Source organism: Aethalodelphis obliquidens, unplaced genomic scaffold, assembly GCF_003676395.1.
Source record: "Aethalodelphis obliquidens isolate GAN/ISIS:26980383/991018 unplaced genomic scaffold, ASM367639v1 scaffold9, whole genome shotgun sequence".
Lineage (NCBI taxonomy): Eukaryota > Metazoa > Chordata > Mammalia > Artiodactyla > Delphinidae > Aethalodelphis > Aethalodelphis obliquidens.
In genome coordinates, this window is record NW_020837953.1 from 45,603,241 (window position 1) to 45,675,329 (window position 72,089).

General features: G+C 46.0%; 1 protein-coding gene across 3 annotated transcripts; it reads right to left on the bottom strand.

Annotated features, from left to right (window-relative positions):
- Positions 1-2,921: 2,921 nt before the first annotated feature.
- On the bottom strand, positions 2,922-33,270 carry SLC25A33 (solute carrier family 25 member 33). Of its 3 annotated transcripts, XM_027110285.1 has the most exons (8): positions 32,997-33,270; positions 23,819-23,998; positions 21,460-21,579; positions 12,114-12,191; positions 9,841-9,941; positions 7,813-7,879; positions 4,603-4,883; positions 2,922-3,414 (listed from the first exon to the last, which is right to left on the bottom strand). In XM_027110285.1, exons 1-8 carry the CDS (start codon positions 33,050-33,052, stop codon positions 3,212-3,214), a joined length of 1,086 nt encoding a protein of 361 aa, XP_026966086.1. In that variant the 5' UTR covers positions 33,053-33,270; the 3' UTR covers positions 2,922-3,211. The 3 variants fall into 3 exon arrangements, with proteins under 3 accessions (XP_026966086.1, XP_026966087.1, XP_026966088.1); XM_027110286.1 differs by lacking the exon at positions 21,460-21,579 and having other exon boundaries at positions 32,997-33,267; XM_027110287.1 differs by lacking the exons at positions 21,460-21,579; positions 23,819-23,998; positions 32,997-33,270 and adding an exon at positions 12,446-12,796.
- Positions 33,271-72,089: the final 38,819 nt, after the last annotated feature.

The window sequence follows — 72,089 nt, forward strand, 5'->3', positions numbered from 1 at the left end:
ACTCCAATGGTCAAAAAATTAGTTTGCAGAAACATGAACCCCGCCCACTCCCGCCATAGGGAGGAAGGTAACTAGATCATGGGACAGCCATGCTACGGAACGTAATTCAACTATTAGAATGTCAGAGCTATAGGTATTGGCCTAGAGGGATGAAACACTTAAAAAAAAAAAAGCAACATGCACATTAATTTTGATAATACCTAAGTTTGAATAAACTCCTATAATATGTGTATGTTTATTGGAACAGACGATGGTTAACACTGAACTGCAAATAGCTACCTCGGGGGGGTGAAGATTCACTGCATGAAAGTGTTTTAGTATTATTGGTTTGTGCTAAATTACTTTTATAACTTAAAAAAAAAAGAAGCTCAAGTTGGGAATATTTGTATTTAATTCCGCAATATCTATTTCAGTGTTTCACAACTATTCGTGTTTTTTGAGGTCAACATTAGAATCCTTACCGTCCTGGACAGTGATGGGTGATTTAGCAGCAAATGTTTCCTGTTTCCTGTTGCTGGTTAATCTGTCCCACATCCTAGTCCTGTGCCTTCACCAGGAACTGCAGACAAGGGAGCAGGGCACGAAGCCTGGGCAGTGATGAGAGTCTGCCTGGACGCTCCACTTTCTTGTAAGTTAAGTGTCAGAGTAGAGGCTTTCCTTTGCTTCATTTCTGCTTTCACCACAAATGAATGAATAGCAGTGAAGCTTCCCTTCAAAATGTGAGGCGTTGTATTTAAGCACCATTCTGTTTCCAAGGAAGATCGTCTGCAGAACGTCCCACTCAAAGGAAGGGCTCTGTGATCTATGTGGACAAAGAATGCACCCAACAGTTCTGTCCTGGGCACGGCTAGAAGCTCACCTTGACTGGGGTGGAATCGTAAGCCTTAAGTGAATTGAATGGAATGGTTTGCTGTACCTTAGCTTCAGAGTCAGATCACTGCGTGGGCTCGGATGCCCCTTCCACCCTACATTCATCTACTCAGCAAGCGGCACAAACCCATGATCGGTCCAGTTTACTACTTGTCTCCGGCGAGCCAGGCAAGCCTCAGAGCCTCTCTCATTTGTAAAATGTGCATGATGGTAATACGTGCCTCACAAGTTTGTCAGAATTAATTTAAATGAGAAAGTAAGTAACACCTTGCACAGTGCATGGCACACATGGATAAGCAACGAGGGTTTAAAAAGTCTTATACGTATGACTACTGAAAAATGGTGAAATGTCAGTGACTAAGCTTGTGGAAAAGAGAGAAATCAATCATGGGATTTTTCCATTAACAGCTCAGTGATATATGCCACTTTAAAATCCAGTAAGCCCCTTTATAGAGGAAGCATCACTTTCTTCCTGCTTGTTCTCTTCCTACTTCTGGTACTCAACATTTCTTTCATTTCAATGCCCTGGTGCAGAAGCAGAGAACTAAATTATACCAGCTTAATGTCAAACTTATTACCTCAAGAATGTATAAGTGAAAATTATTTCCAAATAATTCTCATACCCAACTAGTGAATATTAAGCAACCTAACTTTTGACCTTCATATTAGATAAAATCTTGAGGAAAAATTCAGGCTTTCGTATGAACATTAAAATAGGAAGGTGTTGCTAAGTGCCACTATTAACCAGTTAAAATGAGCTTCTGGAATAGAAATATCTTTGCTGTCACGCATCGTAGAATCACTGAAGTTTGACTGAAGTCATTTACTTTGACTTCCATTTAGTGTTGACAGTTGTAGCAAATTATGCTAGAGGGCTCAAAAACACCAACCAACCTCCTTTATGACCAAAGGTGAAGAGAATTAAACTCAATTGTATTTCAATTTGAAAATAACCTCTTCTCATTCCTACCAGAGTATCTGCCACTGAATCTGATGTGACAGTGCATCAGTGATTAGAATCAAGTATCTTTCTAGATATTCAGATTGAAAAATAACCTTAATGTACAGTATATGCAAATTCCAGTGGAAGAGTTCATGGGAAGACCATCTATCTTACCTGCCTTCTGTCTTATTATCTTTCTGTCCTTTATTAAATTTCCTTTAAAAATGAGGGGGGGTTTAAAACTGGTGATTTCTCATTTCTAGGATTTTAACTTTTTAACCTTAAATTCTAGGGTATTTAAACAACACCAACGCCTCCTGTCAGAATAAAAGAGCACTCCCCTAGGGGTGGGCAGTCAACCGTGCTCCCTGCCCCTCTTCTCCAGTGGTGGAGCCCCGAGAACAGGGCTGCAGACGCGCCACGTTCCACACTTACAGCTGACTCGGGAGGCTGCCCTCTGACACTCTCACAAGGGACCTGGGCTTGACTAGGCTGAACTGGGGCAAGTACATCCAGGGCCAAGGTAATTGGTAAACTATTCTTTAAAACTCTTGCCTTCGGGCTTCCCTGGTGGCGCAGTGGTTGAGAGTCCGCCTGCTGATGCAGGGGACACGGGTTCGTGTCCCGGTCCGGGAGGATCCCACATGCTGTGGAGCGGCTGGGCCTGTGAGCCATGGCCGCTGAGCCTGTGCTCCGCAACGGGAGAGGCCACAACAGTGAGAGGCCTGCGTAACGCAAAACAAACAAAAAAAACTCTTGCCTTTGGTTCAAACTGGGGATAGAGGATAACTTCTGGAAAAGGTTTATAGTTTAAAATATTTAGTGTCAGGAAGCTGTACTTATTTTTTTAAACTCGGCAGCCGGAGAGCTTCAATGATCAATCTGTGGGAGGTTTCTGGAGACTAGCTGGGGAGTCTGTCCTGGTCTGCCCTGTGCCATCAAGATGTGGCGCTTCCTACCGGTCCCGCAGTGCAGGATCTTAGTCAGACTAGAAGACAACTGTACCTTGACTTGATAGTTTTTCTCTGCGTTTCTAGGCTTATGCTTCACTGAAGTCCTTAGCTACAGTTTACCCTATGGGTGGACATAAAAGAGGACACAAAACAAATTTATACTTAAATACCATGATTTAATTTACTGGCTGCTTTATCCTGAATTCTCTTAAGTTAAAACAAAACAAAACAAAAACAACCAAAAGTTATAATTAACTGTTAACGTTAATGAAAATAAACCTTCCAGAAAGCATGAATCCAAAAGGAAATGTCCAACAGGTGACACAAGCCAGATAGTCTACGGCCTTTCCTGTTTCAGTCTCAAACATTCTACACATCAATGGAAAAAAAAAAATTCTCTAGAGTTTCTCAGTTTTATTCTTCTAGACCACAATTTTATGGTCTGTTACTGAGCATGGTCTTCTAACAGGTACACAATTAACTCATAGGTAGACAACACAATGGCAGTATTTGGTATCTGCCGGATGAGCTGGGCAAAGAGTCCTCTATAAAAGGCCAGGTAGCCTTCTTCCCGGAAGACCAGCCGAGCAGTCTGGACAAAAGACTTGTACTTGGTGCCCTCCTCCCGGAGCCGTGTCCTTATGACTTCTGCAGAGAGAAACACACATTTCAGGCTACAGATGGACTGTGCTTCCAAGCAGTATGTGCAGAGAGCGCGAAGCACACAGCTTTACAAGCGTTCATGTACAGCTATGGCTCTTCGCCACCTCAGCTCTATTTGGTTGGGGTAGTCACAGAGAGACAATGAAAAGTTCTTTTCAGAACATTTTCTAACTCTGGGAATTGGTCAATTAGGGAATTGGTCAATTGTCCCAAGACTGATGTATACATACAAAAGTACCAAATAACTTCTAGGGGTTTAAAAAATAAGCTTAGTTTGAATGGGACTCAATTTTAAGATAGTTTACAGTTTTCTACTCTCAATGAAGTAAACACTGTCATTTCCCTGGAGGTGTATTTGTATTACGTATGGTGACATCTCCAACAAAACTTTCTTTCCAGGTACTCCCCAACTTTCTCCTCCTACCAGGATCCTTCTCCACTCCGTCCAGCCTCCTCCTTTTTCATACCCTTGCCCACCTGGCCCTGCCTCACCCTGGCACTCACAGCATGACACCTGTGACTGCCTGTCAAGCGGACTTCAGGGCACGTGACCCGGGAAGCATCCAACCCCCTCTCTGCAAGCCCGTGGGGCTGCCCGGTGCCCCAGCACATGACGGGGACTCAATGACCTGTGAGAAGTTGACCATGTGCATTTGTCACAGCTGACAGTGCAGCGGGTGTTTGCAAACAAAACCTGTTTTTCATGGCACAATAAAATAAGCTGTTTTTTTTTCTTTTAAAAGTAGTTCAGTAGAACATTAGGTCTATTATTAATTCCTTAAAAAGTAAACTTACCCAAAGTAGTTTTCCTCAGCACTCCATTCAAAATGGAAGCTGAAATTTTTTTTAAAGCTTGGCTCCTACATCATTTTTTTTAATTGAGGAATTTTAAATAAAATCCAGATTTTTGGCTTCTTTGGAAACATCAGAAGTTCCACAACCCAGGGCCCACATTCCACACAGCCGAGTTTTGGCCACAATCTGCCGCAGCCAAGTAAAGCGGAGCTCCCCCTGCCCGCGTGAGCTGCATACGTGAGCTGAAGCCAGCCGAGCTGGGCTCAGCTACCCTGTCACCTGCAGGTGCTTGCACGTCCACCTGAGCTACGGAGGTCTGGATACACTGACACAAACTGATGGCTATTTTCCTGCTCCGGAAGGAAAAGCAAAACCTACCATGGGGGTAAGCGACACAGGAAGCACAGCCCTTGGAGAGAGCAGCAGCTGCCATAAGTCCAAAAAAGTTTGTGGAGTTTTTCTCAGTCCCATTTGTAGAAGAGGCTAAGGGAGCTTCTTTCAGATACTTCTTCAAATTTTCATAAATAGCAAAACAGATGATGGTTTCTGAAATTCCAGCGTACGAGGCAGTTAGTCCCCTGTAGAAACCACGAATGCCTTCCGTCTGGTAAACATAGCGAGCACACTGGAGCGTGTTCATCTGCTTGGAGCCTCTCACTCTGCACAAAGGAGACCAACGAGAGGCCGTTACGACACCACGCTCAGGAGCCCGCCTGCTCAGGAGCCTGCCTGCTGCACCGAGTCACAAAGATTAGCTAAAGAGAAATTGCATGGTGGGTGCCACAGTCTTCCCTGGTCTGTGGTTGGCTGAGCCCGGCCTGCTGTGAGGCCAGGCCCATCAGCCGGGACACCGACAGGCCCACAGGATGGGACATGCACCTGTACTGGGTCACAGACTCGTGCTCAGGGTCTTCGATCTACTTTTGGAAAGAGCTATATGGAAGGTGTTCATCACAGAGGAAAATACGACTGCAACAGAATCAATACAATCCCAACGTCTACACATGGGGACAGATACGTAAACCGTGGTACATATACTAGATTAAAACATTTGTGAAGGCAGTCAGATGTGGGGAAGTGCTGGACAAAATTACACATAAAGTATAATTGCGATTACTGTACACATATGCTTTAAGAAAATACTGAAGGAAAAACTCCCTAACATTCCGACAGGGTGGTGAGTGTGAGTATTCTTTCTTATCGTTCTCGTCTCCAAAGGGTGTATTTTGATTCCATTATTTCTACATTTGTAAAATTATAAACAGAATAGACTCTACAGTAACTAAAAAGCCTTCGGCGTGGATGCTCCTACCCCACGACAGGAAGTTTTCATAAACCGCCGGGATACAAACAGAATCCCAGGACTGGACAGTGTTCACACTGGGTGCACGTGGGAGGCCCCCTGTGGGGCAGCAGACCAGTGTCCTGGGCCCCCCCCCCCCCCCCCCCCCCCCCTGGTGTGACCTTTGTGACACAAATGCCAAGCACCTCGCTCCCCTGCTTAACACCCTCTCGGGCAGGGCTCCTCGACCTTGGCACTATAGGTATTTGGGGCCAGGTAATTCTCCGCTGGGGGCGGGCCTATGCGTTGTAGAATATCTAGCAGCAGCCCTGGCCTCCACCCACTAGATGCCACCTAAGTCGTGAGAGAGAAAGACATCTCCAGACATTGCCAAATATCCTCTAATGGAGGACAGACAGGCCCCCTGAACCACTGCTGCCTCAAAATAAAGCCGAGTCCAAACGCCCATTCCTCCCCAGGGCTTTTGATATGGCCCTCTCTTTTGGCTTCTCCCGTCTTATCTCCCTGCACCTCCCTCCTTCTCCAGCATATCTGCATGCAGGACACACCCCTTCTTTCTGCTGCTCGGAATGAACAATGCTTTCTTGCCTTCAGATTTTCTGCACAGCAGATTCCCTGCCTGAGGCACCTTCACACCTGCCGCTGCCCACCGGCTATCCTGTAGATGGGAGGGTGGATGCCACAAGAGCCCCTCCCTGGCTGCACGTCCTGCCCAGACTGCATTAAGGACCCTCCAGGGTCCTGGAGCACCTCAGGCCTCTTATCCCACCAGCCTAGAATTCTCTTTATTTTCTGTGAAGCTGTGAGCTTCTGGAAGGCAAGGCCCATGTCTTATTCCCTGCTGTTTCTGCTGTGACTAGTTGCACAGGAAGCATGCAACAAATACTCATTGTTGAGGGCTATGTTAACAGAGCCCACACAAACACGGCTTTCAAATGTCCTAAGCACGGGTCATTTCCAGCCAGATTTAAAAGAATGCGTATAAAGGAAGGCTCTCAGCTGACTCATGCATTTATCCGCTGCTAAACAGAAGTGACATTAGGACACTGTATGCACACCTGGAACTGGGAGCGATCGCCAAAGGTTTCCAGGAGAGGACACTGGTCTGCAGCTTGCAGGACAAGGTGTTCTTGAGGGACAAGAAGGGGAAACGGGATTCCTGGTGAGGGGACGGCAGATTCAGGGAGATGGAAGCATGAGAGCACATGACATTTTTAGAAAATCACAAAGGACCTTGAATGTTAAGCTGAGGAGTGAGGATTTGACCCTGAGAGTAACTGACATTCATCGAAGGATTCTGAGCAAGCAATCTATTCAAAATGATTAGACCTGATGCATTTTAGAAGGTTCTTTCAGACAGAATGGATTAGGGGAAACACAGAATCAAAGACCAATTCAGAGGCTATGGGGGTCATTGAAGAGAAAAAACAAGCTAAGGCAGACCCCAGCTCTACTTCCAGGGGGCGCACTTGCTCGCTCTCTCCCCTGCTTTCTTTACTGGGTAGCTTAAGGTTAGACTGGACTAGCTGGAAGTTTCCAGCGCCCCACACAACGTTTCTAGGCAACCTAGTAACAGAAGGGCTCTTAGAATCCTATCACAAAGCATCATTTACCATCTTCACTAACTTGAAATTACGGTAGTTATGGGGCTGCTCTTTGATCTTGTTATTTAATGTGTTAAAGAATTATATTACTATATTGCAATTAAAAAAAAACCCACTGATAATTGTATTTCAATAATTGGTTTTCACTGCTTTTAAAAATATTGTTCTAAAAAGCACCTGCAGCCTTCACCAGAGACTGCCAAGAGAACCCACAGCATGAAAAATCCCAAGAATCCCTGGCTAGTTTCAGCACAGGAATCTCGGATATCTGAGGGCCTTGGAGATTAGAATGCCCCTTCTGAGACCAGGGGCATTTGCCGTTCTGCCCTTCCTGGCATCTTCCCACTTGAAAGAGAGGCCACCTGGAGGAGAGCCCGCAGCACTCCAACTTGGGGGCGGTGGGGTCATCCAGGAGCAGAGACCCACCGACTACCCTGTAGATCAGGGGCCACAACTGAGCGAACTTCGACACCCCCTTGTGTGTTATTTCTGTTGGCCTTTGTCTCCCCACAAGGCTTGGCAGTATCAACCTCAAGACAAAAGGAGTTTCTACATATGCTTATATTCAGACAAAACAAGGATGGGGATGGCTAAGGACGATCTCACTCCACAGCTGGAACTGGTGGAAGAAAAAAAGCCCTAAGAATTCATATATTAAGGAAGGAACAATTAACAACTTACTTCCGTTCTAGCTGCATCCGGGTTTTAACCATCCATATAGGATTCATTAAGGAATTTGTGACAAAAGCTGGAAGAAAAAAAGAATAGAAAATGTTATCAGTGAACAGAGTCAATGCTTATTAAAGCTGTCTATTCCATGTGATAAACTTTGAAATCAGGCTTTCAATGGCTTAATAATAAAAACGGATGGTAGGAAGCAGTTATATTTCCATACTACAGATGGAAGCTATAGCCCCCTAAAATGTAACACCTACTGGTATGTAGGACCTAACATATATCTCTCTATTTTCTAGAGCCCTGTCTAGTCCATTCAGCCGCTAGGTGGTGCTGTTGATATTCCTGTTAATGTGGTTCCATTGGTAAATATATACGAAACTATTCTAAAACTCAATTGAAAGGTTCAGGTTCAGAAATAATTTGTTTTAAAAAGTTGCTGATCTTATCCAAAAGGGTACCTGATATATAACTTAAAATAGAAGAAACTAAATCTCCATTTACCTGAATCCAAACTTCAACATTTTAATACCTGACCATTTTAGGAAATCAAAGTTTTAAGACTGATCTGCCTATAGTAACCATTTTTAAAGTAAGTCTTCTCCATCTTAATATTGTTAATCATTCCAGACCAACCAAAAAAGCAGTATTGACCTGACACGCAGTGAGTCCTCTGGAATACCTCATCCCCTCCACAGCCTAAGTAGATTGATTAGATAATAGGACCCTAGATAGTGGTTTAAAAATCTCCCTCCACAGATGAACAACAAGGACCTACTGTACAGCACAGGGAACTATATTCAATATCTTATAATAAACCATAATGGAAAAGAAACTGAAAAAGAATATATATGTGTGTATATACATAAGAAACTAATCACTCTGCTGTACACCTGAAACTAACAAAACTTTGTAAATCAACTATACTAGAATTATAAAAAAACCCAAAAAACTGAATGTTACCAGGAAGGAGGAAAAAAAACAAAACAAAAAACAATAACAGCAACATTAGCTCCTTAAAACAGCCAATTAAAGACTTCATTAAAAAAAAAAAATCTCCCTCCAGGTCTGTTTTATTTACCAAGGTTCCTCTATGTTAATTTTGCAAAAGTTACAAAACTGGGGCACAGCCTTTCGCGTATGGCTAACTCCCTATCGGCCTTGGCAGTGAAGCCTGGCCTCCTCTGAACCCCACGCACTCCTCTCAGGCTCCGTATTCTGTAAAATACCTTTCTTGTTGTGAAGCAGCTCTGCTAATGTCATTTCCCATTTGGGGTCCAGAAATTATTATCCGTAACTACTCAGATGGATTACTAGTACTTTTATTTGGAGTAACAGGGACAAGACTGATATGTACAACTTGGAGGGTAGAAAGTTTTCATAAAATGCCAATTTAATTCTCTAAAACACCCTTCTATTTAAATAGACATAAAATTTACATCGAAAAAGACAGTCTTCTCTCAGCAATCTACATGTCCATGTTTTTGCCAAGTATTTCCTGGGGAAAAAATCCCTTTGTGAATTTTCCATGGTAGGTGGAATGATTCCCTCAAAAAAGAACAGAAGCTACCTAATCTATCACTGATCCTACTGCAAGAATCCCGCTACAAGCCCTGAGCCCTCATCATAGAATCCAACTGTTAAGGACAGAAGTGCCAACTGTACTCAGGGTAGGCTAGACACCGTCGGGAGCCACAGAAAAAGCAGCTCGAACTTTAGAAAATAATGTAATAAAAAGGCATGAAAACACATTAATATTCCTTTAAAAGATACATCACACTAACCAGTAGCATGCATGAGAACATGTCAATTTTGAGGGAGAATAAAAAGCTTCAGGGTAAAAGGAAACGGAAGCAAGTTACAAACCGCTCTCAAACACTCATGTTTTATCACTTCTAACATAAAGCTTTAGGAAAATGATTTTAGATGCAAAAGAAGCAGAGACCTAATTTCTAATTCCTGGAGAAAGCTGTTTGGTACAACACATGCTTTAGGAAAGTGAGCAACTCATCTCCACTCACTACGGTAACATACCTGCAGAGCCAGCTGAGAAAATGTGCACAGTATTGCTATTAGGCACGAAAATGCCATTGAACTGCTCTTTGGCTTTGGAGTAGCATGCAAAGTACACAGCCCTGTTAGAACAAAGAGAGAATGCTATCAAGACATTGGTTCGACGCTATATAATATGTATGTCCTTCCACAACCCCTGAAAAATTTAGCAATATGGGAAAGAAGTTAACATGTAACCGAAAGCTTGACCTTATCTGTGCTAAAAACCAAAACCTGTTGCAGGCATCTTCAGGAAGCTCCTGATTGGCCCTCCAGAAAGTACTCAATGATGACGGGAGTGCCCAAAACAACTGAGGAAAATGAGGTTTTGGTAATATACATACAAAGTCCGTTTACAGTCTTCATCCTGGATGAATGCCAATCCTTTTAAGCACCAACATATACCACAACTGTTAAAATTTATAATACATTTCTAAAACATACCACACTTGTCCTGCCTTACACCAAAATGAGTATGTCAGATGTACTGTGAACTTGATTCCTGATGACTCAGGATCACATAGGAACATGTACGGTGGCACACGTGTTTTCATCAAGTGCACCCTCCACTGACGTGCTCCCAGCCCCAAAAAGGGACCGCTGGGGGTGGCGGGTGCCCCACCTTGGCTCTCCGGTCTTCTCTGCCTCTGTCTGCTTCCCCGCTTCTGTCTCCTCTCCTGTTGGGGCTGGAGAGCAGAGCCTGGCTGTGATTTTCCCTGCTTCTTCACCAGCAATGTCAGGGAAAATGCTTTTTTTCAGCTGGCCCATGGATCAATTATAGAATGTATTTTTCAACTTAGGATCCTGACTACATATCATGAATGTGTTATAAAACAGTCTTTCGTTTTTTTCTAGGTCCCAACTGTTCTAAATGGGTGTGGTGGCCAGGACTCTATATCAGATTGACAGGTGTTACCAAATTAGCACTGTCCACAAGTAGATCTGACTCCATTTTAAAAATTTACTACATATATGCAGCATGTTTGCCTTCTCTTAACAATGCATACCTCATATAACCTCACAGACTAGTATTTTCTATATTTTCAATAGATTATACACATAAGCTACAGAATTCCAAAGGAACAAAAGGATTTAATAAGAATCTGCATTTTTTTATTGGCGTATAATTGCTTTACAATGTTGTGTTAGTTTCTGCTGTACAATGAAGTAAATCAGCTATATGTATACCTATATCCCCTCCCTCTTGGACCTCTGCATTTTTACAACATCCTCAGGAGATCTGCATATAAACTGGAGCACTGATATGCAAGTATTCTAGAAGCTTTTAGTCTTAACTTTGTATAAAACAAAATTCTCATTTTTGTTATAAAGATGAATTTTGCTTAAAGTCTATTCAAGTACTATGTGGATTCACATAAGTGACCCTTGTCACTGTGCTCCCCCTCCCAGGAGGTAATTTCTAGAAGCAGTTTCTTACCTACTTTTCACAGATAAGCTGCTATGCGCACACACACACACACACACACACACACACACACACACACACGCAGAGACATTCACTTTCATATCCACACACGCCTATCCTCTGTATCAGCACTGTCGAAAAGAACTTTCTGCAGAGATGGAAATGTTCTATACCTATGTTCTCCAATGCAGGAGCCACTAGCTACATATGAATGCTAAGTAACTTGAAATGTGGCTGGTGAGACCAAGGAACTGAATTTTTAATTTTAATTGATTTAAGTAGCCCCACATGACCAGGGGCTACTGCACTGGGACAATGCAGCTTGATATATTCAAATAAGCTTTAAAGAGAATTAAACCTTGTAACACAAATAAGAATGTTTTAAATAAAGTAAGCTTGGAAGCCTTTAAAATTGCTTTAGATCAGTGCTTCCAAGTGCATATGAATCACCTGTGGGTTTTGGCAGAATGCAAATTCTGATGCAGGTCTGGGGTGTGGTCTGAGATCGAGTAGTTTTAACAAGCTCCTAGGTGATGCCAACGCTGCTGACCACACGCCATCCTTAGAGTAGCAAACACTCAGAGAAGACACCACGTGACGGGAGCAGAATAATCCTCCACTTAAGAATAAAATAACTAAGAATCTCTTTCTCACGCACACACTGAAAGACATGCCAACAGTTATCACTACTTCTATATGTCAGATGCACTTTGGCAAATCCCCCACAGAAAAAGAAACTAGACATCTAGCGGTATTGCCCCTCCAGTAAGAAAGGACTCAGGGTATTAGATACTGTATGCAGTGAGCTAGCTGAAAGATTAATGCTTACCTTGATGGTGCAACTCCAACCAAATTTGGACCCAAGCCTCTAAAAAGTGACTTTGGTCCTTCCTTCTCCAAGATCGACCTGAATAACGAGAAAAGATGTATCTTTAAAAACCTTAGGCAAGGCCTGTGCAAAATGATAAGGGTTCAGCCTTCACATTAGCTCCCTGAATAAAGAACAGAATGTTTACAAAACCCCAGGGTCTTATCTGATTATATTACAATACAAAATCAGAAGACTGATGAATACTGCTTTCATTACTACAGTGAAAAAACATGCTTCAAAATCTCCCTTGTTCAGGCAGGAGCAAGGTGTTCAGGGTTTGCACTACCCACCGACATCCTAGGAAGGCAGAGAGCAGCAAAGGAAATGATGTCCTTGTTATGGCAAGATTCACTGAGAAACAGGTTGAGAAATTTCTTCGGATGGTATTTCTTTTGGATTTATTCCTTATTTCTAACCTATCTTCTAGATCTTTACCCATTACAGGAGAGCCCTAAACAGGGAAATGAGGAACAGAAGAATCCAGTAACTTTCATGGGACGATGACTGCTCTTTAAAGCTAACGTTTAGTATCTCAGGTTCAAAGAGAATACTGTGCCTGTTTTTTCTTTAAAAACTTTTTTACTGTGGTACATAAATTTTTTACCATTTTCCATTTTTAAGTGTATAGTTCAGTGGCAATAAGTACATTCACACTGTTGTGCAACCATCACCAGCATCCATCTCCAGAACTTTTTCATCTTCTCAAACAGATTCCAGAGATGGCCTCATCCACCAGAGGGCAGACAGCAGAAGCAAGGACTACAAACCTGCAGCCTGTGGAACAAAAACCACATTCAGAGAAAGACAGACAAGATGAAAAGGCAGAGGGCTATGTACCAGATGAAGGAACAAGATAAAACCCCAGATAAACAACTAAACGAAGTGGAGATAGGCAACCTTCCAGAAAAAGAATTCAGAATAATGATAGTGAAGATGACCCAGGACCTCGGAGAAAGAATGGAGGCAAAGATCGAGAAGATGCAAGAAATGTTTAACAGAGACCTAAAAGAATTAAAGAACAAACAAACAGAGATGAACAATACAATAACTGAAATGAAAAATACACCAGAAGGAATCAATAGCAGAATAACTGAGGCAGAAGAACGGATAAGTGACCTGGAAGACAGAATGGTGGAACTCACTGCTGCAGAACAGAATAAAGAAAAAAGAATGAAAAGAAATAAAGACAGCCTAAGAGACCTCTGGGACAACATTAAACACACCAACTTTCACATTATAGGGGTCCCAGAAGGAGAAGAGAGAGAGCAAGGACCAGAGAAAATATTTGAAGAGGTTATAGAGGAAAACTTCCCTAACATGGGCAAGGAAATAGCCACCCAAGTCCAGGAAGTGCAGAGAGTCCTATACAGGAGAAACCCAAGGAGAAACACGCTGAGACACATAGTAATCAAACTGGCAAAAATTAAAGAAAAATTATTGAAAGCAGCAAGGGAAAAACGCCAAATAACATACAAGGGAACTCCCGTAAGGTTAACAGCTGATTTCTCAGCAGAAACTCTAAAGCCAGATGGGAGTGGCATGACATATTTACAGTGATGAAAGGGAAGAACGTACCTACAACCAAGATTACTCTACCTGGCAAGGATCTCATTCAGATTTGATGGAGAAATCAAAAACTTCACAGACAAGTAAAAGCTAAAAGAATTCAGCACCACCAAACCAGCTCTACAACAAATACTAAAGGAACTTCTCTAAGTGGGAAACACAAGAGAAGAAAAGGACCTACAAAAACAAACCCAAAACAATTAAGAAAATGGTAATAGGAACATACATATCGATAATTACCTTAAACGTGAATGGATTAAATGCTCCAACCAAAAGACATAGGCTTGCTGAACGGATACAAAAACAAGACCCATATATATACTGTCTACAAGAGACCCACTTCAGACCTAGGGACACATACAGACTGAAGGTGAGGGGATGGAAAAAGATATTCCACGCAAATGGAAATCAAAAGAAAGCTGGAGTAGCAATACTCATATCAGATAAAATAGTCTTTAAAATAAAGAATGTTACGAGAGACAAGGATCCCTACATAATGATCAAGGGGTCAATCCAAGAAGAAGATATAACAATTATAAATATACATGCACCCAACATAGGAGCACCTCAATACATAAGGCAACTGTTAGCAGCTATAAAAGAGGAAATCAACAGTAACACAATAATAGTGGGGGACTTTAACACCTCACTTACACCAACGGACAGATCACCCAAACAGAAAATAAATAAGGAAACACAAGCTTTAAATGACACAACAGACCAGATAGATTTAATTGATATTTATAGGACATTCCATCCCAAAACAGCAGATTACACTTTCTTCTCAAGTGCGCACAGAACATTCTCCAGGATAGATCACATCTTGGGGCACAAATCAAGCCTCAGTAAATTTAAGAAAATTGAAATCACATCAAGCATCTTTTCTGACCACAACGCTATGAGATTAGAAATCAATTACAGGGAAAAAATGTAAAAAACACAAACACATGGAGGCTAAACAATATGTTATTAAATAACCAAAAGATCACTGAAGAAATCAAAGAGGAAATCAAAAAATACCTAGAGACAAATGACAATGAAAACACGACAATCCAAAACCTATGGGATGCAGCAAAAGCAGTTCTAAGAGGGAAGTTTATAGCAATGCAATCCTACCTCAAGAAACAAACATCTCAAACAAACAATCTAACCTTACGCCTAAAGGAACTAGAGAAAGAACAAACAAAACCCAAAGTTAATAAATGGAAAGAAATCATAAAGATCAGAGCAGAAATAAATGAAATAAAAACAAAGAAAACAATAGCAAAGATCAATAAAACTAAAAGCTGGTTCTGAGAAGATAAACAAAATTGATAAACCATTAGCCAGACTCATCAAGAAAAAGAGGGAGAGGACTCAAATCAATAAAATTAGAAATGAAAAAGGAGAAGTTACAACATACACCACAGAAATACAAAGCACCCTAAGAGACTACTACAAGCAACTCTATGCCAATAAAATGGACAACCTGGAAGAAATGGACAAATTCTTAGAAAGGTATAACCTTCCAAGACTGAACCAGGAAGAAATAGAAAGTATGAACAGACCAATCACAAGGAATGAAATTGAAACTGTGATTAAAAATCTTCCAACAAACAAAAGTCCAGGACCAGATGGCTTCACAGGTAAATTCTATCAAACATTTAGAGAAGAGCTAACACCCATCCTTCTCAAACTCTTCCAAAAAATTGCAGAGGAAGGAACACTCCCAAACTCATTCTATGAGGCCACCATCACCCTGATACCAAAACCAGACAAGGATACTACAAAAAAAGAAAATTACAGACCAAAATCACTGATGAATATAGATGCAAAAATCCTCAACAAAATACGAGCAAACAGAATCCAACAACACATTAAAAGGATCATACACCATGATCAAGTGGGATTTATCCCAGGGATGCAAGGATTCTTCAATATATGCAAATCAATCAATGTGAGACACCATATTAACAAACTGAAGAAGAAAAACCATATGATCATCTCAATAGATGCAGAAAAAGCTTTTGACAAAATTCAACACTCATTTATGATAAAAGCTCTCCAGAAAGTGGGCATAGAGGGAACCTACCTCAACATAATAAAGGCCATATTTGACAAGCCCACAGCAAACATCATTCTCAATGGTGAAAAGCTGAAAGCATTTCCTCTAAGATCAGGAACAAGACAAGGATGTCCACTCTCACCACTATTATCCAACATAGTTTTGGAAGTCCTAGCCACGGCAATCAGAGAAGAAAAAGGAATACAAATTAGAAAAGAAGAAGTAAAACTGTCACTGTTTGCAGATGACATGACACTATACATAGAGAATCCTAAAGATGCCACCCGAAAACGACTAGAGCTAATCAATGAACTTGGTAAAGTTGCAGGATACAAAATTAATGCACAGAAATCTCTTGCATTCCTATACACTAATGATGAAAAATCTGAAGGAGAAATTAAGGAAACACTCCCATTTACCACTGCAACAAAAAGAATAAAATACCTAGGAATAAACCTACCTAGGGAGACAAAAGACCTGTATGCAGAAAACTATAAGACACTGATGAAAGAAATTAAAGATGATACCAACAGATGGAGAGATATACCATGTTCTTAGATTGGAAGAATCAATATTGTGAAAATGACTCTACTACCCAAAGCAGTCTACAGATTCAATGCAATCCCTGTCAAATTACCAATGGCATTTTTTACAGAACTAGAACAAAAAAATCTTAAAATCTGTATGGAGACACGAAAGACCCCGAATAGCCAAAGTGGTCTTGAGGGAAAAAAACGGACCTGGAGGAATCAGACTTCCTGACCTCAGACTATACTACAAAGCTACAGTAATCAAGACAATATGGTACTGGCACAAAAACAGAAATATAGATCAATGGAACAGGATAGAAAGCCCAGAGATAAACCCATGCACCTGTGGTCAACTAATCTATCAAAGAAGGCAAGGATATACAATGGAGAAAAGACAGTCTCTTCAATAAGTGGTGCTGGGAAAACTGGACAGCCACATGTAAAAGAATGAAACTAGAACACTCCCTAACACCATACACAAAAATAAACTCAAAATGGATTAGAGACCTAAACGTAAGACTGGACACTATAAAACTCTTAGAAGAAAACAGGAAGAACAGTCTTTGACATAAATCACAGCAAGATCTTTTTTGATCCACCTCCCAGAGTAATGGAAATAAAAACAAAAATAAACAAATGGGTCCTAATGAAACGTAAGTTTTTGCATAGCAAAGGAAACTACAAACAAGATGAAAGGACAATCCTCAGAATGGGAGAAAATATTTGCAAATTACAGACAAAGGATTAATCTCCAAAATATATAAACAGCTCATGCAGCTCAATATTAAAAAAACAAACATCCCAATCAAAAAATGGGCAGAAGACCTAAATAGACATTTCTCCAAAGAAGACGTACAGATGGCCAAGAAGCACATGAAAAGCTGCTCAACATCACTAATTATTAGAGAAATGCAAATCAAAACTACAATGAGGTATCACCTCATACCAGTTAGAATGGGCATCATCAGAAAATCTACAAACAAATGCTAGAGAGAGTGTGGAGAAAAGGGAACCCTCTTTCACTGTTGGTGGGAATGTAAATTGATACAGCCACTATGGAGAACAGTATGGAGGTTCCTTAAAAAACTAAAAATAAAATTACCATATGACCCAGCAATCCCATTACTGGGCATATACCCAGAGAAAACCATAATTGAAAAAGACACATGCACCCCAATGTTCACTGCGGCACTATTTACAATAGCTAGGACATGGAAGCAACCTAAGTGTCCATCGACAGATGAATGGATAAAGATGTGGCACATACATACAATGGAATATTACTCAGCCATAAAAAGGAATGAAATTGGGTCATCTGTAGAGACATGGATGGATCTACAGGCTGTCATACAGAGTGAAGTAAGTCAGAAAGAGAAAAACCAACATTGTATATTAACGCATATATGTGGAACTTAGAAAAATGGTACAGATGAACTGGTTTGCAGGGCAGAAATTGAGACACAGATGTAGAGAACAAACGTATAGACACCAAGGGAGGAAAGTGGCGGGGGTGTGATGAATTGGGAGATTGGGATTGAGATGTATACACTAATATGTATAAAATGGATAACTAATAAGAACCTGCTGTATTAAAAAAATAAATAAAATAAAATTCAAACAGATTCCATACCCAGTAAACACTAACTCTCCATCCCCCCACCCCAGCCCTGGCAACCACCCTTCTATTTTCTGTCTCTATGAATTTGACTGCTCTAGGGATCTCATACAAGTAGAATCCTACAGTATTTGTCCTTTTCTGACTGGCTTCTTTCACTCAGCACAGTGTCATTAAGGTTCATCTATGTTATAGCATATGTCAGAATTTCCTTCTTTTTAAGGCTAAATTATAAGTCCATTATATGGATGCCCCACATGTTGTTCACCCTTGGGCTGCTTCTGCCTTTTGGCTACTATGAACGTGAGTGTCCAAGTATCTGTTCAGGTCCTGGGGCAACTAAGCCCATGCGCCACAACTACTGAGGTGGCGCGCCTCAACTAGAGAGCCTGCATGACACAAACTACAGAGCCCACATGCTCTGGAATCTGCGCGCCACAACTAGACAAGGGAAAACCCTCAAGCCACAACTAGAGAGAAGCCCGCACACTACAACAAACATCCGGCATGCCACAATTAAGACCCGACACAGCCAAAAAATAAATAAATAAATAATAAATAAATCTTTAAAAAAAAAGTAGGTTAAGTGAAAGGAGCTGGACACAAAAGGCCATATGCTGTATGATTTCATTTAGATGAAATATCCATGAGACAAATCTATATAGACAGAAGGAAGATTAGCAGTTGGTTGTCTAGGGCTGGGGTCCTAGGGATGGGGAGTGACTGCAAACAGGTTAGGGGATTCTTATAGTGGGGATGAAAACGTTCTAGAATTGTTGTGATGGGTGCACAAAACTCTGAACATACTACAACAGGAGAACTGTGTGCTCTAAGTGGGCACATTGTATGACATGTAGATTACATCTTAATAAAGCAGTTAAACAAACAAAAAAAACCCAGAAAGCCTCACTGAAAAAGTTCTTGAAAACAGAAGACATATTTGTAGGAACAGAGTTTAAAAACAAAATTTAACCCTCGTGCTAAATCAATCGCTTAACAATAGATAAATGATGAAACTGGGATATGGACGGTAGTTAAAAAGCAGTACATCAATATTAAATTTCCTGAATTTGAAAACTGTACTGTGGTTTTAAGAGAATATCCTTTTTGTAGGAAATAAATGCTAAAGAATTAAGGGTAAAGGGACATAATGCAATGTAACCTATTTTCAAATGGTTCAGGAAAAAAAACCTGTATGTATATAGAGCAAAAACAAATAAGCAAATGTGGCAAAATGTTAAAGACAAGTGACCTGAGGTAGAGTATATAAGCAAGTTATTTGTACTGTTCCTGTAACTTTTCTGTAAGTTAGAAATAATTTTAAAAAAAAGTTCTTAAAAAAAAGCTATAGGTCATAGGTTACAAAAATACTGAACTCATGTTTGTAGCCCACAAAGCCACGAAACAAGGGTTGGGGTAAAGACAATTCGTGGGTTTCTGTAAACCTAACACTCCAAATGAAGGACACGGAGTTTCAGTGCATTTTCACACTGGCCAAAACCAAGCCATTTGGTCCTTAATACAGGCATCAGAGTTTAGTGTTTTCAACTTTAAATACTTTACTGTTGCTCTTTCTCAAAACAGGATTGGGCTTTTAAAAAGCCAGGCTCTCTCAACCAAAACTTCTCTCAAATAACACCCTGAAGTGACCTACACCTTATAGTATAGCACGTAAAAGATTTCAAACGGTCAATACATTCAACATTTTTTAAAGTTCAGACTCCATCTTTGGTCCCCACGAATGTTCACCGTGCAGCCGGCCCAGGGGTCATCTACACACAATTAAGGGAATCTCTGGCTCCAGGGAGCTGGGAGCCGCTCATCTATAATGCAGTAGGGAACGCATGTCCTCAAGTGACTCAGGCCTTTTAAGAACTGCAGAAAGGCTGTCTCCATAGTTACGCATATTAACAGTGGGCAAAAAGTCAAATCTGTTACATAATTCAAACTGCTAACCTAGCTGGATGTTTACAAAACTTTTCTGGAACAATCAAGTGCCTACTATAAATGGTACTCCTCAGCTTGTTAGGACTCAGACTAATTTTCCCACAGTCATAGAAACTTTCATTTAGGAAAGGCAGAAAGAAATTAGAGTCCCATTTGGAGCGTTTCATTCTCTTCACTATTTTAGATCATACTATGCATACCACAGACCAATCCAGGACAAAGCTCTCATCTGAACCCATCAGTGTTTAAAAGACAAACGACCTCACTAACATATTACTTTTCAAAGAGGTACTTCAAAAAACAAAAATAAAGTAACCTGAAGTAGTTTAAAGAACAGGAGTTCTGATTAGGAAAAAAAAAGACTAAGTCCTAAGACATTTTAAGGCAGATGCCTGAATAAAAGGATTATTAATCACCCCTTGGTAAATTTAATATTGAGAGCCTAATTGTTTTAACATCTGCCTTTTTTCTTTTTAAGTAACTATATTCAAAACATAAAGGTAATTGATGCTCCATTGGAGAATATTTTTTCTCTAACAGGTTAACCTAACACGAGACACAAGCAAACACTGATTTGTACTTTGAAAAATAAACTTCCTGTACACAAATTCTGTTGTCTGCTAAGTCTTTAAATGCAGTACTTCTTGAGCTTCCCTGGTGGCATAGTGGTTAAGAATCCGCCTGCCAATGCAGGGGACACGGATTTGAGCCCTGGTCCGGGAAGATCCCACATGCCGCAGAGCAATTAAGCTCGTGCGCCACAACTACTGAACCTGCACTCTAGAGCCCGTGAGCTACAACTACTGAGCCCGCGTGCCACAACTACTGAAGCCCATGTGCCTAGAGCCCGTGCTCCGCAACAAGGGAAGCCCGCACACCACAACGAAGAGTAGCCCCCGCTCGCCGCAACGGGAGAAAGCCTGCATGCAGCAACCAAGACCCAACGCAGCCAAAAATAAAAATAAATTAAATAAATAAATAAAAAGAAGTAAAAAAAAAAAAAAAAAAGATAAATGCAGTGCTTCTTGGAAGAGTAAGACTAATAATAAGCAGCTTACTTTTAAATGAATAATCATCTGATAAACCCAATGGCTTCTAAAACTGTGAACAGACAACCTTGATGGGCTTTGTGGCATAGAGAAAAGGCCTGGATCTCTGTCCTGGTTTACTATTTCCTGGATAAGGAGCTGGCTCTGCCCTAGCCTAGGGGTGATAAGGGGAAGAATCAGAAAGCAGTCCAACGAGCCAGATGAGCCAGGAGGGTGGTGGTAAAGTGAAAAGCAGTCACCTTCCATTAAAGCATCCTAAAAGATATGCTGCTTATGCTGGTACACTGTCTGATGTAAGTACTGGGTAACAGACTGCTTTCAGAACTGATTAACAGGAAATGACATACATCTGCCCCGAAGAGCAAGTGTGCTTTCTCCAGATGAGAATCATGTAGTATGAGAGTCCCCTTTTTGCCTTGGCTACCAAGAAACTCAGTTATAATTCTTATGTTTCAAAAGTACAGAAAGTATGTATTGTGATAGCAGCTAATATTTATTATTTACACAGTGGGGGGAGGACTGTGTGTTAAGCTCTTTATATTCAGTATCTTACTGATGCCCCATGTTCTGTTTGTCCTGAATTCTTGCTGTGTGACAGGCGGCATTCTCAGTGCTCGGGGGTACCTCGGGGGTCAAAACAAACCGAAGTCCCTGCCTCTGAGGTACTTCCGTTCTGGTGGGGGCAGGGAGAGAAAAGAAACAATATAAATAAGTAAACTACACTGTGTGTTGGATAGAGGTGAGTGCTGTGGATACAAACAAAGCAGGAAGGAGGCACAGGGTGTGGTGGAAGGGCTCAGTTTTCAACAGCATGGTCACTGCATGGCCTTCCCGCAAAGGTGACAACTGAGGGCCAGCCATGCAGATAATGTCCAGTAGAAAGGCCCTGATGTGGAATGTTCCAGAGTTCCCAGTCTTTTAAAGGGACAGGAGAAGGCTGATGTAGCCGAAAGGGTTCGGGAGGGGAAATACGAGGAGGTGAAGCCAGGGAAGTAATGGGAGAGGTAGGTGACAGGGGTGCTGAGACCGGCAGGCCCCGGAGGTAGCTTTGGCTTTTACTGGGGGGTGGGGCATGGGCCTTGGAGGCATCTGGGCAGAAGTTTCTCCGCTGCTCCTGAGGATGGAGCAGGGGGCAAGGTCTCTCACCAGACCACTTAGGAAAATGGGTTGTCTTGCGTGCGGTGTGGGCACTGTTCATGTGTTTTAAAAGATGGAGAGGTTCTTCTTCCCCTTTGGTTTACATTTTAGTAAACAATTGTCCTAATTGGGGAAAAACATACATGGAGAGAGATTTATTGGAGATAGAGAGACAGAGGTACTGGGGGCGCAGAACACGCATCCTGAAACACTTGAACTAGAGAAGCAGTCCCATTTACCTTACGGGCTTGGCCCCGGTGACACCCTCAACTTCCGGGCAAGAGTTTCCCAGTTACAGTAAGTAGATGAATCCACTAGTCATGCGTTGTTGGCAAGCATGTAAGAGGAAGTTCACCTTGGATGTTAGCAGAATTGGCAAATTACTTGTTTCACTAGGTCCAAAGCATCTTAAGTTCCTCAGAAGAAAGGCGTCATTTGAGACACTGCTAGTGACTACACTTATAAAAAGGCGAACCGAGATGGGGTGTCTTCAGAGCCATGTTTTTGGAGGAAACGGGCTTGTCTCTCTCCTTACTGAGAGCAAAAGCGTGCCTCCCGTCTCTGTGCTTCCGCCTTCCCTGCGCCTGCCCCTAACTTTCTGCCTTTTGTGCCTCCCCAACATTTCTCAGCGTTCAATTTAAAAAAAAAAAAAAAGATTCTCCTCGAGTCTTGGGTAGCAGCCGCCTCTTTCCTGAGTTGGGTTTCTGACTCTCCCACTTGGGACCTTGCCCTCGGCAGCTGGCCCTGCTGCCCAGTCTTGCCCGAGCTTGGACGCACCCTCGTACGTGTGTTTGGCATGGGTGCCTGAGTGACTCAGAAGTCGGCTTTACAAACAAAACGTACCTAAAAATAAATTAAGTGCTTTCCAATCCATTCTGCCTTATCTAAAATGTGACAGAACTCTGCCCAAAGTGCGAAGCGTTGTGGTTATTACGACAGAGCACTTCCACTGTACTGCATCTTTTTCTAACACTTCCCAATTAAACATGCACACTCATACACAGCTGTGTCTCCCTTGAACCCATGCTCTCCCAATGATCAGTGCTAGAGTTCTGAATATCAGTGTAGTCAAATTCAACTATCATTTACAGAACATCTCTTTTAAAGCACAAGGCCCCAAGCTAAAACGCAGACATTGCCAAGCGCCCTTCTGAATTACTGATTCTGCCTTACACATAGAGACCGATGAGCCAAATTTGACCTAAGAATATTTAGCTGCTTTGTAAACAAATGAGATATTTTAATGCAGTAAAAATAATAAATTAGGCAGATAGCCTAGGTATGAAACAAAAATTTTAAAGACCATTTTACTAAATATATACTTCAACTTTTCTATAAATGTAAAATTATTTCCAAATAAAAAGTAAAAAATTGCAACATTTTATTTCCATATTACTTCCTCTTAAAATATTCACAACCCTCCTCTTGTGTAATTTAAAAAATTTTAATTTCACCACCACCTCAGAGCCTCTCGCTAGCCCTCAGAAGATTTGGGGCAAGAGCAACACTTCGATGCAACAGTTTCAACATGGATGTTGGGTTTGCTTTGTTGGGTTTACTTTAACTGTCCTTGGACGCTGATCACGTGCACAGGGAGCCCTCAGGCCAAGAGAGCAAGGTCAAAGTTCAAAGGTATTGGTACAGAAACCTAATTCTTAAATTTGGACAAAGCCTGTACAAACAGAACATTCCATCCGATGGGCCTGATAAACATTCTGCATTGACAGTGGGGGCGGGGGGCTGGGGGTAGGAGTTGGAACCGCCACTGAACTTACTTCAGAACCTGTAAGAGTCCAGGCGTCACCGACGTCGGTCTCACCATCCCAGCTCCGCTGATGGTCCCCAGATGAACCTGAGGATAATAGACTGTCCGAAGAGCTAATCTTGAAGACTGCAACCTCGTCTTAATGACTTCTAGTGGACAAGTGAAAATAGCACCAACCGTGCCTCCACACCTGTAAGAGAAGAAATCACAACAGGATCAGAAAAGCTATACTGTTCTGTACACAGATGAAATGGGAAACTGAACTTTTCTCTGTTAAAAAAAAAAAAGGTACCTATGTTCATCTCATAATTAGAGCATACCAAGAGTTTAAAAAAAAATTAGTCGAAATCCCAGCAGCTTAAAAAGATAACCACTGTTAGTTAACACGTTAGTACATCCTTTAGGGCTTTTCATTAGTGGTTTTTCAATCTCACATTTTTTTCTTCTTATCTAGATATCGTGAATGTCTTTCCACATCAATAGACACCTACGCCACCATTTGTAATGGTTGCATACTATTCCTCTCTATCAGTGTAAAATATTTTAACCTATTTCCTACTGTTAGATGTTCATGTCATTTCCAATTTCACTCTCATGTTGCAATGAATATTCTAGAGAGTGCATCTTTTCACAGTGAAACAAAATAGTTATTCAGGTAATGCTACTATTTTGAAAATCAGTGTTTATTACAACCCAGATTTTCATTAAAATCTGATTAATCTGGACTCTGTTGAAAATCAAACTAAAGCTTACTTTTTAATCATTAAGTCCTTGTGTTTCCCTCAGTCAGAAGTAATCAATTCATCCTCTGAGATTTCATTAGATGCACTGTCTCTGTGGGTCAGCGTTCCCCAAACTACCCTTTACAATTTGTTCATATTGAAATATTACCTGAACTTAAAATTTAAATATTTTTCACCTATTTATCCTAGAATACCTACTTTCATCTTTTCTTAAACAATAATATCCATGAAACTGCACGTCTGATGGGCTGGTTCTAGGTAACAATGTCCTGTACCATCTAAAGTCACCCCCATACCACCAGCGACACAGGTTCTACTCTTTGGAAAACACTGAAGATCAGGACCTGCGTTGTATTCATCTTTGTATCCCTGGAATTAAAATGCACAGGTTCGGGACTCCTCTAGTGGTTAAGATTCCGCACTCCCGATGCAGGGGGCCTGGGTTCGATCCCTGGCCAGGGAACTAGATCCCACATGCATGCCACAACTAAGAGTTTGCGTGCCACAACTAAGAAGCCCGTGTGCCGCAACTAAAGAGCCCACCTGCCACAACTAACACCCAAGTGCAACCAAATAAATAAATAAATATTTTTTAAAAAGAGCCATGTGCTTGAAAAACAGTATAACATTTTAAACAATGGAAAACTTACAAGCTCCAGAGTAAGATAAAGAAATATCTGAAGTCAATAACCTGACTTCATGTCGCTGAAAAAAAATAAAAAAATAAACAGAGCTTTGGGTAAATTCTTTCATCAGAAAGTCAAAAAGTTCCAATACGACACGGGTCAACCACCTTTGGTTTGTCCCCAGGTCAGCAGTGCTCCTTACCTCGGCCAACTGTCATCCACACCAACGCCACCGATCAGAGGATGGCCTGCCGGACGGTGCCTGCTAACAACGCGAACGCCCAGCGACAGCGAGCCGGGCGCCTCCTGGGGATGGTGGGCCACACTCACTCCACAGCACCGTTCTACACATTACACACCGTGCCCAGGGCAGGGCTGGGGTGGTGAAAAGGTCCTGGCCTCCTTCAGGGCAAGCTGAGGCTCTCCAGGTGCCTCTCCCACAAGAGGGATGAGGCAGCCTCGCAGCATCGCGGGAAGAACTAAGAACTGGGAAAGCACTGCCAGCGGTAAACTCAGTAGCTAAGCCCTTCCTCATCTACCAGGAAAAAAAATCTTAGATGAAAAATACCCAAAGGACTTTTGTTTTTTTTCTTGGCTGCACAGCTGGGCATGCAGGTTGGCATGCGGGATCTTAGTTCCCTGACTGGGGATCGAACCCATGCCCCCTGCAGTGGGAGTGCGGAGTCTAAACCACTGGACTGCCAGGGAAGTCCCCCCAAAGGATATTTTAAATCATTAAGCTGTGTTGGATACAAATTCACGAAAATACTCTTAATTAGAAGACAAGTTCTGACATTAAACTAAATTGTCCAAAGAAGATTCTTCCTGAAATTTAAGACATTTCACAGCAGAATTTTAAACGTTAATCTTTCAGTTCAACTGCTTTTTCTTTCTTCACGAACCACATGTACTGGACATTCATCAGTCTGAGGAGATAACATCATATGAATCAAAACACTGCCTTCTCTAGATTGGCTTTCCAAATTTTCTAGAGATATTTAGACAAGTTGAGTCCAAAGCACTTCAGAGTACAACAAATTATATCCTTTGTAGGAAAAAAACGTCCTGTCAATTCTCAATTCTTCAATGCAAAGACCTTCAATATTAGCCCGGCCCCTCACCCGGTCAACTAGCTGGGATGAAGCCCCATCCACCCTGACTCTGAAGAAGGCATTAACGGAGCTTTTCAGGAACCTCCATTCAGAGATGGTGTAGACCTCCCCTCTGTTGGCCAGTCCTCCCTGGCACTGCTTTTCAGCTGTGCTCCACCGAATCCTGCCTCTCCTACCCTTGCAGCTGTTCAAATTCAGTCTCGTGAACACACTGAGGGGACTTGGTCTGCTCTTCCGTCTTTTTTTTTCTTCCCTTCCTTTTAGGGCTCTCTGGGCACAAGGACTGGGAGAGAAGCAGTCTTATGTAAATGGTCCAGGTCTAGCTGTGGGTCCACCTGGCCATGTGTCACGTACATTGGTGGCCTCAGAGAACGTTATGAGTCAGTGTAAATGGTGTGCAGGCCTCCCTGGGGTGGCGCTCAATCTCCCCAAGAGCCCCGACACTGAGAACCCCTGTATTCGGCCCACCAGCAGTCCAGCCCCCAACCTCCTTTTGGCCTAACTTGGCCTGGGAACCTTGCAGGCAGCACTAGGTGTCCTTCCTTCCTCTGGTCCCCATGCTTCTTGACACCAAGCCAATGGAAACTACTAGTGTCCTTCCACACCCACCATGAAGCAACAAGACTGGCACTGGGTAGGAAGTCAGCCCTACGTCCTTCCCAAGCACACCACACTGCCCCTTCTCATGCTGCTGGCATGGGCCGATAATGCAGCAGCCTCCCACCTTCAGGAAGCCTCTGGACACAGAGCAAGGTGCCCACCTCTCAGCCTCACAAGCTCCCTCAATCTATAGACCAGTAGGGGCTGGTGACAGGGAAGGGGACAGTGACGGGAAAAGCCTCTCTCAACACTCCAAATGCCACAATGCTGACAACCATAAGCTTTCTGCTCTGCATATACAGCCTGGGGTGCAGCGGTCAATGGCAGTCAGGCAAATTCTGCCACCTCCTGCTAAGTCGTAGAGTAGGTTCAGCTGAGGGTCCTGGTAGCCAATGCTCAGAAGGCAGGAAAAGTCACATTCGACATTGAGTTTCATGGTGACGCGGTCCTGGCATCACACAGTCAGGAAACTGACTAATTCTGATTGGATACCCATATCCTGGACCACTAAAATATGCTAAGTACTCTCCTGAATCACCATCCTGCCACGTTGCTGCTTGTTCAGCAGTTAAATTACACATGTCTCAAAGCAGCCACAAGAGGTAGTTGTTCTCTGAAACCTATTTGCCTAATTTTCTAAAAAAAAAAACCCATTACCTGTATTTTTCTGCACCTTTTTCATCTTTAACTACTTGTTCCTTCCCCTTCCCCTCATTCTTCACCTTCTCTCATTCTTCCTGCCCAGAACTGAAGTCTTGTGTTTATTACATGAAGATGTATTTAACTGTCTACCTTTACCCACACAGAGCTTGCTTGTTTCTTCCACCTGTGGATCAGACTCCTCCCCTCCACTTTACAGCAGAGCAAAACTGGACTATTACTACTACAGTATGTACACTACATTAATCTACAATCTTTATGTGATCAGAGACAAAATTTTTAAATTACGTACACAAATTTTTACCTTTTAACTCTGAGTTTCAAGCAACAAGGAGGATTTTAAAACCTAGATGTTTCCAACAAGAAGCTGTTTTCTATACACTCACTCATTTTAGACACTAAAGCCAAGACCAAGATGCTCTTTATTATAATTGCTACCCAACTGATAGTAAACTGGTTTCCAGACTCACAGCTTATACATTAACTACAATATGGATTCTACTAACTAATAATACGGCCAGACACCCTGCGATCCCAATCTTTGGAGCTTCTGGTAATTTCCTCCTTTTCATCTGCTACCTCTATTGTCACTACTTGAAAAAAAAGAGTGCCTCTTTATACACAATTGTCTGGAATGTTTTATTTGAATACCTAGCATAGGGCTCAGAAGATTTTGATTATGCAAATTCTGTATTCACTCAGTAAAAGCAAACCGCATATTTTTTGATGCAGGTAACTGTCCTTTAGACGCCATTTTCTATATTCTACCTCATTTAGAAAAAAAAATCTGAAACAGCACCCGAATAAAAAGACTCTGTAGGCTTCCCTGGTGGCGCAGTGGTTTAGAATCCACCTGCCAATGCACGGGACATGGGTTCGAGTCCTGGTCCGGGAAGATCTCACATGCCATGGAGCAACTAAGCCCATGGGCCACAACTACTGAGCCTGTGCTCTAGAGCCTGCAAGCCACAACTACTGAGCCCACGAGCCACAACTACTGAGCCCTGTGCCACAACTACTGAGCTTGCATGCCATAACCACCGAGCCTGCGCGCCTAGAGCCCGTGCTCCGCAACAAGAGAAGCCACCGCAATGAGAAGCCCGCACACTGCAACGAAGCGTAGCCCCCACTCTCCGCAACTAGAGAAAGCCCTCGTGCAGCAACGAAGAGCCAACACAGTCAAAACTAACTAAATAAAATAAAAAAATTTATTTAAAAAAACCTCTACAGTACCTGCTGAATCTGAAGAGAATCATTATCTTTCACAAACACACAAATCCAAAATAATATTACCTTATGCCAATTCAGTTTCAGCAAATCTTACTACAGAACCATGTTCATAATTCACAAATAAAGTACTGCTTTTCTTTATTTGGGACAATTTAACAGGCCACATCAATTAGTTACTCATTAAACAAGTATCTCTAACATGTGGGGTGGGCAGTGTACTTAGGATGGACCAGTGAAGAAAACAGACACGGGTGCTACCCTCATGAAGCTTAAATTCTAGCAGGAATCTTTCATCCAAACACAATAAATTTTTTAAAATGTCACATATATGAAATACACTGGATGAAATCAAAGTTAATTTATAGCCTTAATACATTTATATAAGCCTTATATAAGATAAATGGGCACACTATATCAAAACTTCTTTCATCACTGCAAATAAATCTTGCATCTTCTCTACATCGTTCCTTAGCAGATATATTAACATGTGTCTAACACTTCAAAACTAACCATTAGCTGATACAGATTAAATCGGCAGGGACAAGGACAGTATAGGAGTACACCAGGTGACAGCTGTCTGTAATGGGGGGAAATACTGAATTATGAACATTATCTTAGGTTACATATTTTAAAAACCTTAAAGACATACCGTATCCCCATTAAAATACATTATAAAGGCTATGTAAGTACATTTAATGACAAAACCGTGCCATAAAAATAAGACTTAATGCAATACTATCGAGGCCATCAACCTCTAATCTAAGGGCAGCTTAGCACAGCTATTTCAGGTGCTGAGTACTCTCCTGAATCGCCACCCTGCCACGTTGGTTGCTTGTTCAGCAGGCGAAGGACGTCACTAACACTACACGCACAACCAGAATTCCCAAGTCATTTGATAGGGAAAGTTTAAGAAGAGATTTTTCTCAACAGACATAAGGCCTAGACACAGAAGGGCCACTTCGGAGGATTTCAATGTTTCTCTTAATGGTCTGGTTTAAACAGTAGAAAAGGAATGATAGGTTTACAAAAAAATTTGTTTAGGTTTTTTGTTTTGACAACAATACTACCCAGATTTTGGGATAGGAGGACAGAAAGCAGAAAATAGCAGAATTCCTAAAAATACTAAAAATCGACATCAAATGAACGAGGTTCCCTCACACAGAAGCAAACCACCCTAAGAGATGGCTTATGAAGATGCTGGTAGCTAGCAAAAGCCTTAAAAATGTGTTTTGACTCAGCAATTGTACTTCTAATGGTTTATCCTAAGGCAGTAATCAGACAACTACACAGGTACACATAAGGATGTCCAGTTTATAAAGGCAAAAAATTAGCAATGAAAGATCAGAAAGAAATTATGTAATCAGAATAAATTAGGTAGCCCTGTCATAAATCACTATAAGAGCCTCCCTGAATTCCTGTCACTGGGCTTGGAAACTGTTTACCTTCTTCACTGCAACCACAGAACAGTAACGATTGATTAGGAGTACACTCAGAGAATTCACTACCATGCTGCCATCAAAACCCAACATATTTCTAAGGAGGAAGCAATGTATAAAGAATGGGAGCCTATTTTATTTTTTATTTTTTGTGGTTCGCGGGCCTCTCACTGTTGTGGCCTCTCCCGTTGCGGAGCACAGGCTCCGGACGCGCAGGCTCAGTGGCCATGGCTCACGGGCCCAGCCGCTCCGCAGCATGTGGGATCTCCCTGGACCGGGGCACGAACCCGTGTCCCCCGCATCGGCAGGCGGACTCTCAACCACTGCGCCACCAGGGAAGCCCAGGAGCCTATTTTAAAATTAACTATGAAATTACATTTGGTGCACATACACACACACAGACCTGATTCTTAAGTGCTTATTTCTAGGTGTTGGTTTGTGGGTGTTTCTCCTCCAGTTCTCTTCTTTCTTAAAAGGCAACACTATATTAAAAAGATAACTATTACAGGTTAACTTAGGAGTATTTTTGCCTTGTAAAGAACACACAAAACTGCTTAAAATTTTTTTAAGAAATTTAAAAGACAGTGAGTTATTTTGGGTGTAGTTTTTACTTTCCAGGATCTAAAATTAATTTTCAACTATTCATAAGCCTGTTATACCTGATAAAAAAATTTACTCAGTATCATTAATTAGTTATAGCATTAAACTTGTTTGATGTTAGTTTCCAATGGCTATTCAATAATCAGGAGAAATGTCACAGAGCCCCCCTTAAAAAGCAGGGGCTCTGACTCCTTTTCAAAGAAAGTACTCAGTTCTTTGGAAAGAGGCCAGCTTAACAGTGGAAACTAGTTACTTGGAGCAAAGCAACACAGCCCTCTACCACACAGGGGGGGACCACTGCACCACTGATTTTCACTGCATGACACACCCATTTGATACTTAGCTCCTTTAATGATCTTCCCTAAAAGAAATGGAAGTAGTATATTTGAGGCTAGTGGGAATGAGTCGAAATCCAATTAGTTACTCTGAAAGCATCCTTTCGAAGATTTATTTTCTTTCTTGAATATCTGCAAGGAATCCCAAACTGCTAATGAAGGAAAGGAAACCTATTAAATACAATAGCCCCAGGCACCCCTCTAATAAACTCCAAGTTTTAATCAGTCCAGAGCTGTGCTGGCTCCTGCAGTTTTCCTCCATCACAAGGTAAGAGGCTGGTGCTCCGGGAGGGGAATCAGCACCCAGAGGGCACTGTGAAGGGCGTGTAGGGAGATTCATGTCGACAGGGGAATCAATTACCAAGCAAGCCTCACAGAGGCTGCTCCAGAGCAAGTAACTCTCCCAGTTCAGAATACAAGAATTTTTTTAAAGACCACCTCACTTAAAAACTGTAAATCAAAATCACTGAGTATAAAATCATTAAAAAGAAAATGATTAGCTATCCTTCTTAGCTTGAGAAATGACTTAAATAACATGGTCAACTTGTTTAAAATTCCCCACAATGACAAATTAATGTACTGTCTTAATTTAGGAATCCCTCCCCAAACCTTGTGTTACTCTCAAAGTAAATATCAAGGGGGAGATGAAGCAAAAGGAGGGGGATTGATAGGGAAGAGGTGAATGAGAAATCGTTCCTGTGTATGAAGAACCACCAATTTTCTGACCGGAGAAACAACGTAACTGGGTAATCCACTACGATAAAAAGCACAGAGCGCTCAGGAACACTTTCATCATGGTCATTTTTGCAAATAAATTCTCAACCATTACTTGTTTGTAATAAGGAACATATCTGGGTAGTAACTAAAACACTAAGCTGCAACTAAAATACACAAATCAAGATAATAATCCAGGATAAATTCTACTTTATGCAGAATGTCCTACACTTAAAAATGGCTGTGCCAGGCCTGTGAGGTCCTCAAATAAGACTCCAAACATCTAGAAGACTCCAAAAGGACCCAAAGGTTGTATTAAAAGAAAACAAATTACTAATACAAAACATTTTTACTTTTATTTTCTGAAAGAAACAAAAACAACAGCTCCCTTCCTAACCCCCTACCACCCCACCTCCCTAAAAATACGTTGCCTCCACTGAAAAAATTCAAGGTGCCATGACGATTAAGCTAATGATACTTTCAAAACAGGGCACATCTTAGATTTAATGTTGTTTCTGACGTTGGACGCTTCAACCAGCAGGTGAGAAGCATTTCAGCACACCTTCCCGACTCCACTTAGTCCCGAGGTCCCCCATCAGCTCTCCCACAGGTTGTTGACCGCTGCATCACGGTTCACTAGCACTTTCCAGGCCCCTGCTGATGCCCAATACCGGCAACCCTCTCGACCATCTGAACTCGCCCCTGCGCTACCCTGAGGGACTCCCGGGCCAAACTAAGCATCCCCAAGACCGCCCAGAGCCTTCGGGAAAAGGCCCAGGAGGAGAATCTAGGCAGAGGGTCGTTAAGTGCAGCGTGGCCTGGCAGGACCGCCCCCGAGTGACACTCGTCAGACCAGCCACTAACTGTTTAAAAGGAGAAAAAGCTGGAGGTGCCGTGGGGATGGGGATGGGGGTGGGCGTGGGCGTGGGCGCGGCGCACGCGGCGTAAAATCACCCTCTGGGGATGCGGCCAGGAGGTGGGACAGGCCCTGCTCCCCCCGGGGCTCCCCACCACCCCCACGCCGGGACTTCCTCTTTCGGCAGGCGGAGCTTCAGCCCCGGGAGGGCCGGTAACCGGCCCCGGCGCACCGAGGGCGCGGCGCGGGGGCGCGGAGTCGGGCCGGGACACTCACCCGCCGGCGAAGAGGTGTAGCAACGTGTTCTCCTTCTGCTGACTGCCCGTCGCCATGGCCGCGCCGGCTCCGCGGCCCGCAGCCGCCGGGTGCCGCGGGCTCGAGGCGGCTTGACGGATGCACGAGGTGGCCTCTCCGCTCTCCCAGTTGTCCTCAGGCAGCCGCCGGCACCGCCTCCATGCGCGCGCGCCCCCACGACTGGTTCCCTCGGCCCGCGCCCTCTGCCGCGTGGCCACAGGCGCCTCACCTGCCTCTGCGGCGCGAGCCCGGCAGTCAGCGGGAGCCCAACGGCCAGCGGGAGCCCGGCGCGCCACTGTCACGTGCGGGGGCCGGGCCGTGACGTCACTCGGCGGCGCGGGCCCGGGGCGGTGCGCGGTGGGGGTGTGGACCCAGATCCCGCACGCCCATTGGCTTGCGGGCGGACATGGGCGGGGAGACTGCCTGAGCCAATGCGCGTGAAGCGAGAACCGGCCAAGGCTGCCTGGTCCCTGGTGAGGGAGTTACAGAAAGGGGGTCTTCGTTGAGCGTTGTGAGACCCTGCGCCTGGCCTTTTTTCCTTTTTTTAGTCAAGTTTACTTTATGATACGCTGTGTAAAAAAGTATATAAATTACATATGACATCTCACAGCTCTGTATTCATCGCCCAGTTTAGGGGAAAAACAAGATCCAAATAGCCTTAACCCCCAGTGTACCCGTGGTATCATTTTGTGTATCTTTGATTTTTCTAGAAATAGCATTATATGCTGCGATACGGTTTTTGGCCTCTTTTCTGATCATCTCCAGCCCAGATTTCTGAGCTTCTCTATCCGAGCTGCTTCTCTGCTTGTATGTCCTTGGGTCACCGTCAAACTCAACCTGGCAACTTCTTAACTCCAAGTCTGGACACACAGGCCTTCCTTGGCCCCCCTTGCAGCACACTCAACCACACGACTCTGCTTAATTTCCTCACATAGGCTTCTGCAGTTACTTTGTTGTTTTATTTGTGTAAACTGTCCTTCCGCCCCTGGAGTGTAAGCTTCAGGATTGCAGGGACTTTGTTTCTTTTGTTCACGGTTTTTCCTGACAAGGTATCTCCCACTAGCAATGCCCAAGAAACGAATGAATAAATGTCCTGAACAGAACTCGTGACTTAATTCTTCCCCTCCCCCAAACCTGTCTGCTTCTTGTATTTCCTGTCCTGGAAGATGGTGACACCACCATCTGCACAGTCACCAACGCCAGAAACTTTCCTGGTACTTTGGACTCCTCTATCTCTCCCCTACTCCCCCACCCCCAGTCCACCTGGCACTTCTGTTTCCTGGAATTCTCCCAAAGTATCCCCCTATCTGTGCTCCTTCCACTGCTGCTGCTGGTTTCAAGTCCTCATGTCTCTTGTAACAAAACTCTTCTACCTGCTCTCACAGGCCAACCCTTGAGTCTGTCGGCCTCCACTCTCACCCCTCTCCAGAGGCACCAGGTACAGAATATACCAACACTTTGTCTTCAGTCTCCCAGAGCTGCTAAAAGCAGTACCTTGACCAGACCAAGCTGCTAGATGTCCTGTGTGTAAACACAACAAGAGCTTGAGCAGAAGGGAAATTGTGTGCAAACACAGGAGCTAGGTATTTGATTGCTGGGAGGACTCTTTAAAAACAGCTCTTAGGAGCAGTCATCCAAAATACAAACACAGTGCATGCTGTATAATAAAGCCATTACTGCCCCTGGGAAGGGGGAAAGCCATACTAGTGCTCCATATTTGGGGAAAAAGAAGGAAGGAAGGAAATGAGGGAGCCAGGGAAAAAAGAAAGGTTTTTCTTCATGCTTCCTGGATCTCCCAAATCCCTTGATTCAGTTGCTCAGAAAGTCAGTGCTGGTTTTAGCTGAAGACGATTTATGAGGCATGAGTAGAAACAGGAGAGAGTAATGCAACCCTATTAACCAGGAGGGAGCTGTTCCCATCCGGGTGGGATTCTAAACCCAAGGAGATTCCATCCTTGGAGCATAGCCCTCCATCTTGGCTGTGCTCCCGTAGAGGTGTCTGAGACTGGGACCCAGGCTTCTCACACCACAGCAGCACCCTGCCCCCTCCTTCTTTCCCTAAGGACTGTCAGTCTAGGCTGTGCTGGACACATAAACAGGCTTCCTCATCCCCTTGTTAATAGTAATGCTGCCTTCATGTTAAGAGTTTTTGCAAGGTCTTTCATGTATTTATCTCATTGGATACTCACACTCTTTGGCAGCCCTGTTGTTTTCCTTCCCTTTTTATGGATAAGCAGGATAGATTTGCCCAAGGTCACACATCTAGTTAGTGGCTGATGCAACAATCTTTCATGCCTCCCTGCCTTGGAACATGCTGTTGCTTAGGATGTCCCCTTCCTCCATTGGCCAGACTCCTCTGGACCTTTTCTGAGACCAGCTCAGAAGTCACCTTCTCTGTGAAGCTGCCCCCTGCTTGCCTGGGGAAGTGGAGTGCTTTTTTCTCCTATCCCTCACGGCTCAGCCAAGGGACTGTGGCTGTGGTTACCAGGCCATGTTGCTGTGCCGTGTGGCAATGAGCTGGACCAGCATTCATTCCCTGATGTATGTGTTGGTGGGAGAGAAGACTGGGACATTTTCAGAGGGAAGTCTGGACATTTCTGACAAAATGTTGAAAAGCATATATTGTTTGATTCCCATGTCAAGGAAGCTATCTGATTCATTCATTCATTCAAGACATTTTTATTGAGTATTGACTCTGTGCAGAAAAAGCATTTGACAAAACAGGATACCCGTTCCTGAAAAGAGTTCTTAGCAAACTGGAGCAAGGAATTCCTCTACTTGCTGAAGGGTGTCACAATAAACCTACAGCTGACATCATAATTAATGGCATAAGACTGCATGCCTGCCCCCCTAAGATTGGCAACAAGGAAAGATGTCTGCTCTTGCCATTTATTCAACATGGTACTAGAGGTCGTAGTCAGTGCAATGAGGCAAGAAAAAGAAATAAAAAGCATAAAGATTGGAAAGGAAGAATTATAACTGTCTTTAGTCATAGGTGATGTAATAGTTTACTAGGAAATCCTAAGGAATCTATGTAACAATTGCTAGAACTAATTAGTAAATTTAGCAAGCTCAAAGGAGACAAGGTCAATATGCAAAAAAAGAAATACTTCTTTTGCTAGCTGCAAACAGTGTGAATATGAAGTTTAAAAATATTTGTCTTACAATAGTATCAGAAAACCCCAACAATAACAACAAAGAAGCCGGACATAAAGGAGTACACGATTCTATGTATGAAATTCTAGAAAAGGCAAAACTAATCTACAGTGACAGAGAACATATCAGTAGGTGCCTGGGGCTCGGGCTGAGCCTGGGGCTGGGAAGGGGATTAACTACAAAGAGGCCACAGGAACTTCTTGGGGTGATGAAAGTGTTCTGTATTCTGGTCAGGGTATACACACTTGTCAAAACTCATTAAAACTTACTCTTAAAATGGGTGCATTTTATTGTATGTAAATTATATCTCAATAATATTCATTAAAAAGAAAAAAGTAAGGCAGACTACATAACTGCATATGTGTACATCATATCAAGTTCAGAAATGTGGAAGGGCACAGACAAATAGTTACACCCGGAGATCCACTTAGGCATTGCTTAGTTTCAGACGTGGACTGCTCCCAGACTTGGTGGGGTCTGGAGGAGAGACTTACTTGGGTTTTTGGTAACCAAACCTGAGGTTTTGGTTTTGAAGGTCCTGAGCCTTCCTGCTGACCTGTTACCAGTTTCTTTTTGCTTTCTTCTTCTGACAGCTGGCTGTCAAACCTTTAATTGCTTCTTTAATCCTTGTTTTTCTGCAAAAGGGACACTATTGGGAAAATATCCCACTACCCATCTCCCACCCCCAAGGCCTGAGATTTCATTTCTTTGCAGAGATTTGTAAGGAGCATTTCAGGTTCGCAGAGTCTAAGGCTGGGTCAGGGACAAGTCTCTCCTGAGGGGTCCCACATCTCAGGAGATGCTGAAAGGACTGTGCCTGCCTGGGGGCTGGAGGGAAGCAGGGGCAGGTGGTGTGACTGGGGGCAAAGGACACAGGCCAGCAGCCTCTCTCCCTCCTTTCCTTTCTCTTTACCAGACTCAGCCTGAGCCGGGTTTCTGGTTATAGTCCTAATGAGGCTCTGCAGGCCAAGCCTTTTCATTAATGAAAGGCTGTGTTGTTCTGGCTCCTGCAAGGATAAGCCTCTGCCAGTGGGTCTCCCTCTCCTTGTCCACAGGCTGGAACCTGTTTTTCCAAATGTGTTGTGAGCTCATTATTCCCGACCCCACGTTTTCCCGACCGTTTCTTAGAAGGAAAGCGCCTTCAGTAAAATATAAATTCTCGGAGGCCCAGACTTGTGCTTCTGCTATATTTTGAATAAAGCTTGGGACTTGACTGGACAGTCTGTCCGGCTGGCCAGGCGCTGCCGGGGTGGATAATGCCCTTTTTCTTCCCTCCTCCCTCCCTCCCACTCCTCCCTTTGTCCTGACTTCTGAGGGGCAGTAGAATATAGCACTGTGTCACCCAACTGCCAAGTTACTCAGTCTTCCCATGCCTCAGTCACCCCACTCGTTCAACCAGGCTAGTTATGGTATGTACTTCAAAGTGAAGATTAATAATAATAATTCTGCTGACACTGAGTATGGGCTACATGCTGTCCTAAGTCCTTCTAGGACACTTTCAGTTGGAACTATGACTGTATCCCCATGTATTATGTCATGGGGTGGGGGGAGGTCATCACACAGCAGGCCTTGCTAATAAGTGACAGAGCTGGGATTTGAACAAAGGGAATGTGCTTAACCACCCAGCTACGTGGTCTGAGGTAGGACACATGAAGAGCTTAGAGCCCTACCCATGATCAATACTGAATACACAGTAGTTATGACCAGGATTCTCACCAGGTATCTATTTGCATCCATTGAAATGCACAAGAACTGTCATTTCCAATTTAAAAGAGCAGAGCAGGCTGGAGAGAAGGGTTAAGGACGTGTGTAACCCTAAAAGAAGAGAGAACGGTTATTTACTGATCACCTGTTATATGCCAGCCTTGTGCAGAGGATGCTATAAACACAACCCCTTATCCAAAACGCTGGGGTGTGTGTCACAAGTCAGAGCTGTTCTGATGATTTTAGAAACACTGGACGGTGCATATACTGCATGCTAGATGACACCCCAGGCCCAGGGCAGCACTCCATCTGCAAGCACAGAACAGTTCTGGATGGTCACACCGTGTGGGATTAAAAAACACCGTGTAAACAGCTTCAGGATCCAGCAAGGTCAGAGTTTGCCGCCACATGAGGTGGCCCCAGGTCAGGTTCTGCTGCCGAGGGAGTTAGCTTCCAATTTGCAGGGCTTTCTGCAGTTTAGGATGGTGGATGAGGGATTGTGGAGGAGTGGTTCACTTCATCCTCCCATCAAGGCTGGGAGGTGGGTATTATCCCACCAGGGCAGCCAGGCTGAGGACTTTGCCTGAGGTCACAGAGCCCTGAGACAATGGCAAGAGCATTCCCGCTAGCCAGGTCCAGTGCTATCTCATTTAATCCTCCCAACAAGCCACGACCTCTTATTATACCCATTTTGCAGCTGAGCAAACTGAGCTTAGGGGAGGTTAAGCAAGCTCCCCTGCCTGCAGAATGGGAGTGCTTTACCACCAAGTGGTGGCAAAGGTTAACCATACCCACCTAGAGTCAGGCCATGTGGGTTCAAGTTCCAGAACTTTGGGCAAGTCACTTAACCTCTCTGAGCATCTGTTCCCCTACTCTAAAGAGGAGATAGATACTAACGGTGCTTGCCTCTTGGGGTTGTGGAGAGGATTACATAAGCTAATTGTGCCTTGGCCAGAGAAACTGCCAGTAAACATAAGTCTCATTATTATCATGCTTTTTGGCTCCCCAGCCCCTTGATATGGGTTTAAGCTACACTGATTGGGGAGGGGGCTGCTGCTGGCAGTTGGCAAGGCTGTTGGGTGAGAGACTTTGAGAAGCGGGGTCTGGGTTTTTGTCCACAGGGTGGGGCCTTGAACTGGGGAGAGGCCCCTTGTTCTCCTCAACCTGGTACCCAGTGCTGACTGTGCTGACCTCTGAGGGATGCTGGGCCAGGAGCATCAGCGTGGATGCAGCCATCCCACAGGGAGAGGCAACGGTGTTTAGACCCAAAGCAGCTTCCAACCACTGAGGCGGTTGGGGCTGAGCAGGAGAGAGAAACAGGGCAGACACTTCTCATTCATTCGTTCATGCATTCATGCAACAAATACTGATTTGCCCGCTTCTCTGTTGCAAACCTGAGCCTGGCACACGGCATCCTCAGTGGATGAATTTTATAGGGTCCTGCATGCCTGGGGCTTCAGTCTCTTGGAGACCTGAAGACTGACCTGGAATGAACCAGGCTAAAAGGAGGGGGGAGAATGGCCCATGGAGGAAGAGCAGCAGGGGCAAAGGGCCTGAGGTCTGGAGAGAAAACAAGTCCCATGGGGCCGGAGAATGGCAGGGAGAGAGGGCAGCCAGGTCAGACCAATAAAGCCCAGGATTTTGCACTTTATCCTGGGGGGAATGGGAAGCCACTGAAGGGTGGTGGTTTCAAAAGGGCAGTGGTACAACCTGAGAAGGCGTCTGAAGAAGATGCTTCTGGCTGCTGTGTGGTCAAAGAATTGGTTGGTGGAAGATTAGAATCAGAGAGATGTTTGGATGGTGCAGAAAAGAAAAGAGTGGTAGCCTAGAGCAGGGTCAGGACATAGGGAGCGGAGGAAAGGGCTGTGCATTTATTTAGATGACAGACCATGTGAGGGATGGCTGTGAGGTGGGGATACAGACCGTGGTCCCTGTGGCAGACAGCTGGTTTTCTGAGCCCACGTATAATGGAGTGGGGGGCACTCCTGTTACAGCCTTCGGCTGGCGGGAGCATGGCTTCCTCTACCTCCTTCCTCCAACTTGATGACTGTCATGCTGGGCTCTCCTGGCCTAGCCTGAACCAGTTATGATTTTAAAGTGGGGGCCCAGGGACTTCCCTGGCGGTCCAGTGGTTAGGACTCAGCACTTTCATTGCTGTGGCCCCGGGGTTCGATCCCTGGTCGGGGAACTAAGATCCCGCAAGCCGCGCAGCAGGGCCAAAAAAAAAAAAAAAAAAAAATTGTGGGCCCAACGTAGATGGCCTAGAGCCAGGGTGCTCGTGCCAACTCCAACGCTGATGATGGCGGATGTCAGAGCCCAGTGACGATCCCAGTGTTCCCCTTCATCCTGCTCCGAAAACCACCCACCCGTGTAAGCAAAACAGGAGAAAGGCACTGAGGATCTGCCTCGGGGAAGCTGGGTGGAGAAGGGCTCTTTTTCTTGGGGCAGCTTCAACTCAGTTGTACCTGACAGAATTGGGGGAAATTACAGCTCTCTCTGGCTTTCTGTAGGACCAAGGGGAGTTGGTAGACAGGGGACATGAGAGTAGGGGTGGAGTCCCGGTGAGTCCCTGCAGACGTGCAGGAGGGCACAGGTGCCTGTGTATCCTGGGTCTGTCTTTCAGGCTCTGACGGCTGACTTCTCAATGGGCTTCTTTCCTGGGCTGCCTGGCCCAGGGAGGGGGAACCAGGGCACCAGGGTTTGAAGGCTTCATTAGCTCTTGGCAATTATCCCATGTTTGATGTCCTCCCGGGGGAGCTGGCTCTGGTTGCAGGCCTGGCAGCCCCCCAGTCTAAGTGGGGCAGAGCTGGGCTGCTGTTACCCTGGGCCCAGGTCAAGGGAGGGGGCAGGTGTACAAAAGGGAGCCAGAATCCTAGTAGCCTTTATAGAGCACCTGTGCCTGTATTAACTCACTCAACTGTCCCAACAACCCCGTGAGGGGAGAATGTTATTCTTGTCCCTATTTTACAGATGAGGACACTGAGGCACAGAGGCTTTGAACCAGTGTGGTTGGGCTCCAGACTCTATGTTCCAACCCCCCAGGACTGGATTAGGGGCTCTCAGGGGAATGCATAGTTATTCTTTCTCCCTGATCTGTAAGCCACCTTGCCATCGATCACCCCTCTTTGTGCTGACTTGTAAATCTATTACTAATGAAGGGAGAGGAAGGCAGGGGGAGGGAAAGAAGACAAGCTGGGTTCTCATTACCAGAGGGCTTTGGCTGCCACGGCCATGGCCATGAGCATCAAAGCTAATGATAGCCGAGCATGTCACTGTGTGCTCTGCCACTTACGGGCTGTGTGACCTGCAGTGAACCTGACTTTCCTCTTTTATAAAAAGATGCTTAAAATGCTTACTTCATCGAGGTGTTCAGAATCTCCCCAACACACACCCTCTCTCAGAGTTAGAAGTGGTCCCTCCTGCTTCCTTGGGACTCAGCCCACTCCTTCCTTGTAGCTCTCCCACTAAACTGTGGGGTCCAGGACAGGGACAGGTCGTTCCCAACACCAGCATGCGAGGGCACTGGGGGAGTGTAGTTGGATTATTGATAAATAAAGTAAGTCATGTGCCCCACAGTAATTTTACAGATGGGGAAACTGAGGCTTAGAGACGTTGCATCTCGATAGCTCTACAGATTGTAAGGGACAGAAATAACAGGAGACCTGAGTCTTATCATTCCCGATTCCATGGGATCCCGATGCCCGTCACTGAGGGCTACGTGCTGGGTGGTTGACAAAGTGTTTTAAATGTGGTGCCTACCGCTCAAAGACAGCCAAGCCACCCAATGTTGTGATTGGGGGCCAAACCCTCTCTCTAGGTGACGTCATCAAGTTCCAAGACTTAAAAAACCATCCATATGACATTTGAGTTGACTCCCAATTTCTATCTGCAGCTCCACCCTTTCCCTAGATTTGTTCTGGAATATCCACCTACTTGACACTTCCAGATGGGGATTGAATAGGCAGGTGGGGACGAACATTGACAAAGCCCGTCTACTGATTCCTCAGCCCATCCTCCCCAGCCCACCTCACCTGCCCCACTGGATGGTCTCCATCAGAAGGACATCGCCACCCACGTGTTGCTTCCTAGGCCTGGAATCAGTTCAGGACTTAATGGAGTCACTGAATCATGAAAAGTCTGATTTTTTTTTCTTTTTTCACAGCTTCTAGCTGAATTCCTTCTGATCTGAGCGCTAGGGACTCAGGTAAGAACAAGAAGTGGTCCCCACCCATCATGGAGCTCAAATTCCATTAGGCAAGACCATCAATAAACAAAGGAACAAATGGTACAATAAACTATAACCTCGTGTCCAATGCCACGAAGGAAGTAAGTGGAACACTGTGATGGTAAATGCTTTAAGTATCTAACATTTCCTTTGGAGAGGGTGGTCAGGAAAGGCCTGTCTGCAGAAGTGGCATTAGGCTAGATGTGGAAGATGCAAAGGAGCTAGACATGTAAGGACCTGGGGTGAGTGTCCCCACCAGCGATATAGCAGATGCAAAGGCCCTGAGGTGGGAGTGAGCTTGGATTGTGTGAGAAGCTGGAAGAAGGAGGCCTATGTGGCTGGGGGCTGGTGAGCAGGGGAGGGGAGATGCCAGGGGATGGAGAGGTAGGTCCTCACCAGGCCAGGCAGGCTGTGTGCACAGACACGGACTCCAACCTTCAGGACCTGTTTTTACCCCACCCCCACCCCCTCCCCCCGAGTCTGGGGATTGGTTTGCAGCAACTTACATTCTGAATACATCCTAGTTCACATGCCGAAACTTCACCGATTCAAGCCCCGTGAGTCTGTAGCAGTGCAGACATGGCTGAATCACACAGCCAGGGAGGAACAGGCTCGCAAAGCAAATCAACCGTGTTTACAAGTTTGTAAAGGGGATGGTGACAGGGACGCCGCGGGACCCTCAAGGCCCTTCACTCCTTGGTCCCAGAGCCTCTGTTTCTGGAAATACGGCTGATTTGAGGTCCCCAAAACACCCTTTGCTACAAAACTCCTCCAAATCCAAGACGAGACACAAAGGATAATGTTTAGAACACAAAACCAAGTTATTCTCTGTGTTTATTTTTAATTGTAGTAATATAGACATCACACGATTTACCATTTTAACCTTTTTCAAGAATACAGTTCAGTGGCGTTAAATACATTCACCTTGTTGTACAACCATCGCCCCCATCCATCTCTAGAACTATTTCATCCTCCCAAACAGAAATTCTGTCCCCTCTAAACATTATCTTTCCATTCCCCCCAGAGCCGCTGGCAACCACCCTTCTACTTTCTGTCTATGGATTTGACTGCTCGAAGTACTTCCTATACGTGGAATCCTACACTATTTGTCTCCTTCTGACTGGCTTATTTCACTCAGCATCATGTCCTCAGGGTTTGTCCATGTTGTTTTTGTCGGTCCTTCCTTTTTTTTTTTTTTTTAAAGTTTATTTGTTTACTTTAGGCTGCGTCGGGTCTTAGTTGTGGCGCGCAGGATCTTTCATTGTGGCACGCGGCCTTCTCTCTAGTTCTGGCGCTTGGGTTTTCTCTCTCTAGTTGTAGCGTGGGCTCCAGAGCGCGTGGGCTCTGTAGTTTGAGGCACGCGGGCTCTAGTTGTGGTGCGAGCTCTGTAGTTGTGGTGTGCGGACTTAGTTGCCCCATGGCATGTGAGATCTTAGTTCCCTGACCAGGGATCGAACCGGTGTCCCCTGCATTGGAAGGTGGATTCTTTACCACTGGACCCCCAGGGCAGTCCCAGTCCTTCCTTTTTAAGGCTGAACAATATGGTACCATACTTTATTTACCCATTATGCGTCACCTGGGTTGCTTCCACCTTTTGGCTTTTGTGAATAAGACTGTTCTGAATGTGGGTGTATAAATAAGTGTCTGTTTAGGATTGCAGACAGCTTTCAGTTCTTTTGGGTATTCCACAGAAGTGGAATTGCTGGATCATGTGGTTGTTCTATGTTTAATTATTTGAGGAACTGCCATATTGTCTCCCATAAAACTTCGAGAAATTACTCCAGGGGGTCTATGGAGAGGGAATCACGACTACCCTTCAGTTGTTGGCTGAACTTTGTAGCCAGGATGTTTGGCATGAGGAGACTGAAGGAATAAGGGTGCAGGGGCCCCTCCAGGGCCCAGAGCTTCTGTGAAGGTGGATTTTAACATAACTGCCAGCAAAGACAGGTGAAGAAACGTGTCTGTCCATCTGGACTCAGGAGGAAAGCAAAAAGAAGCTCCTCTGAAAATTTGTGGACTTCCCTGGTGGTGCAGTCGTTAAGAATCCACCTGACAATGCAGGGGACAAGGGTTCGAGCCCTGGTCAGGGAACTAAGTGTTGAGGAGCAACTAAGCCCGTGCCCCACAACTACTGAGCCCGCGAGCTACAACTACTGAGCCTGCGCTCTAGAGCCCGTGAGCCACACTACTGAGCCCTCGAGCCACAATTACTGAGCCTGCACTCTAGAGCCTGCGAGCCACAACTCCTGAGCCCACGTGCCACACCTACTGAAGCCCACGCACCTAGAGCCCGTGCTCCACAACGAGAGAAGCCACCGCAATGAGAAGCCCGCGCACCGCAACAAAGAGTAGCACCTGCTCACCGCAACTAGAGAAAAGCCTGCGGGCAGCAACGAAGACCCAATGTAGCTAAAAATAAATAAGTAAATAAACTTATTTTTTTAAAAAGACAATTTGTGCCCACAGGCCCGCCTTCATGTGAGTCTGGGTTTTGAAGTTATACCGCCTTGGTGACCCAGAAGGACCCCAGGGCCTGTGAGAAAGCCCGGCTGTGGGCAGCTGGTGGGGCACATGGTCCCAGGCTGGGCAGGGTGGTGAGTGGAGGGAGGGAGGGTAAGCAGGTGCCAACGAGCTGTTACCACCGCGGGGATGTGGAGCCAGACCCCACGGGGCCCCAGGGAGGCAGAGTGGACGCAGCTCAGGACGTCCCCGAGGGGGCTGGGGGCTGGGCGTCTCTCCCTCAGATTTGCTCCTGGGCGACCAGCTCCTGGTTCCCTCCGACCGTGTGTGTCCCCGGCCCGGGCATGTCCTCATGGAGGATTCGGGAAGCCACTGGGGCTTGCCTGGGAAGTGTCCGCCATGACTCTGGGGCTGGCTGAGGGGATGCAGGCGGATGCCTGAAAACACTTAATCCATTAAGTTAAATAGTCCAGGGAGCAGGGTTGGGGGCGTCTAGCAGAAGGCCTACGCCCTCAACCATGGCTCTGCAGGATTTCCATCCTAAGGCGCAAGCTGAGTGTGAACTCAAAACCACCATTTCAAAGCACAATCAGGACTTCCCTGGCCGTCCAGTGGTTAAGACTCTGTGCTTCCACCGCAGGGGGCGCGGGTTCGATCCCTGCTGGGGGAACTAAGATCCTGTGTGCCCTGCATCTAGGCCAAAGAAAAAAGCACAGTCTACCCCGGGAGTGTTCCCAGATTCTTCTGCCGCGTGACACTCTTTCATGCCCCCATGCCTTTGTATATGCTGTGCCCTCAGCCTGGGACTCTTTCTCCTTTCCCTGCTGTAGGTTTACCTTCTCCCCGACCCAAGCATCCTTCCCCTCTGCACCCCTAGGACACCTCAGCCAGATGTCCCATTTGTTTACATTTGTCTTTGCTGCCTTAGCGTTGACTGCCCAGCCAGTGGCCAGCCCAGGAAGTACACGTGAAGTGAGTAGATAACAGAGTGGTGAAAGGTACTGCCCCGCCCAGACCTCCCTCTCATCCCCTTGTCAAGGGTGAGTCTTGCTATGGAAAAGTTGGTCAACTTAGTTTCAGTAACCCTGTGTCTGTGAATATAATAACACTTAATTCTTTAAAACAGTCTGTGAATTTGAGACCAGGTCTCCCTTGAAAGTGTGGATATCTATGTTTTTGTCTTTGTTTTAAATTGAGGTGAGATTCACCTCCCGTTCAGTGTAGAGTGAGGTTTTTTGAATTTATCTTATTGAAGTATAGTTGATTTACAATGTTGTGTTAATGTCTGCTGTACGGCAAAATGATTCAGTTATACGTATGTACATATATATATACATTCTTTTCCATTATGGTTTATCACTGGATATTGAATATCATGCTCTGTGCTATCCAGTAGGGCCTCGTTGTTTATGCACAGAGTGAGGTTTTAAATGTGTCTCTTGGTTTGGGGCACGCACTGGCCAACTCGCTGCTGCTTCCTTTCCTTCTCTGTTTGTCCATCCCTGGGAGACCAGCTGGTCCTGGCAGTGGTCCCGGGAACTTGCTGTACTGTGAGGTTGGAGATGTTTCCTTCCTCCGGCTCTGCCCTCTCTCTCCAAAGGCCTTCCCCTGGGGGAGGATAGGGGGGCTCAGCTGATGCTCTAGGATAAGCCTGGGGTTGCCAGCATTTCTTAGGCAACCACAGGGCCAGGACAGTCTTCCAACAGAGGAGCAGAGCCAGCACTTCAACCCTGGTTGTTAGGGACACCGTGCAGGGACTTGGCCCCATCTGTGCCCTCACAGGGGACCCCACAGTCATGGATCACATTTCCATCCGCAGAATTTTAGAAGCAGATTGGTCACAAGTCACAGGTCTTGAGTGAGGAGTAAACTGGGAAAGTGAATGTTTTCATTCCAGAATCAGCTTCCCAGGAGGAGCCGGAGGTGGGGGTACCTATCCTGCAGAAACATTCCTATCTTTTTTTTTTTCTTACTTTCTTTTTTTTTTGGCCATGCCGTGCAGCATGTGGGATCCTACTTCCCCGACCGGTGTTCCCTGCAGTGGAAGCGCGGAGACCTAACCACTGGACCGCTAGGGAAGTCCCGCCATCTTTTTCTTTTTTAACTGACGTATGGTTGATTTACGATGTTGTGTTAGTTTCTGCTGTACAGCAAAGTGATTCTTTTATATGTATATATATATACACACACACATTCTGTTTTTAGTATTCTTTTCCATTATGGTTTAGCAAAGGCTATTGAATATAGTTCCCTGTGCTATACAGTAGGACCTTGTTGTTTATCCATTCTCTGTATAATAGTTTGCATCTGCTAATCCCAAACTACCAATCCATCCCTCCCTCGTCCTCCCTGCTTGGCAACCACAGTCTGTTCTCTATGTCTGTGAGTCTGTTTCTGTTTTGTAGACAAGTTCATATTTTAGATTTAGATTTGTGTCATATTTTAGATTTGTGTCATATTTTAGATTTGTGTCATATTTTAGATTCCACATATAAGTGATATCATATAGTATTTGTTTTTCTCTTTCTGACTTACTTCACTTTGTTTGATAATCTCTAGTTGCATCCATGTTGCTGCAAGTGACATTATTTCGTTCTTTTTACTGCTGAGTAGTTTTCCATTGTATCTATAGGTCACACGTTCTTTATCCATTCATCTGTCGATGGACATTTAGGTTGTTTCCATGTCTTGGCGATTGTGAATCATAGAAACAGCCCCATCTTAGCTTTGATTTTTGTAGCTCAGATATGACATCAAGAATCATATCCGTCAACAAGGACTGAAACAGAGGAACCCTGATGAATCAGTTAGACTCGGGGTCATCTTATTATACATCTGGCTTGATGAATTTTTTTTTAAATTAGAATAAGGGTCCTCAAACTATAGCCTGTAGGTCTGTTTTTGTATGTCTCGGAAGCTAAGAATGGTTTTTACATTTTTACTATTTTTTAAAATTTTTTAAGAAATAAATAAATTTTTTGGTCATGCCATGTGGGATCTTAGTTCCCTGACCAGGGATTGAACCTGTGTCCCCTGCACTGGGAACGTGGCGTCCGAACCACCGGATCATCAGGGAAAGCCCTGGTTTTTACATTTTTTAAGGATTGGGAAGGAAGCACCAGAAGAATCATATTTCGTGACAGGTGAAAACTATAAAAATTTAAATTTCTGTGTTCTTAAAGTTTTGGTGGGGCACAGCCATGCCCATTCATTTACATATTGCTTGTGGCTGCGTTCCCTACGAAGGCAGAGCCATGTAATAGAGACATAGATGGGGTGGCTGCAAAGCTGAAGTTACTCTTTGGCACTTTGCAGAAGGTTCACGGAGCCTTGGGTTGGGATATTGACGATAAAGGAGTTCATGATGCTGCCGCACCCAGTAAAACGCCCCGCTACTGAGCATTCCTCGCATATCGAAGGACAGACGAAGGAATGGATGGAGTGAGCGAGCAAAAAGATCACACGGTCTCACGTGGAGACCATTCCCAGATCCAGGTTGCACCAATGTCAAGGCCTGAAAGAGGACGTGGTGTTCATGGCCCCCTGGAAACCCACACACTTCTGGAGAACGAAGGTTAATGCCAGCATGATGAGACTCAGGGCATCAGGAGACTGCCCCCTGGCCAGCCACCCAGGAACCCACCCACTCTACTCAGGAATTCACCCCTCCCATCCAAGTGGGTGTCAATGCCACTCCCTCTTCTCAAATGTCAGGTTACCTAATGTCTTAGTCTGCTTGGGCTGCCTGAACAAAATACCAGACTGGGTGGCTTCAACCACAGAAATTAATTTTCTCATAGTTCTGAAGGCTGGAAGTCCAAGATCAAGGTGCCGGAGGTTTGGTTTCTCCTGAGGCCTCTCTCCTTGGCTTGCAGACAGCCGCCATCTCCCTGTGTCCTCCCTCACCTGGTTTTCCCTCCCTGGTGTCTCCCTCTCTTCTTAGGAAGACACCAGTCCCATTGGATGAGAGCCCATCCGTATGACCTCACTCAATCTTAATCACATCTTTAAAGGCCCTGACTGCAAATACAGTCACATTCGGAGGTCCTAGGAGTTAGGACTTCTGAAACTGAGTCCATCTCAAACCGAGTTCTCCTGCCAAGTTTATGATTAAGCTCTTTTTCCAAAACTTTATTCTCTTTCTCATCCTGTCCCCTGTTACCCTCAGGATTGAGGAGTATCTAAGAAAATGGGGATTGAAAGTAAGCAGGACCCTCCGGGGTCCTATTGGGTACAACAGCCCATCCGTGTCCCGTTTCTTTTTTTTTTTATCCGTTTCCTTTTTGTAGAAAAAAGACTTTAGTCTCCTAGGCTTCCCCGCCCGGAGTTTCAAAGAGCAGATCCAGCAGTTAATGATCATAACAATACAGTTACAACAGGACTCCTAGCTCCTCCTGAAGAGACAGAGATAACAATCTGATGCACACCTTTGAGCTGTTCTGCAGAAACTAAGACTCCCACCTAGTGGAGGATGATGCCGACCTGCTAATCACAAGCACTAGACCCCAGACTGGCTGGACCCAGAGGTTGATGATTGAGGTTCTGGAAACATCTCCCTATTACCTCACCACCAACCAGTCAGAAGAAGGTGCATGAGCTGATCAGGCAACCTACCCCCTAACTCTGTCTTTAAAAACCCTTGCCTATAAGCCATTAGAGTTTGAGTCTTTTAATCATGAACTGCCCCTTCTCCTTGGTGCCCTGAAAATAAACCTTTCTTTGCTTCAAACTCTCTGACATTTTGGCTTGTTTGGTCCCACTGTTAGTCAGGCGCATGGATTTGGGTTCGACAATAACTTCAACATATGAATTTGGGGGGACACAGTTGACTCCATGACACTTTATTTTCTTCTTCTTCTTTTTTTTTTTTTTTTTTTGTTTTGTTTTGCCGTACGCGGGCCTCTCACTGTTGTGGCCTCTCCCGTTGCAGAGCACAAGCTCCGGATGCGCAGGCTTAGTGGCCATGGCTCACGGGCCCAGCCGCTCCGCGGCATGTGGGATCTTCCCGGACCGGGGCATGAACCCGTGTCCCCTGCATCGGCAGGCGGACTCCCAACCACTGCGCCACCAGGGAAGCCCTCTTCTTTTTTTTAAATGGTAGCATGCCATACTTATTCTTTTTTTAAAAAATTTATTTGTTTTATTTGGCTGCGTTGGGTCTTAGTTTTGGCATGCAGGACCTTTTACTGTGGCGCACAGGCTTTTTGTTGCAGACGTGTGGGCTTCTCTATTTGTGGCGCGGGCTTCTCTCTAGTTGTGGCGCGTGGGCTCTAGAGCACTTGGGCTCAATAGTTGAGATGCGTGGGCTTCGTTGCCCAACGGCATGTGGGGTCTTATTTCCCTGACCAGGGATCGAACCCACGTCCCCTGCATTGGAAGGCGGATTCTTAACCACTGGACCAGCGGGGAAGTCCCCGGACACTTAATTTTCTTTAAATCAAAGTGTATCTGCTCTGGGGCTGGGTCATGCAGTACGGAAGGGAAATTCATTATCAGGCTTTACTGCAGCTCCGCCGTCCTGCTTTCCCACCTTCGGAGATGCTGAGGGTCCTCTCAGGCCATTGAGACGTTGGGGCAGGACCCTCGGAACTTCTGGCCTCATTGGTCGCTGCTGCTCTGCCCTCCGTCCTAGCTGCCCACTTCTGGATGAAGCTGGGAGGCCCAGTCCCACCTGGTCCCCACATCCTCCAGGTGGCTGTTCCACTTGGGCCCCCAAGGACACAGGCCGGCCCTCAGTCTGCCCTTTCCCTGCCTGCCACTCCCTCAGCCCCCGGCTGCAGACAATTCAACTCTCTTTGGAGACTAAAAAACCTCTGAACTTTGTCCCAGAACAGAGAATTCTGCGCGTCCAGCCCCAGAGCCCAGTCGGTATGTCCTAAGGTGGCAAAAGGGAGAGAGTCACAGATAGTTGCGTTTTTTTCTTTTCCAAGAGTAGGGAGGCAAAATGCTCGTATCCCATAGTTTAGTAGATGACACCAGCACATTCAAGCTCTCTGCCCTCCGCTGGGTGTTCTCCCAGCAATGGCCTCTGCAAACCTCCTCTTTGCTCGGACTCCACACCCCCCCCCCCCCCCCGCCCCTTCTCGGCCCCTAAAAGACGCCAGCTTGTCTGCAAAGGGAAAACAGATGACGGGCTGCTGCCTTGAACTCCCGTGGCTTCCTGCCAGGGACCCATGCACACGGCACCATCCCTTCTCCCCTCCTTCCTGGGAGGTGGAAGGGGGTGGGGCCCAAAGCTCCCACAGCCCCTCCAGCTCCATCCCGGTCCCCTCTTATACGTTGTGGCTTTGTTTTCAAATAGACCTTTTATGTTTAGAATCGTTTATGATTTACAGGAAAGTATACAGAGTGTTCCCATACACAGCCCTCCCACCCAGTTATACATTATTATTAGCTAAAGTCCATACTCTATTCAGATTTCCTTAGTTTTTTCCTAATGTCCTTCTTCTGTTCCAGGATCCCACCCAGAACATCACATGACATGTCGTTGTCATGTCACCTTAGGCTGCTCTTGGCTGTGACAGTTTCTCAGACTTTCCTTGTCTTTGATAATCTTGACAGTTTGGGGAAGTGCGGGTCAGGTGTTTCTGTAGACTATCCCTCATTCTGGGTTTGTGTGGTGGTTTTTGTTTTTTCCTCATGACTAGACTGGTGTTTATGGGCTCTTGGGAGGAAGACCACACAGGCAAAATGCAATTCCCGTCACGTCATATCGAGGGTGTCTGCTGCCAACATATCAGCTGACTGAGGTGATGTCTGTGAAGTTCTTTCTTGTCCTCCTTCCATACTGTGCTCCTTGGAAGAAGGCACTAGGTGCAGCCCCTACTTAGTGGGTGGGGAGTCACGCTTCACATCCTTGAGGGGGTCGATATATATATTTTTTAATTGGAGTATAGTTGCTTTACAATGTTGTGTTAGTTTCTGCTGTACAGCAAAGTGAATCAGCTATACGTGTACCTATCTCCCCTCTATTTTGGAGCTCCTTCCCATTTAGGTCACCACAGAGCACTGAGTGGAGTTCCTTGTGCTATAAGGAGGTCCTCATTAGTTATCTGTTTTATTCATAGTTGTGTATATATGTCAGTCCCAGTCTCCCAGTTCATCCCATCCCCTGAAGGGTCAATATTTACTTCAATTATTTAGAATTTTCTGTACGGGAGATTTCTCTCCCCCATTTATTTGCTTATTCAATCATTTATTTGTATCAGTGTAGACTCATAGATATGTACTTTATTCTTCGAGTTGTTATCAAATACATTATTTTTTGTTCAAATTGTTCCAACGTTTGCCACTGGGGGCTCTTTTGTTGGCTTTGTTTTGGGAGCACTTCCTTCCTGGCTTTACAAGGTGCTCCAGGCTCCTCCCCCAGGCTAGAGTCAGCCACTTCTCCAAGGAGCCCTGGTGTCTGTTACTGAGGAACCGGCTTAGGAATCCAGGTCTGGGTGCTGTGTGTGCTCCCTGCTATGTGGGTGTCGTTGCTTCCAGCCCTCTCAAGGGACAAAACTGGAAATGTATGTGTAAATATAAGAAACCTGTGTATAGACACGTACTTAGGATTTCTGTGTTTACGCATCTATATTTATATAAGCTAAACACGAGTCCCTACTGACGTCTCCAGCCCTAAACCAGTACCACGTGGTTCATTCTAGCCTCGCCTTGGCTTATCTGTAACTTCCCTCTCTGACTGAGAGAGACCAGGCTCCCACCACCCGTCATCCCTTTGTTTATTTATTTATCCGTGAGGTTCGGGGTTGTTAGCCTGTTTACCATGAGAAACGACTCTATCAGCAAGAGCACAGTGCTACGTGCAGCCCCTTTTGTCTGAAGACCCTGTCTAAAGTCTTATGGTTGCCACTCATTCCCAAAGTTGCTTAGGTAACTTTAGATCAGCACCTCTTCTCACCCACCTCCTTCAGGGAGGTTATGTCACTTTTCTAACGCAGTTAGATTCTCTTCTCACAGTCTGCATTCCATGCTCTCATCCCTCAACCTCCTAACTGAGTTTTTAAAAATTTGCCTCCATTAAGGTACTCTGTGCTGGGGGCTTGACAATGGGCAATGTCACACGTATCATACAAAACGGTTTCACACCCCCCCACAAATCTCCTGTGCTTCACCTATTCAGCCCTCCTTCCTACCCTTGGCAAGCACTGATCAGTTTTCCATCTCCATCTTCTGCATTTTATTTATTTATTTTATGTTATTGTCTTTTCATAGCTTTATAGCTCATTTTCTTTTTAAAAATTTTTTTTATTGGAGTATAGTTGATTTACAATGTTGTGTTAGTTTCAGGTATACAGCAAAGTGAATCAGATATATATATATATCTCCACTCACTTTTAGATTCTTTTCCCATATAGGTCATTACAGAGTATTGAGTAGAGTTCCCTGTGCTATATACAGTAGGTCCTTATTAGTTATTTATTTTATATACAGTAATGTGTATATGTCCATCCCAATCTCCCAATTTATCCCTCCCTCCCTTACCCCCTGGTAACCATAACTTTGTTTTCTACATCTGTAACTGTACTTCTGTTTTGTAGATAAGTTCATTTGTACCCCTTTTTTAGAGTCTACATATAAGTGATATCATATGATATATGTCTCTGTCTGACTTACTTCACTCAGTATGACAATCTCTAGGTCCATCCATGTTGCTGCAAATGGCATTATTTTCTTCTTTTTTCCATCTTCTGCATTTTAACTGAATCGATTTTCTCCATGGGCTCCTGCCCACCAGCATTTAGCATCTTTGAAAACCCTTCTCTCCGATCACCTTGGGTATCTCCCACTACAGCATCACCTGTCATCTCCCTTTCACAGCCAAACTCTGTATTTGCCCTCAGCCCGACTTCTCTCTTCGCCACTGAAACTGCTCCTGCCAAGGTCCCCAATGGCTTCCTTGTTGCTAAACCCAGAGGGCCCTGCATCTCCTCTGTGGTCACCTCCTGGGGCTGGAAGCCTGGGCCCACCCTTCTCACTCTGCGGTGTCTCTCCTTGGTGACTCATGCCCTCTCTGGGTGCTAATAAGCTTCCACGTGGACCCCTCCCGCCTGAACTTGTTTGAACATCAGCTCCTCCAGATCTCCACTGGACCTCCCGCTCAGATGTTCTCACAGGTGCCTCTAGCACAGCAGGACCCAAACCAACCTCTGTTTCTGCTACCCTCCATGAGACAAGAAGAAATCATCACAAAGTGGGGAACAGACAAAAAAAAAAATCAATCCAGAAAAAAAATTTTTTTTTATTTTATTTAAAAATTATTTATTTATTTGGCTATGCGGCATGCGGGATCTTAGTTCTCCGACCAGGGATTGAACCCGTGTCCCCTGAACTGGGAACATGGAGTCCGAACCACTGGACCATCAGGGAAAACCCTGGTTTTTACATTTTTACATCCTAACCACTGGTCCGCCAGGGAATTCCCAGCATTAAAAAATTAACCAGCAGGACTTCCCTGCTGGTGGTGAAGAATCCGCCTTCCAATGCAGGGGATGCGGGTTTGATCCCTGGTCGGGGAACTAAGATGCCACATGCCGCGGGGCAACTAAGCCCGCGTGCCACAACTAGAGACAAGCCCTCGCGCTGCAATGAAGAGACCGCGTGCTGCATCTAAGACCCGACGCAGCCAAAAAAAAAAAAAAGAATAAATATTAAAAAAAAATTAACCAGCTGCCCAGCAGGCAGTTTCCTAGTGCTCTTTTCCCCACATTTGGCTGCAGGCTCTCTGACCTCGCACCACCGTCGCTGTGGGAGACGTGGGAGCAGTGGAGGCATTTCCGGCAGACTTTTCCACAATAACTTCACATATACCGACTTGACCATAAGCTGTATAAATATTCTCCACCAAACCCAACTCATCTTCCCCTGACCAGATCCCCAAACATGGTTTGCAGCCACTGTAATGTCCCCTGACAGGAGGGGAGGAGAGTTGGAGGGAAAGTCTGAATGGAAAGAAGCAATGTTTAACTAATAGCAGTTAAATATCTCACTTTTGCAAATATTTGACCACAAGAGGACCATTGCTAGGGTCCTTGATGCTTAAGTCACATCCACCTCTGTGTCAAGCCATTGAAGGATTTATAACTCACGCTTTCTTAGTGCTGCAGGCTAGACAGTGCATGTGGCTCTCTTAAGGGCATTTGTACATCTTCTGGCTGGTGATTTCAAAAGGAAAGCAACATTTAAAAAACTTGCATACATGAATATTCATAGCAGCATATTCATAATAGCCAAACGGCATAAAGATCTAAACGTCCATCAACTGATGAATGGATAAACGAAACATGGTCCATCCACGCAATGGAACGTTACTCAGCGTAAAAAGGAATGAAGTGCTGAGACAGACTACGGCATGAATGAATCTTGAAAACATTAAGCTATGCGAAAGAAACCGGCACAAAAGGCCACGTATTATATGAAATGTCCAGAACAGGCAAATCTATAGCCAGAAAGAAAAGACTAGTGGTTGTCACTGGCTGAGGGGAGGGAGAATTAGGGGGTGATGGCTAAGGGGTTAGGGGTGATGAACACGTTCTAAAATTGATTGTGGAGATGATCGCACAAGTCTGTGACTATACTAAAAACCATTGAATTGTACACTCTAGATGGGTGAATTGTATGCTATGTGAACTACAGTTTAATGAAGCTGTTACAAAACAAAACAAACAAAACCGTACCCTTATCGATTGCTTTAAGGTGATAGTCCACTGAGATTAGTCACACTCACGGTGAATTCTCAGGCTGACTCAGGGTTACTTTCATGACAGCGCCAACTGCGGCTTCAGGCTGACTCAGGACCTGCCAAGGAGGCTTATTCAAAGGTTCCCAGATCTGTCCTTACACAGGAGCTGGCCATGCACACCTGTGAAGCCTCTTAGGCTGTGGGTCCCAGAGGTGGAGAAGGTCGTGCACAAAGAAAACAGTCACGGTCGTTTCACCTTTGGACCCTCGCCTCCCTCTGCTCTAAGACGCGAATTGGGATTGGAATGGGGGACAGTTTTGCAAGTGACAGAATTTTAGCCCCGTCTGCAGGACTGTGGCCCTGTCTCGGGGCAGGGACCACTTTCTGATGCCAGATCAAATGTGATTACAGCAGCAGGGTTAGGAAATAGCAAAGCAGCCAAAGAAATCAGTTCCAGAAGCTAATCTGAGAGTGAGTGTCATGTGTACAGAGTCACACGCATCTGTTCTCAATGAGAGTGACTTGTCACGGGGGAAGCAGGGGGAGGCCAGGTGGCTTTTCAGAGCAATTACGAAGAATTCGCTCCCCCTCCATTTCCAGCTCTACCTGCAGACCTGTTGGCCTTGCTTGTAACCTCTCAGCACGTCGGTGGGGAATCTGGACGCTCCGTGTTTCCTGGTGCCCGGTTCTCCCCGTCCACCACCGGCGGGCATTGAAGGAGCTGGTTTATCTTCCCTTTCACCATGAACTCACATGGGGTGTTAGGCCCCGTGGTGGGTTGAATGGTGCCCTCCCTTCCCCAAAACATAGGTCCACCCAGAACCTGTGGACGTGACCTTATCTGGAAAAAAAGGATCTTTGCAGATGTAATTAAAAATCTCTACTTGAGATCATCCTGGATTATCTGTCATTGGCCCTAAATCTAATAACTGGTATTCTCACAGAAGACAGTAGGAGGAGAAGGTCGTGAGGAACAGAGACAGAGACTGGGGTGGGGCAGCCACAAGGCAAGGAAGGCCTGGAGCTACTGGAAGCTGTTAGAGGCCAGGAAGTTTCGTCCCCTAGAGCCCTTGGAGGGAGCCAGGTCCTGCCGACACCTTGATTTCAGACTCTGCCTCTGGAACTGTGAGAGAGTACATTTCTGTTGTTTTCCACCACCCAGTTGGTAGAAATTTGTTATGGCCGCCCCAGGAAATTAATACAGTCCTGAGTCTCTGTTCTTCATCTGTAGGGTATATTAAAATAGAGCAGCCTTCGCCGTGTGTCAGGGACTATGTAGGCTAAGCCTTAACCTACTTACACCATCTAATCCCTGGAATAACCTGCGCGGCGGACACTAGTATTCCACTTCGCCCACGCGGGAGGGAGATGCCGTGGGAGGCGGTGATCGGGCTGTGGCCAGGCAGGGACCTGCTCTGCGGTCAGCTCCCCCAGGGCTCTTGCCCTTGGCTCCCTAATACTCAAAAGAGCGCTGGGAATCTAATTCAGAGAGCCTCTGGCCTGGCCTCTCCCTGAGATCTTCCATCCCGGCACCAGCTAGCACTGCAGGAACCTGAGGGGCATGGGGTGGGGGGCTGGGGGGGATTAAAGGGTTAAACCCAAACCTCAGCGGCCAGGCCTTGGAAGTGGTCCTGGGGGTCACCTACTGCCCTGCCCAGAAGGTCCTCTCCTCGGCAGCTCTCCCCACCCCTAAAGTACCCTAGTCAGGAGAGGGATGCTTAGTCAGGCTGGGAGCCAGAGGTCAGACCCGGAAGTGGCCCCAGAGAGCATCCTCTCTTTGTGCAGGGAGACACTGAGTCTAAGCTGGATGGTGACAGGCAGGTTGGCCTGTTGCTTCCTTTTGGTGTGTGTAAGCGGGAGTGATGGCAAGATGTTGACAGCTTGGCAGGGCACAGCCAGGCCCCGTGAGAAGGGACAGTGCCCACGGGACAATGGGCTCACTGAGACCCCCCGAGGGTGGCGACCCCTCGTCCCTGCACACAGCCACAGCTTCTAAGCCCGACGGCTCTTAGGAGTCTGCCCACGTGCACCCCTCCTCTCACATTCTTTCGCCCTGGAAGAAAGAAACACGGGTTGTTAAAACACATTCAAAAAGAGTCATGTACCAGAATGTTCATTGCAGCTCTATTTACAATAGCCCGGAGATGGAAGCAACCTAAGTGCCCATCATTGGATGAATGGATAAAGAAGATGTGGCACATATATACAATGGAATATTACTCAGAATAAAGAGAAACGAAATTGAGTTATTTCTAATGAGACGGATAGACCTAGAGTCTGTCACACAGAGTGAAGTAAGTCAGAAGGAAAAAGACAAATACCGTATGGTAACACATACATATGGAATTTACGAAAAAAAAATGTCATGAAGAACCTAGGGGTAAGACAGGAATAAAGACACAGACCTACTGGAGATCAGACTTGAGGATATGGGGAGGGGGAAGGGTGAGCTGTGACAGGGCGAGAGAGAGGCATGGACATATATACACTACCAAACGTAAGGTAGATAGCTAGTGGGAAGCAGCCGCATGGCACAGGGATATCGGCTCGGTGCTTTGTGACTGCCTGGAGGGGTGGGATAGGGAGGGTGGGAGGGAGGGAGATGCAAGAGGGAAGAGATACGGGAACATATGTATATGTATAACTGATTCACTTTGTTATAAAGCAGAAACTAACATACCATTGTAAAGCAATTATACCCCAATAAAGATGTTAAAAAAAAAAACCACATTTCATAATAAACACGTTTGGGTCCCAGGCTGCGGGGCTCTGAGGGACACTCGTTCAAAAGGCAAGTAACATTAGCCCCGTGACCTTTCCCACGCTGGCTGGCTGGGAGCCTGTCTACTTGTGGGACCAGAGCAAGTGCACCCATGAAAGTCACCTGAGCCGCCTTCTGCCACTCCCTCCTTCTCTAGCAGCAAATAACAGCTCGCTGATGCCACGGGTGCCAGCCGAGGCCCAGGCAGGACGGCCTGTACGCGCTGGCTCCAGGGCTGGGGCCACGCCACAGTTATTTATAAGCTCCGGCTGCCGCCAGCCCTCCTGGATCAGAGCGGTTTGTTTGAGTCTCTGGTGCCAAGTGTTTTCCTGTTTCTCTTTCTCCAACGAGAATCTGAACCTGACCATCGCCAGGGAAACCCAGAATCAATCACTGGATCAATACTTTCTGTCATCCACCGTCAAGGCCTTGAAGGTCCAGATGTGTGGTTTGTCTTCCGCTCTCCCCCAGGACAACAGTGGGGCTGTGGGCACGGTGGGGGGGCCCCAAGAGCATCTGCCTGGAATTTGTCCTCCACTGTGTCCTTTTCAGAGCTTTGTTGTTATTTGCAAAGTGGACTGACATCCCCGAAGAACAGGCGTCCAGAACGTTCGAACACTGTAGGGCTCAGGGCTGTGCTGTGACTTCCACGGGCCCCGAGAACTTCTGCTTTCCTGGGTCCCTTCCTTCATTAAAATTGTTTTAAGATATATTTTATAAGTGCATTGGTATAAAGACAAACATAATTCATGCTGGATTTGCCGCTATACATTCATTACTAATATATTCACTTTTTTTCTTCCGATTTTGTAAAGTAATTAAAACAGGCTTGTGGTCTCCTAAAGGCCCCAGAGCCCGGTGCCTCTTGCTGGGCCTCCATCCCACTGCTGTTTTATTCTTTGATGGTCACCCGTATCCGGGTTTATGTGCTAAGCGATTTACATGCAAAGTCCTATTTCTACTCCGCAAAAGGCCCGTAGGGTGGGTAGGTAGCCTCGCTGCCCCAGACCCACAGATGTGGAGGCTGAGAAATGAGATGACTGGTCCAAGGTCACGCACAGCTGGAGCTGAACCCGTTGCTCACCACACCCACAGCCTTGTTCTCGATCTCCATGCTAGATGCCTCTTCACCCACACTTGACTTTGAAAAGTTTACACGCCCACAGCTCATGGTAAAAGCCACATACAGCTGCCTGGAGGCCTCCATTAATCAGTAGCCACTCGTACCTGGCCCAGTGGGAGCCACCAGGAGCAGAAAGTCCAGAACAGGGGGAAGCCCAGGGCTGAGGCTGCGTCTGGAGCCATGCTCTCCCCTCCCCCTCCTTCCCTCGACTTCCCTGGGCCCAGCGTCCTCCGTGTTGTTCAGAACCCGAGGCAGCTGGCTTCCTCCAGCCTCGGCTACCTCAGGCCCAGGGCCATTGCCCTGTGAAAATTCGTAAAAGGCATCCCTTCCTCAAGACCCTTGATTGTCAAGAAATTGGTGCACTAAACATACAAATCTATGATGTCCAGCATGCCCGTGATGTGAATGGGACCCCCTTTGATGTGCGATGTGCACATCCTGCCCGACCGTACAGGGTGGCCCTGTCCGGGCTCCCAATGCCCAGTGCCACTGAGCGCTTTCAAGGATGCTTTAAATGATGCTTCTCTAGTCTTGGGAGAAGGCTGGAGATTAAAGTGCTTGCAGCAGAAAGGAGGGGGACTGGGGAAGGTCTCATGCTGGCACCAGAGGGAGAATTGGGGGGATGCAGTTGGAGCTGAAAGCAGAAGCCCAGGCTGCCTGGTGGGACATGGTGGCCACATAGGGACCAGCATTACACTCTCCTAGGGAGTTGTACTTGGGGTCAGGAATATCCAGTGTAGTGTGAACCAAAGGTGGGCCTTGGAGCATGCATCAAATGCTATAAAAGCAAAGACCAAGGGGCAATTAAGTCTGCCTGAGCAGAAAGGACAACCAAGAAACGATTCATGAAATAGAAAACATTTGAGCTGAGTTTTGCAGGATGAATAGGAGTTTGCTGCACCAAGAATCCAGGAAGAACTTTCTTTTTTGGCTGTGGCTCGTGGGATTTTAGTTCCCCAACAGGAACTGAACCCAGCTACAGCAGTGAAAGCGCCGAGTCCTTAACCACTGGACCGCCAGGGAATTCCCCAGGAAGAACATTTAAAAAGGTGAGTAGAAGAGAAGGAACAGAGAGGCTGGGGACTGCAGAGCTTCCAAAGACCCCTGTGTCACCCTTGTTCTGGCACTGACTCCCCCACTGTGTTACAGGGGTTGGTTTACTCACATCTCTTTCCCACAGCACTGAAGGCTCCTGAGAGCAGGGACCGGGTCTAGTTCGCCTTGTATTGCAGAACCAAGCTTAGGGCCCGGCATAAAGGGGCTCTTGGTAATTATGTACAGGACGAATGCACCACCCGTTGATTTATTGTCTGTTGTAGCCAGAGTTTAAGGGGCCGGGAACTGGAGTGGGGAGGTAAGAGGAAGCAAGGCTGAAAAGGCCAGCTGGGGACATTGTGTGGGCCTAGGGGCTCGGCCACGGAGCCTGTGTTTCACCACGTAGAGTCAACAGAAGGACGATCCAGACCTGCTAGGCCCCTGATCTGTCGCCTAAGGTTTGGGGTGGCTTCCAGTTCAAGTGGGCAGAGCCCTGAGATAGCAGAGGAGAGAGGAGGAAAGTGTCAGGATTGTGGGCTCCTGGCCATATCTACTTGCTCTAAAAAGTTGGAAACTGAGGGAAGGAGGGAGTTCTCCAAATGAGAGGCATGAGTCAGGACGAGCATTGCAATCTCACGCATCAACTTTGTTGGGGTGGGCGGGTGTGGTAGCACTTGAGATGCATAACCTGTCACAGGGCTAGTGCATAACATTATTCGCTCAACACCATGACCAAGTGGGATTTATGCCAGGTATGTAAGGCTGATTCTACATTCAAATATCAGTGAATGTAATCTATCACATCAACAGCATAAAGAAGAAAAATCACATGATCATATCAATAGATGCAGAAAAAGCATTTGACAAAATCCAGCACTCATTCATGACTAAAACTCTCCGCAAACTAGGAAGAGGGGAACTTCTTCAACCTCATAAAAAAATCTACAAAAAAACTACAGCTAGCATCATACTTTTTTTAAATGTATTTTTAAAAATTTATTTTTGGCTGTGTTGGGTCTTTGTTGCTGCACGCGGGCTTTCTCTAGTTGTGGAGAGCAGGGGCTACTCTTCGTTGCAGTGTGCGGGGCTTCTCACTGCGGTGGCTTCTCCTGTTGCGGAGCACGGACTCTAGGCACGTGGGCTTCAGTAGTTGTGGCTTGCGGGCTCTAGAGCGCAGGCTCAGCAGTTGTGGTGCACGGGCTTAGTTGCTCCGCGGCGTGGGGGATCTTCCCCGACCAGGGATTGAACCTGTGTCCCCTGCATTGGCAGGCGGATTCTTAAGCCCTGTGCCACCAGGGAAGTCCCAAGACTATGGGAAACTTAAATGTATGTTAGTAAGTGACAGAAGCCAATCTGAAAAGGCTACATTATGATTCCAACTACATATATGACATTCTGGATAAAGGCAAAACTGTGGAGATGGTAAAGGGTCAGTGGTTGCCAGGGGATGGGGAGAGAGAGGGATTAATAGGAGGAGCCCAGAGGATTTTTAGGCCATCAAACTGCTCTGTATGACGCTCCAATGATGGATACCTGTCCTTACACATTCCTCAAAACCCATAGAATGTTCACCACCAAGAATGAACCGCACAGTCAGGTATGAACTTTGGGTGATGACGTGTCAACGTAGGTTCATTGACTGTAGCCACAGTACCACTTGGTGGTGGATGGTGGTAGTGGAGGAGGCTGTGAGTATGAGGGGGCAGGGGGTAAATGGGAAATCTCTGAACTTTCCCCTCAATTTTGCTGTGACCCTAAACCTGTTCTAAAATATAAAGTCCATTAAAAAATTATTCACTGGGCTTCCCTGGTGGCGCAGTGGTTGAGAGTCCGCCTGCCGATGCAGGGGACACGGGTTCGTGCCCCGGTCCGGGGAGATACCACATGCCGCGGAGCGGCTGGGCCCGTGAGCCATGGCCGCTGAGCCTGCGCTCCGCAACGGGAGAGGCCACAGCAGTGAGAAGCCCGCCCCCCAAAAAAAAAAAAAAAAAAAAAAAAAATTCACTGAGCCAAAAAACCCCTCACCCTGGTCATCAGCCCCTGAGCTGGGAGTGGAAGGAAAGCTGGGTCTCACAGGAGAAGGGCCCCCAGGAGAGGCTGTCTAGAGAGGCGAAGGACCGCCGTTGTCCCACATCCATGCCTACCCGGGTCATCCTCATCTCCCCAGGCCTCATCAGCCTTGGAGGGGACACTTGAGGTGCCAACGGTGACCATAAAACAGGGGCTGGGTGGAGACTTCCCTGGCGGTCCAGTGGTTAACACTCCACGCGTCTACTGCAGGGGGCGTGGGTTCGATCCCTGGTCGGGGAACTAAGATCCCACATGCCGCGCAGCCGACAACAGCAGCAGCAGCAGCAAAAATAAAACACAAGGGCAGGGTGGTTTCCCACCTGTGGGCAGACTGCGTCTGGGCTCCAGTCCTGCTTCACCACTTTTCAGCGGGGAAACTTGCCAAGTCTGTGGCTGTCTGTAACATGGCGATGGCACCCCCCGTGGGCGTCGGTGAAGATTACCGAGGTGACACGGGTGGATGGCCCGGGGTTGACAGTTGGACAGCAGTGGCGGGAGGGCATTGTTGGCGGGAGGGAATTGTCAGTTCCCCGAGTTCCTGCTGGCTCCGCTGCGCCGCCTGGTGGCCGCATCGGGAGCGGCCGCTCTGGCCGTCTCTTGGCCACACTCGCCCCTGAAGCTGCCTGCAGCTTGCTTTGCCAGCGGTTTATGACGTACTAATCAAGGTCCCCAAAGGTGGCCATGCTGAGTTTTCTCCCAGCTTCCTCTTCTCGGGTCCTGGGGTCGCCATCCCCAGGCCAGGACTGGTGGATGCTTGCAGGATTCTGCTCTAAACCCTTTCACACACCCATAACCATAACCCGGATGGAGACCCTAACCCTGGTCCTCTATCTCCGCCTACCCCATGGCCCTTGGGCTCTCCCAGGACACATCCGCAGAGGTGGAAGGAGACAACCCCTTCCTCTCTGGAAAGCCCACACCAGCCCTGGACAGCCCACCCCACTAAGGCGGACTGCTAGGGCTGGGTATACAGACAGGTCCTCCCTTGGGACCCTCCCTCAAGCGGCAGGAAGTCCAGAGAAGGGCCCTGCCACCTGGTTTTTGAGGGACGCTGAGTGCCAGCACTTGGAGGGGATTTCCCCACTCCCATCTTCTCCAGCAACCACAAATAAGGATAAAAATTGGCAAAGTACGTGTTTCAGATTCCCGGATTGATGGGACTACTGGTTAACTCATGAAAGGAAGAAATTAAGAGAAAATGATAATGTACTGGTGAAGTAATTGATCGGTCATTAGGGGAAAATTCTAGATTCCACTTTAAAAAACCCTATTAGTAACGTGTTTGTAAGGAAAAGTATTTATTTATTTAAACATTTATTTTAAAAAAATTTTTTTAAATGTCATGAAGAACCTAGGGGTGAAACGGGAATAAAGACACAGACCTACTAGAGAATGGACTTGAGGATATGGGGAGGGGGAAGGGTAAGCTGTGACAAAGTGAGGGAGTGGCATGGACATATATACACTACCAAGCGTAAAACAGATAGCTAGTGGGAAGCAGCCGCACAGCACAGGAAGATCAGTTCGGTGCTTTGTGACCACCTAGAGGGGTGGGATAAGGAGGGTGGGAGAGAGGGAGATGCAAGAGGAAAGAGATATGGGAACATATGTATATCTGATTCACTTTGTTATAAAGCAGAAACTAACACACCATTGTAAAGCAATTATACTCCAATAAAGATGTAAAAAAATAGATAAAAAAATAAATAAAAAATTTTAAATGTTATTATTTTTTAAATTAAATTAATTTATTTTTGACTGTGTTGGGTCTTTGTTGCTGCGCGTGGGCTTTCTCTAGTTGCGGTGAGTGGGGGCTGCTCTTCGTTGCGGTGCGCGGGCTTCTCATTGCGGTGGCTTCTCTTGTTGCGGAGCACGGGGTCTAGGTGCGTAGGCTTCAGTAGTTGTGGCTTGTGAGCTCTAGAGCACAGGCTCAGTAGTTGTGGCGCACGGGCTTAGTTGCTCCGTGGCATGTGGGATCTTCCTGGACCAGGGCTCGAACATGTGTCCCCTGCATCAGCAGGCGGATTCTTAACCACTGTGCCACCAGGGAAGTCCCGGAAAAGTATTTATTAATAACATCTTTCTGGATTATTTTCTGGTGCTGTCCTCAGTTGACTGAAGGCAACTTTCATGTCAATGTGCCCTCAGCTCTAGCCCAGCTAAAGAGCCACCCTCAAGTCCTCTGATGAGGGAGCCCTGGAGCCCCACCCACCTGGCCATTAGTATCTTAGTAAAGGTACCCATCCCAGGACATCCTAAGTGTGATTGGATTCTGGAGGAAACTGGCAAGGGGCACAGGTCTGTTGACCAGAAGCTGAATGGAGGTCCCCCAACCGCCGCCACTGCTGGGAGAGCAGAGTGGGAACCACGGGGGAGGAGGGGAGAACACTGTGTGTCGTGTGTCCATTTGGGGTTTTGGTCTGGACCTGAGCCGGTTGTGAAATCAGGACATCTGAGCCATGTTTATCTAAATTTCAAAGGGCCAAGTTGGCCCAAAGTGACATCTGAATTGGTCACAATATTTAAAATCACTGATGTTGCCTTGGATATCAGAGTGCTGCCAGCAAACAGGCTGTGTGACGGGGCCACCAGGGCTGGAGGATGGCAGACTGTTCTGGAAGGAGAACAGAGGAGGGCCTCCGAGCTCAGGGAAGAGGGGCAGCTAAGAGAGAGAGGTCCAGGGCTCCCTGTGTAGACTGGGGCCAGCCTGGGAACCGAGCGGGGGCCTCACCTGCCCAGACCTGGACTCAGGATCTCAGAGATCCTTGTATTTCTCACCGCCTCCTTCACAGGCTTGGAAATCTCAGAAGGACTTGGACAAATTTTAGGTTCTGGTCATTTGAAAGACATCAACTGTGTGGTATTTGTCAGTTTTCTCTGACAGAGTATCAGGTGTATTTTCTGCCTTAAAAATCGTTTTTCTACGATAAAAGTAATAGAGCTACAGAGAGCTGGGAAAACTGGGACAGAAAAGCAAATAAAACTGTAGCTCCAACCACAAACACGGTCGGCATGTGGCCATTCCCTCTGTTTGTGAACATGGCTGCGATCCCAGGCCACTTGCAAATCTAAATTATGTGTTAAAATAGAAAAACACTGGGCTTCCCTGGTGGCGCAGTGGTTGAGAGTCCGCCTGCCGATGCAGGGGACACGAGTTCGTGCCCCGGTCCGGGAAGATCCCACATGCCGCGGAGCGGCTGGGCCCGTGAGCCATGGCCGATGAGCCTGCGCGTCCGGAGCCTGTGCTCCACAACGGGAGAGGCCACAACAGTGAGAGGCCCGCGTACAGCAAAACAAACAAACAAACAAACAAACAAAAAATAGAAAAACACTGAGAGAGGAGGTCTTAAGTGGTCTCACCACCACCACTCACCCCCCCCACATAACTATGTGAAGTGATGGATGTGTTAATTAGCTCGATTATGGTAATCATTTCACAACGTATACGTAGATCAAATCTTTTTGTTGTACATTTAACGTATATATTTTTTTGTCAATTATGCCTCGATAAAGCTGGAAAAAATAGAAGAGCAGTTTTCTTCAACAAATAAGATGCAAGATGAACAGGGAGCCTATAACCTTTTTATCTAAAAGAAATTTAAATGTCAGACCAACCAAACTTAGTGGATCCTGATTCAGTCTGTTTAAAGAAAAACAACGAATATTTTTGGCATCGAGGAGACTATTGATAATAGGACACTAGTAATTTAATTATGTTGAAGATTTTTTTTTAGGTGTGATAGTATTGTGATGAGATTAAAAAGAGTCTATCTTTCATGCATTCAGAAATATTTACAAATGGAATATTATGCTCTCTGGGATTTGGTTTAAAATAATACAGTTGGAGGGAGTGGACGGAGGTCAAGACAAAATGAGGATGAGACTGGCCACACGTTGGTAATTGCTGAAGCAGAGTTGTGGCTACGTAGGGGTTCGTTAGACTATTTCTTTATTTTAAAAATGTTTGCAATTCTCTATAATAAACGCCCATAATAAAAAGGATTTAAATTTTTTTAAAAGGGTCACACCGGGGCTAGAACTGACCTTCTTTGGGTGCAAAGGGACTCAGACACCAAGAGGTACCCCTGTGGGCTGGGAAGTGTATGCCAGGCTATTCAGACCGGTCCAGCCACCAGCTCCCTCCGTATGCCCCTTTCTAAGGCTCAGTCCCCAGTGTCCACCAGGGGGCGGCTGAGACCACGTGAATTGACCCAGAGCAGAGGGGCTGGACAGGTCCTCCTGGCTCTTTTCTCCACCTCCTGTGAGATGTGCTGAGATTTGACTCCTCCGTGGGGGAAAGTTTGGGCACAAACCTAAGAGATGTGCATGAAGGCAAGGCGAGGACCGAGAGTGCAGGAATGTTGCTGAAAACTTGTAGATGAAAACTGGGCTTTCCTGCTGCTTTCTTCAGAGAACTTTATTTTGTTGGCTTCTGTCCCAGAGTTTCTCCAGTCTCCCTTGTGGGTTTTTTTTACACAATTGTTTTGGGGGATATAATTTACATATCATACGGATCGCCCACTTAAAGTGTACAATGCAGTCTTTTTTAGTATATTCAAAGATATGTGAAACTATCACCTCCTACAGTGTTAGTTCTTTTTTAAATCACTTTAAAAGGAAACCATATATGGTTTAGTTATCCCCCGACTATCTTCCCATCCCCTGTCCCCAGCCCTAAGTCACCATCAATCTACTTTCTGTCTGTAGAGTGGTTTTGATGAATGAGGAGGCTTTTTTCTCTCCCACCCTGGAAATGAGAGCATCACGGGACACCCCAGGGGCCTCCTGCCCCTCCCTCAGCGAGCTTGGTCCAGAACACGGAAGCTGCAGGTTGCCATGATACTCTCTAGACTGGTCGATAAAACTGGCTTCTCTAAAATTAGAGTCTAAAGAGGTTGGGGTCCACTGGATCACACCCACCCCATACACACGTGTGCACACATAAAGAATTAGAGGAGGGTGATGAGCAGTTACAGTTCAAAAAGACTCTGACTGCCCTCATACATGGTTGGGGGATTGTACAACGGCACAACCCCTGTGGAAAATGAGCTGGTAGTTCCTCAAAAACTTAAAGTCACCACAAGACCCAGCAATTCCAAGACTAGGTTTCCACCCAAGAGAATTGAAAACATAGGTCTGTACAAAGAACTTGTACACAGATGTTCATAGAAGCATTACGCACAATAGCCAAAAAGTGGAGACAACCCAAATGTCTATCAACAATATACAATGTAGTATAGCCGTACTGAATACTATTCAGCCATAAAAAGCAACGAAGTGCTGATCCATGAGTGAACCCTGAAAACATGATGCTCAGTGAAAGAAGCCAGGCACAAAAGGCCACGTATTGTATGATTCCACTGATAGGAAATGACCTGAATAAGCAAACTCACCGAGACAGAAAGTAGATTAGTGGTTGCCTGGGTTGGGGGAGGGGGATTAGAAGTGACTGCCAATGGGGGTGGGGTTTCTTTTTGGGGTGATGAAAATGTTCTGGAGTCAGATAGTGGTGACGGTTGTGCAACATTGTGAATAGGCTCAAAACCAGTGAATTACACACTTTAGAATGGTTAAAATGGTGAGAGAAAAAAAAAAGACTGGACCTGGGGGGCCGTCTTTCACCCAGGTGGGCAGAAGGTCTGAGGTTTCCTTCTAGAACTGGGGTGCAGAGCGAGATCTGGAACGTTCCCAGTCTCAGGCTCCGGGCTGCTGTTGCCCTCACCGCTCCCCTGAAATGGCTCTTGGGTCACGGGTGATGTTCCCCTGGTTTTCTCCTGCTTCTCTGGTGGCTGCTTCTCAGTTCCCCCTGCTGGTCCCTCCTCCTCTGCCAGCTGGCAATGCTGGTGTGCCCTACACCCAGCCCTTGGACCCCTGCTCTTCTGGTCACCCCCAAGTGCCTCCCAGCCATCAGTCCGGCCCGAACTGTCCCCTGACTCCAGACTGCCCCATCCACCTGCCTCTCCATCTTGCCGAGCTGCCCAACAGGAAGCTCAAACCTAACTTCTGCAAATCCACTTCTGCCCTCCCCACCCCATCCGGCTCCTGACCCCTGTGACCTGCACTCCATCCTGCCAGTTGCCCAGGCCAAAGACATCGGGGTCATCCCTGGCTCTTTCTCTCACACTCAACATCCAGCCTGTCAGGAAATCCTTTCAGTTGTACGTGACATGAGAAGATGTTCCGGGTTTGACTGTTCTCACCACCTCCCCTCGCCCGATTACTGTAATAACCCCCTATGGAGTCTCCCTTTTGCCCTTCTAGAATCTTCTGAACACAGCAGCCACATTGATCCTTTTAACCATAAATCGGATCATGTTTCTGCTCAAAACCTCCTGCGGCCCCCATTTCACTCAGAGAAAAAGCTGAAGTTTGTACAAGGTTCACAGGACCCTCTTTGATCAGACCCCTTGTGTGGGCCAAATAACAGCGCCCCAAAAGATGGCCATGTCCTATCCCCTGGGACCGGTGAATATGTCACCTTTCCTGGGAAAAGGGTCTATTGATGATGTGATCAAGTGAAGGATCTTGAGAGGAGGAGATCATCCTGGATTATCTGGGTGGGCCCTAAGTATGGTTTCAAGTGTCCTTATAAGAGGGAAGCAGAGGGAGATTTGACCCCAGCAGAGGAGAAGCCTCTGTGACCACAGAGGCAGAAGTGGAGGGGCCATGAGCCAGGGAATGCGGGCGGCCTCTGGAAGCTGGAAGATGCAGGAACAGACTGCCCGGGAGCCTCCGGAGGGAACCGACCCTCCCCACACTTTGATTTTAGCCCCATAGGACTTGTTTTGGACTTCTGACCTCAGGACACCACAGGAAAATAAATTACTGATGTGTCAAGCCACTAAGTTTGTGATGATTTGCTACAGCAGCATCAGAAAACAAATACACCCTCCTCATCTCTTTGACCTCATGGTCTAGTCCCTGCTCCCCCCGTTCTCGTGGTGCCTCCAATTGGCCAGGCACTTGCTGGCCTTGGGGTGTTTGCTCTGGCTGACCTCTCTGCTGGGAACACCCCCAAATGAACCCATGGCCAGCTGTCTCGCCTCGAGTCCTGAGAAAAGCCACCTTCTCCAGGAGGCCCACCCTGACCACACTGTTTAAAAAGGCAGCCCACCCCCTCCTTCCACCCCGAGCACTTCCAAAATCCTTTCCTTGCTCTGCTTTTCATAGCACTTACAGGTATGACTTTGAGCACAGCATGCCAGTGACTTAGTAGCCAAAGCCAGGTACCACTGATGATGAGCTTCCAAAGTGATAAAGCATAGAACTTAGAGCATGATTTGCACGTGCGTGTGGAAAAGACCCGGAGAGGATGGAACGAAGGGATGGTCTCCAGGTGGTGGTATTCTAGATGACTGCTGCAGTCCGTAAACTTTCCTATATTTTCAAAAATTTCTGCCAAAGCTTAAAAAGTACCATTTTCATTTTTTAATTATGGAAAATGGTGAGCATATGCAGAAGTGGACAGAATATCATATGCATCTCTACTCACCTGTCAGCCAGCGTCTGCAATGGTCAGCTCATGGCCAGTCCTGTTCTGCCCACATCTCCACTCACTCCTCCGCCTATCCCCATCCTGTATTATTTTGAAGCAGATCTCGGCCATCATACTGTCTACAAATGACAAGACCCCCCCGAGGCTAACTCCGCTTCGTTGCTGTAAGGAAAACGCCTGGGCCTCCATCGTATCTTGGAGGGCAGAATGGGCAAATGGGCAGTACGAGATCATACCAAGTTCCCTTCCAGCCACTTTACCCAGTGAAGGATGGTAGAGCTGTTGTGTTCGCCAAGAGGGGTCTGCAATGCCAGCCTGGAGCCCCATTTAATTTTCGTTTATTGTGGTGAAATACACATGACATGAAGTGTACCATTTTAATCATTTTGAAGTGTATACTTCAGTGGCATTAAATACATTCACCGTGTTGTGCAACCATGACCGTTATTTAGTTCCTGACCTTTATCATCACCCCAGAAGGAGCCCCCCACCCATTAAGCAGCCACTTCTGGTTCCTTCTTCCCTGCAGCCCCTGGAAATCACTTGTCTGCCTTCTGTCTTTATAGATTTACCTATTCTGGACATTTCTTTTCTTTTTTTTTTTTTAATGAAAAAAAGAACTTAAAAAAACATTTTTTTGGCCACGCCGCGTGGCTTGCGGGATCTTAGTTCCCCGACCGGGGATTGAACCTGTGGCCCCTGCCGTGGAAGCCCAGAGTCCTAACCACTGGCTCACCAGGGAATTCCCTCTGGACATAAATAAAATAGAATCATAGAATATGTGGCCCTTTGGGTCTGATTTCTTTCACTGAGCACGTTTACAAGGTTCACCCGGGCTGCGGCGTGTGCCAGCGTTTCGTTCCTTTTTATGACCGAGTGACAATCCATTGCATGGCTGCGCCACCCTGTATTCATCCAGTCGTCTGTCTACGGACACGTGGGTGGTTTCCACCTTTCGTGAATAGTGCTGCTGTGAACATTCGTGTCCAAGTTTGTTTCATGTATTTAATATTAAAGGGGTAAATGTTAAGGCCTGCCTAGAAGAACCAAACACCACGTGCTCAAGTACAGGAAAGTTCTGGGCCCCGAATCTGGAGCTTTCCTGCATTCTCATCTCAGTAAGGACCGACGGTGCGATGCAGTTCTTGGGCAAGTAGATGCACGAGTGCAGTCATTGGAGTATCTGTTGCTCAGCTTGGATCAGAGACCAGAAGCGCATTGGCTGTTTACTGTTGGAGGTAGAGCAGTGTCTGGAGAACAAGTCCCTCTTTTTTTTTTTTTTTGCGGTACGCGGGCCTCTCACTGCCGTGGCCTCTCCCGTTGCGGAGCACAGGCTCCGGACGCACAGGCTCAGCGGCCATGGCTCACGGGCCCAGCCGCTCCGCGGCATGTGGGATCCTCCCGGACCAGGGCACGAACCCATGTCCCCTGCATCGGCAGGTGGACCCTCAACCACTGCGCCACCAGGGAAGCCCGAACAAGTCCCTCTTTACCAGAAGTACCAGCTCCACGGTGTCCCGGCTGATCGGCCACAGCCATTGAGGCATTACGGGTTCCACAGGAAAGGTGAGGCCTTGGGTTCAAATTCCAGTCCGGCTGCTTCCCGACTGTATGGCCAAGTTTGTTACTTAACCCGTCCAACCCTAGTGTCCACTCCCTATATTGGAAACCCTCTAGGATTGTTGCTTCAGAGGAAATAAGATAATGTGGCCAAGCCCTCCAGTGTTACCTGCCACATGGAAGATGCTCCACGGACATTTGCAGGGGCCCTGGGATGCAGGAACGACCAGCAGAGGCGGCTGGCGCGGGCCCAGGGCTCCAGGATTACCTGCTGAGCCCCACGGCTTTGTTCCTCAGGTTGAAAGTGCTTTAGGCAGAAACAGATCATAACACAAAGCAGTTTCCTCTTACAGCTTGATAAAGAGGATCCAGGGAGAGCAGGAAAGCAGGCTGGGAGTGGGGAGAAAACCCACGCTCAGATAGAGCATGTGATACCACGAGTATCGCAAATATGCTCGATGCAGCCAAAATCGTGTCTGCAGTCAGGCTGATGAGAAGTCCTTGCACAAAAATAGCACCTTGGAGATAAGAGGATGGTTCTTATTGGGAGAATTTGCTTTTGGGTCTTCACATGGAGAGTGCACCAGCGACCCTGGAGGGAATTTTGAGGAGAAAAGGCAATAAAAGTGATGAAGAGGCTGGAGGGCCTGATTATGAGCAAAGATGAAACGACAGCTTGGCCGTAGCACAGATTTTGGGGAGACACGGCCTCATCTGGCAGATGTGAAGGGTCCCAGATGGAAGGAGAGGTTGGGAAAGTCTGGGAGGATGTAAGTAGGAGTAAGGGTGTGATATTATGAAA

Bases quoted from the DNA above. Each gene is read 5' to 3' on its own strand.
- SLC25A33 (XM_027110285.1), bottom strand. From the start codon at position 33,052: ATGGCGACGGGCAGTCAGCAGAAGGAGAACACGTTGCTACACCTCTTC. The intron at 23,999-32,996 runs GTGAGTGTCCCG...CTTCTCTTACAG, and splicing joins CTACACCTCTTCGCCGGCGG to GTGTGGAGGCACGGTTGGTG. The intron at 4,884-7,812 runs GTAAGTTGTTAA...TCCTTTGTGCAG, and splicing joins CGGATGCAGCTAGAACGGAA to AGTGAGAGGCTCCAAGCAGA.